Source organism: Impatiens glandulifera, chromosome 8 (assembly GCF_907164915.1).
Source record: "Impatiens glandulifera chromosome 8, dImpGla2.1, whole genome shotgun sequence".
Classification (NCBI taxonomy): Eukaryota; Viridiplantae; Streptophyta; class Magnoliopsida; order Ericales; family Balsaminaceae; genus Impatiens; species Impatiens glandulifera.
In genome coordinates, this window is record NC_061869.1 from 21,496,909 (window position 1) to 21,568,997 (window position 72,089).

The window sequence follows — 72,089 nt, forward strand, 5'->3', positions numbered from 1 at the left end:
TAGAATAAATCATTATTTGAATTTAATTGTTACTTAAGTTTATAAATGTGAGTAGTCACTTTATTAAATATTATGACCAATTAAGGGACTATAAATTTTATGATGTTAAGTTTAAGTTAGATTTATTAGAAGGGGCTGTAATGTATTTTTATATTTTTTTAGAATATTGAGTTTGATGAGAGAAATGACTGTCTTTGAAAATGATTTGGTTTCAATATTTTTTATTGAGAAAGACTCAGTTCGTATCTCAAATGCTTTTGACATTGATAATAATTTTATTTCTATTGATGATCAAGTTCAAAATCAAGAGCAACAAAAACAATGTTTATCAAATTAATGAAGTACAAACTCAACAATCTCAACTAAAGGATCTTTGAAGCGATTCACAAAAAAGGAGATATGTTATATCTAATGATTATGTAGAATATCGAGATCTTTAAAGTAAAGAGTAATAATATTATACAAATATGACTTATTGTTTACATGAGAGATGTGTGAAATATAAAGACATTAAGTGTAATAAAATCAAAGACTAACAACAATCAATGTGTTGAGTATAAACAAAATAACATTTTGAATGCAGATAAATTGCATCAATTTCTAAAAAAATGGAGACATAATTCTACACATCCCTCAATTTGAGTAATAGATACTAAGAGTGTCAAACTTGTCACATAGTTCATCAAAATTCAACTTGGAAAGAGCTTTGGTGAGTATGTCAACCACCTAATTGTGTGATGTAACGTAGAGTGGTGCAATATACCATTTATTTACGTTCTTAGAAATGAAGTGACAATTAATTTCAATGTGTTTGAGTCTATCATGTTCAACCAGATTCTTTGCAATATTGATTCTAACTTGGTTGTCACATATAATTTGAATAGATCCATCAAGAGGCAATCATAACTCTTCAAGGATGCGACGTATTTAAATTCCGAGTGCAAGATAACGATACTCAACTTCGACAATACTCTGAGCGATAATATATTGTTTCTTGCTTCTCCATGTGACGAGGTTATACAAATGAACAATATCTAGAAGTGGATTTTCTATTAGTAATGTCCCAGCCCAATCGACATCAATGAACACACGAATTGACTTGTTGTCTATACTTGTGAATATAAGGCATTTTCATGGGGAATCTTTTAGGTATTTTAGGATCTTGAAAACTATGTTAATATGATCTTCGGAGGGATGATTAATGAATTGGCTAACAATGCTCACTACGAAGCCTATGTTGGGACAAGTGTGAGATAAGTACACGAGTCACCCCACGAGTAACTAGTATCTACCTTTATCAATTATCATCGTTGTTATTTCCATGTTTGTGGACCAAATCCATGGGGGTCGGTAAGCTTACATCCAAGCATGTCGAATTTTTTAAAAGGTCTATAGTATACTTCATTTGAGATAAAGAGATCCCCTTCTTTTATCAGGAAATTTTCATTCCTAGGAAAAACTCAAGTAGTCTGAGATCTTTGGTGTTGAATCAACTACTAATGAACTCTTTCAAATTTCAAATCTCCTTTTCATTGCCCGGTTATAATGTTATCATCAACGTAGACGATGAGGGTTATGGTCTTTTTATTTGGAGCAATCTCAACAAATATAGTGTGGTCAACTTGGCATTAAGAGAAGCCATTTTCGATGATGGAGATTGAGAACTTTTCAAACCATGCCCTTGGTGATTATTAGGGGTGAGCATAATATGGGTTTACCCAAACCCAACCCTAACCCAAACCCAAAATATTAATTTGGGTTGGTTAATATGGGTTGGGTTGAGTATGAGTTGGGTTGAGTTTAATTTGGGTTGGGTTAGGGTTACCCAAATTACCCAAATTATATAAATTTAGTTTAATTCTCTATTATTAATCCAATATAAACTAATCATCTTCGAACTTTAAGTCAAACACGTTTTTGACATGTTTAACATATTTTTCATACGTTTAACACGTTTTTAATATTTTTAACACGTTTCACTTATAACATGTTTTTCACACGTTTAACACGTTTTTCACACGTTTAACACGTTTAACATGTTTTTCACACGTTTAACACGTTTTCACATTTTTGACACGTTTAACACGTTTTCATGTTTTTGACACGTTTAACACGTTTTTGACATATTTAACATATTTTCACACTAACAACACGTTTTTCACATTTTTGTCACGTTGAACATGTTTTTGACATGTTTAATACGTTTAACGCGTTTTTGACAAATTTAACACGTTTTTTACGTTTTTGACACGTTTAACACGTTTTAACATAACTAACACATTAACATATTTTTAATAAGTTTAACACGGTTTTCACGTTTTTGGCACGTTTAACGCGTTTTTAACATTTAAACACGTTTTTTATATGTTTAACACGTTTTCACACGTTTTTCACACGTTTAACACGTATTTCACACATTTAATATGTTTTTCACGTTTTTGGCATGTTAAACACGTTTCTGACATATTTGACACGTTTTTCACACATTAACACGTTTTTCACATTTTGGTACGATTAATACGTTTTTGACATGTTTAACATGTTTTTCACATTATATACACGTTTAACATGTTTGTAACATGTTTAATATGTTTGTAACATGTTTAACATGTTTTTCACGTTTTTGGCACGTTTAACACGTTTTTGACATTTTAACATATTTTACACATTTAACATATTTTTGACATGTTTAACATATTTTTTTGCACGTTAACACGTTTTAATAAGTTTTAACACGTTTTGTCACATTTAAAACGTTTTTGGCATTTTGACACGTTTAATATGTTTTTCACACGTTTGACATTAAACATGTGAAAACGTATTAAACGTGTCAAAAATGTGAAAAACATGTTAAACATGTCAAAAACGTGTTAAAGGTATCAAAATGTGCCAAAACGAGGAAAACGTGTTAAACGTGCCAAAAACGTGGAATATGTGTCAAAACGTGTTAAACGTGCCAAAAACGTGTGAAAACATGTTAAACATGTTACAAACGTGTTAATAATGTGAAAAACGTGAAAAACATGTTAAACATGTCAAAACGTGTTAAACGTGCCAAAAACGTGAAAAATGTGTTAAATGTGTCGTAATCGTGAAAAATGTGTCAAACGTGTTAAAAACGTGTTAAACATGTCAAAACATGAAAATAGTGTCCAACGTGTCAAATGTGTTAAACGTGTTGAATGTGTCGAAAACGTATTAAATGTGTCGAAAACGTATTAAACGTGTTAAAAATGTGTTAAATGTCTAAAAATGTGGAAAACGTGGAAAATGTGTCAAAACGTGTTAAACGTGCCAAAAATGTGAAAAACGTATTAAACGTTTCAATAATGTGAAAAACGTATTAAACGTGTCGAAAACGTGTCAAAAACGTGGAAAACGTGTTAAACGTGTCAAAACGTGCCAAAAATGTGAAAAACGTGTGAAACGTGTCAAAATGTGAAAAATATGTTGAACGTGTCAAAACGTGTTAAACGTGTTAAAACGTGTTAAACGTGCCAAAAATGTGTCAAAATATGTTAAACGTGTCGAAAACGTGTCAAAACGTGACAAAAACGTGGAAAACGTGTCAAAAACGTGGAAAACGTGTTAAACGTGTCAAAACGTGCCAAAAACGTGTGAAACGTGCCAAAATGTGAAAAATATGTTAAACGTGTCAAAACGTGTTAAACGTGTTAAAACGCGTTAAACGTGACAAAAATGTGTCAAAATGTGATAAACGTGAAAAAACGTGTCAAAACGTGTCAAAAACGTGGAAAACGTGTCAAAACGTGCCAAAAACGTGTAAAACGTGTCAAAAATATGAAAAATATGTTAAACGTGTCGAAACGTGTTAAACGTGTTAAAACGTGTTAAACGCGCCAAAAATGTGTCAAAATGTGTTAAATATGTCGAAAACGTGGAAAACGTATTGAACGTGTCAAAACGTGGAAAACGTGTTGAACGTGTCAAAACGTGCCAAAAATGTGTGACACGTGTCAAAAATGTGAAAAAAATGTTAAACGTGTCAAAACGTGTTAAAACGTGTTAAAACGTGTTAAACGTGCCAAAATGTGTTAAATGTGTCAAAAGGGTGAAAAACATGTCAAACGTGTCAAACGTGTCAAACGTGTCAAAAACGTGTTAAAAACGTGTTAAACATGCCAAAAACATGAAAAACGTGTTCAACGTGTCAAAAATGTGTTAAACGTGCCAAAAACGTTTTAAACGTTTCATAAACGTGTTAAACGTGTGAAAAACATATTAAAATGTCAAAAGCGTGAAAAACGTGTTAAACGAATAAAAATGTGTTAAATGAGTCAAATACATGTTAAATAAAAAAAATAAAAATAAAATAATTTGGGTTACCCAACCCATACCCAACCCATATTAGTAAATAATATGGGTTGAATTATGGGTTGGGTAAATTTAATTTGGGTTGAATATGGGTTGGGTAATACGGGTTGGGTTTACCCATTTGCTCACCCCTAGTGATTATTTGAGATCATAACGAGATTTATAGACGCGAAAAAAGGTGAAGCACTAATACTAGGAGGCACGTTCATGTAGACTTCTTCTTCAAGGTCTCCATTTAGGAAAATATTTTTTACGTTGAGTTGGTGTGGTTCACCATCTTTGTTAGCCGCTAGAGATAGAAGTATTCAGATATTATTGAGTTTTGCAACAAGCATAAAGGTTTCTAAGTAATCTTATCCATATGATTGAGAAAATTCTTTGGCGACTAAAAGAGCTTGGTGCCTTTCAATTGATCCATGTGAGTTATGTTTCGTCTTAAAAATCCATTTATATTCGATGAGTTTCTTTACCTTTGGAAGTTTACAAAGGGACCATGTATGGTTTTTTTATAAGTGCATCAATTTTCTCATTAATGGCACACTAATTTCAATTAATCGAAAGCTTCATGAATGGATGTAGGTATTTTCACATTGTCGTAGTCGACAATGTATGCTTGATATGACTTCGATAGACATTTTTATGAAACAAATTTCGAGATCATATGATTTGTGCATGACCTAACACATTTCTTGAGAGAAATGTGTTACTCAATATGAGAAATATCATGATTAACTATCGTATCTAAAATTTGTGTTGGACTCTGGCCTGAGGAGGATTCATGGATGAGTGCAAGTTGTGCTCTTCGCCAAATATAGATTTTAGCTCTTTTTCTGAAGGAGGTGGATGTGAGGTTGGCAAAGAAGTGGTTGTGGGTTCGAATATAACTTTGATTGAAGATGATATTGTAGTTTCATGTAAAAATTTAGGTATATGTATGAAAGTACACGGGATAATATTTTTAAGATGACCATGATGTTGAAGATTGTTGAGGTTCTCCCTCAATATGGTGGTAGAATGATTGATTTTCAATAAATGATACATCCATAGAATATAAAGTTTTTTTTAGAATGAGGACAACCTGGTGGTATTGAAAGACATGTGTTTGCTCATCCAGTTAGTCAACACGAACCGGTTAGATCCTATTATCTTTGACTACTAAAACAAATAGACAAAAGATCTGAAGTAATCAACATTGCTTGTTAGATCCTATTATCTTTGACTACTAAAACAAATAGACAAAAGATCTGAAGTAATCAACATTGCTTGGTTGGAAATATGGATGGTTGCAAGTACCTCAAAACACTTTCAAATAAAATATTGTCCATGTATATCATAATTACTTCAAGAAAGTAATCATGTTCTCCCTCAATAACTTTAAGAAAGTTATCTTGTAACTATAAGTTAATAACTTCAGAAATTAATCATTCTTCCACTACCACAAGGTTTTTGACTTATTTCTTATTTAAATATGTTGTAGTATATTTAAGGAGGGTATATATATCACAAAAATGGTAAATTCTTCCTTAATTAACCTTTTAATTATATTTATTTCTAAGTAGTCAACATCAAAAAGGGTTTATTTAATAAATAAATAATATATATTATTTAAAATCTTAACTCCATAATTAACATAATTAGTTATATATTATTTATTTAATAAATAAACAATATTCTCTAAAATTTTAATTACATAATTAAACTCTTTAATTATATATTATTTTACTTTATAAATAATAATATTATTTGTTATTAATAATATCTACTATATATTAATAATTAACCATCAATTATATTGATCTAATTAGTGTTATTTAATGTAACATAATTATAATAGTTGTATTTTTTACCTTATTAATTGTAATTGTTTTTTTTAACAAATAATATTACTCCTAAAATAATTAGAATAAATTATCACTTAATTGTTCTATTAGCATATATGAGCCCGGTAGTCCAAATTTCTTTTTGTATGTATTTGATAATAACGACGGTAAATTATCGTCGTTATTGATGATTTTCCATCACTAGAAGGTACTAGTGATAATGAACTTGGTTTATTTTTTTATTTAAAATCTTAACTCCATAATTAACATAATTAGTTATATATTATTTATTTAATAAATAAACAATATTCTTTAAAATTTTAATTACATAATTAAACTCTTTAATTATATATTATTTTACTTTATAAATAATAATATTATTTGTTATTAATAATATCTACTATATATTAATAATTAACCATCAATTATATTGATCTAATTAGTGTTATTTAATGTGACATAATTATAATAGTTGTATTTTTTACCTTATTAATTGTAATTGTTTTTTTTAACAAATAATATTACTCCTAAAATAATTAGAATAAATTATCACTTAATTGTTCTATTAGCATATATGAGCTCACTATGATGCAGGGCGGATTGTTGTAGCCCGGTAGTCCAAATTTCTTTTTGTATGTATTTGATAATAACGACGGTAAATTATCGTCGTTATTGATGATTTTCCATCACTAGAAGGTACTAGTGATAATGAACTTGGTTTATTTTTTTATTTATTTGATATTATTATCAAACTAGCCCGGATATATTTTTGATAAAATAATTTAGCACGGATAGATTTCAAATCCTGGTTTCGCCATTGCTTTGATGACAGATTCTATGTTCTGGCCATTAATCAACCTTTATAGACAAAGGTCAGATCCTAGATTTGAGTGTTTTTACACATGGAACCACATAAAGAATGAATTCAAATTTATGGAATGATAAGTGGTGGAAAAATATTTGTTGGGGAACAACGTGATAGGATTGTAGGTATTGGTTCTATGAGAATCAAAATGAATGATGGTTCAATTCTAGAGTTGTGAGGAATAAGACACATTTGAAAGTTGAAGAAATCTCACATCATTAACTATTTAGATGACCAAAGATATGTGATTTGTATCAAACAATTAAGACAACTAAGAGGGAAATTGAACTATATATCTGGAGGGTTTATCAAATATTTGTTTAGAAATTAGTCAAACAAAATATTAAACCAAATTATGGCATCTAAGACTTGGACACATGAGACAAAAATGTTTGGAGGAACTTAAGAGGAAGGTGTTAAGCCAATCTTGGTCTCCACTTACAACTAAGAGATAAGTATAGTATCCCGGTCTTAGATAATGCTCTTTCTCTTTAGCTGGTAGAGATGAATAAAATAAAATTGGCATTGAAGTCTCATGCCAATCTCTTCCTATATTAACAAGTTGTGAATAAACTATTAAAAGAGGTATGATTCAATTACATCTCATCAACTGATGAGGAAAAGATGACAAAAGTAGTTGGTTAAGGTGGAATAAAATACTAAAAGAAATGATAAGATGACATTATCTCTAGTCTAGAGATATGTTTAGCAAAAAATTAATGAAGAATGTCACTTAGAGCATATGCAGAGCACATGATTTGTGCCCGCATCGGACATGTATAAAAGGGCAGGTCATCCCTTTTTTTAATCTTGTGTGTTGTTTATGCGTTGTATGTAAAAACAAAAAAGAGGGCAGCACCCCAGGCATGCCCAACTCTGACTTTTTAATTATTATATAATATAATATATTCTATAATATATAAATATTAGTTATATATTCTCAAATTTATTCTTGTCATGTTTTTAATATTATAATATATTTTAAATTATAAAAATATTTTATATTTTAATTTATTTAATATTAGTTATATATATATATATTTAATTAATAAATATATATTTTAAATAAATTAATATATTTTTCTATTAATTATATTAACACATGTTAAGTTTTAAGGGTTTAAATTTTTAAATTTGTTCTTGTAATGTTTTTAATATTATAATATATTTTAAATTCTCAAATTTTTTATAATATAGGAATATTAGTTATATATTTAATTAATAAATATATATTTTAAATAAATTAATATCTTTTTCTATTAATTATATTAACATGTTTTATTATTTTTAAAAATGTAATTTTATAATACTTAAAGTAGTATAAAATAAAAATAACATTTTAATTATTCAGAAAAGGGCGAACAGAAGCATGAGAGTGTTTTGACCCAGTACAACATGTATCCGCTTTCAGCTGAGGTGGAAGATTGATTTGACAAAATAAATAGTATAAAATAAATGGTCTGAATATGCTCTTAGACATTAGGGAGCCCTTATTGAGCCCTTATTGATCTTGGACTTGCCTTCATCCATGATAGGAAAACATAATTTGACTCACTTCATTTGCATTGAGTATAGTGAAGGAAAGGCTACCAACTATAAACCTTAGTTGTGCGGTAAAATAAATTTTATTTTGAAAAATGTATATATATCGTTATTGAGTTATTGGAATAATGTGTGGATTATTTTAATAATTTATGAATTATTTAATTAATTTTATTTTAAAGAATAAATTAGATGGAATTTTAATATTTTAATAATAAATTAAGTGACATAATTAGGAGAGAAAGAATAAAATTAAATATTTTTTTTTAAGTTTTGTTCTGTTTATTTTTTTAATTCAACTATAATTAAATAATTCACTCTCTTATCAATTACATTACTCAATTTATTACGAATAACTCAAAATAAAATATATACTAACCTCTTAAATTAAAAATAAATAAATACTAAAATATTTTTAATTTTTAAAAAATTATTATATATAAATATTCTTTGAAGTCTTTTTCTTAAATCACCTGTACAAAATTAACACCAAGCTCTGATAGCTATTGGGCTTGTTGGGTCAGGGATTATTTGAATAAACATAGATTATTTAAATGTTTTTTGATTGGAGTTAAATTTGTGGAAAAAAAAAATTTTTGATAAAAAATATTTATAGAGTATTTATATATAATGATAAAATATATAATTTTTGAAATAAAAAGTATTTTAATAATTTAGTTAATGAATTAAGTGAGGTAATTGATGAGAAATTATGATAAGTTTGATTAGTTTATATTAATTTTATTTGTTCAAACTTTTTCATATATACGTTTATATGATTAACTTATTTTAAACAATAATTTTGGATATGTTTGATTCAACATATATGTATAAATTATTTATTTTATATTTGTAATAATATTTAATAATTATATATATATATATATTTTATTAACTTAGGATTGGTTCGATTTGAGTTATTTAAATAACTCAATTCAAAAAATATCATTTCACTTTCTCTTACGTCACTCAATTCATTAACTAAAATATTAAAATATTTCCTATTTTTATTTTTTATTTTATCATTATATTAATACCCTTCATATCTTTTAACTAAAAATAAATTCCACCTGCTCAAGATTTTCCGAAATCACTATATTTTAACTAACCAAGTTTTGTAGAATACCTTAATTTTAAATATTAATAAATTATTTAAATTAAAAAATATTATATTTGTAACCTTGGAAAAATGATTCGAGTGTGGGTTTTGCAGAAAAACTTGAGGTTCGAGAATTTTAACATTGGTTTGCATGTTAGGATTTTTTTTTAAAATAAAATATTATTTAAATGATTCCTGACAGTTTTTGAAATTAATTAAAAATAATTAATTCAGGGTTCCATTTCAAATAATCTAAGGATTTTTGGTAATCAAATTACAATTTGAATCTGTTGGTTTAAATTAATTAAGCATAAATAATTTTAAAAAATTATTTATTTTGAAATATAGTCGCCAATTAATTTTTTTTTAAATCAACAAAAGTTGGCATACATATACAAACGTATTGGACAAAGTTTATTTTAATTCGTAGTTTGATGATACTCGAAAAAGGACTTTCATGCTCCATCTTCCGTATTAGTTTTAACAAACGGTCTCTACTTATAAAATTAGATTTTGAAAATCTGTTACATCATATTTTATTTTTACCGATATTCTTCTGGTCATAGTCATGCTTCTAGGTTTAGCGTTATTTAAAATTTTGAAACAACAATATTTAAATGGTGGTACATGTTATTGATGATAAACTAGAAAATATTATACCTAAAGAATATCAGTCATTTTTAAGGGTGTTAAGGTTTAAAAATAAACACCAAACAAGCCTTAGTCAAAATATTTTTTGAGGAAATATCCCAAAAATATTTTGAAATTATTTTTATATTTCTTGAGATTTTTAGAAAATGGTTTGGAGTTTTGAAAAGTGGAATCAAACAGGCCTTAAGACCGGAGTCCTAGGCCTTGGGTTCGTTTTTAACGGTTAGGGTCTAAAAGTGCTCGGTCTGGGTCGAGGAGCCTCTCGATCAAGACTTGGGATCTTCGGTCGAAGTGCTGAAGTCCATTGATTTAGGTGAAAAGGACTCTTGTTCCTTGGCTAAGATCATTGGTCTGGGTGTATAAATCCACCGATTTTGGGCTAACTCTAGGCTTAGTTCATCGGTCATAGGTTTAGGAAGTCTCGGTCAAGGTCGAGATTCCTTGGTTCTATGTTTGACCTCTCGATCGGATCTCTTAGTCCTGGGTGGAGGTTGTCGGTCCTAGCATTGACCTCTCGGTCCTAGGTTGGACCTCTCATTCCTAGATATAAAAATCATCAGTCGGACCTATTGGTCCTAGCTCAAGAACATCGGTCAGACCTATTGGTCCTATCTGATTTCTCAGTTAAATCTCTCGGTCCTAGGTTCGAATTTCTCAATCCTAGGTCTCGGTCAGGACCGATGATTGTCGGTCGGACATCTCGGTCCTCAAGAACATCACAATGCGGTTTATAATTTTTGTTTTTTAGCTTGGATTCTATGATCCAAGGGGTTGGGTAGCTTCATGAAGCTCCCATGAACATGTTGATCACCATTTCAAGATATCAATCAACCTAAATGATGATCAAATCATTCAAAATAGTTTGTGCTCAAAATTTTGATTTTTGATTTTAAAGTTGTTTTGATGAGAAAGAAGCTCATGGACTATATTTATAGCATCCTTGAGTTAGGTGAAGGCTTCAAGTGGATCGAATCGACCAAAAGCCATTAATGACATTTTGGTTGTTCATAAAAATCATCCTTATATCATATATATTTGATTGGTACCAAAAGAATAACACTGGCGGTTCGTTTTGATCAAATCAAGAGCTCAAAATTTTCAATTATTTTTAAAACTTTGATTTTGATCAAACATGATCCAAATAGTTGTCCAACATGATTACAATGACGTTGGGATGCTTTCTAGGCTATGATTCAAGAAAATTAGTCTAAGAACAATAAACTTGTTTTTTTTAATTCAAATTTTGGTTATTCTGTTTTAGATTGATTGATTATTTCTAACATATCTAAATGTTTATAAATGACCCTAGGATCAATTTTCAACCATAAAATACCATAAACAACAAGCATACAAGCTCATGCAATTTGAAATATGTAAACTTCAAATTCAAACTGTAAATATGAATTAGAGAGTGATTGGAACCTTACCAAAGATTGAATAACACTCTTTGATCCTTAAGGAAGATTTTGGGATGCTCAGATCCAAACTTTAAAACCTCAAACAGAAAATTCGAAAAATCCGAAAGCTTGAAGCTTTAGTGGCGGAATTTTGATTTTCTTCGATTTGAAGAGGGATACTAGATTCCTTGGTTTCAAAATGACTTAGGGGGTATATTTATAACATCCTTGAGTCGATGAAGGTTTCAAGTGGATCAAATCGACCAAAAACCATTAGTGGCATTTTTGTTGTTATTCTAGCCACTTGATGATATAGGGATGAATCACCCCTATAGAAGTAGTAGAAATGATCACTAAAGTAGGGTGATCATTTCAGCTTTTGAATCAGCCGAAAAGGTGGACTACTGGTTGAGTTCCAAATTCGAAGAATCAAAGGATTAGACTACATCCTCATCCTGGCGTCGCGACGAAGAAGACGGTAGCACATGAAACAAAGATGTTTCATGCACTTTAACATGTTCTATTAATGGTCCATTAGAGATCGATTATTCCGTAAGCGTCTCGGCTAGCATGCGTTAGACAATCGTCTGCTTCTCGGGCGTAATCATCTTCAGTTGTAGCAAGGTGGGTACGTGGCCTGCTCCTGAGCGTTGGATGAAGATCTAATACTCATCTAGTGAACGCGGTTTCGGTTGTAGCCATCTCACAAGATTTCGGCTACACCCGATTATGAATTTTATTTTTTATTTAAAACTTTAAAGGATTGTTTGAAATCGATTTTTCTTTCGACTGTTAGCTTTAATTTTAATTTTTTAAATATACAAAATATTAAAATAAATATGGAAAATATTTTACCAATTTATTTTAATTTTTTTATATTCTTATAATTAAATAGGGATCATAATAATTAATAATTAATTGTTTTGGTCTTAAGTTAATTATTTTGATTTTATTTATTCAAAAATAAATTAAAATAATTATTTTAATTTTATGAATTGGTATATAAATTTTTAGTGTTTACAATATTTTAAAATAAATTTTATTAATATATTAATTTCTCTTTCTATATGCATTCAACCCTCCTCATCTTCTGCCTCTTTAATTAAGATTATTGTTAAAATTTAAGTTATTTAAAAATAATGATTAGTGATAATTTTGAGGAGATATAAAATATTTATGATAAAAAAAATCTACAAAGTATTAATATATAATGATAAAATAAAAATTAATAAATTTAAAATAAAAGATATTTTGTATTTTATTTAATGAATTGAATAATTTTATCGAGAAAATAAGAATAAAAACATGTTTTTGTAAATCCATTATAATACTATTTATTTATATATATATTATAATTAATAATACTTTTTTAAATGAAATAATTTAATTTATATTAAATTTTAAAATATAATAAAATAAATATTAAAAAACTATACATATATTAATATGAATTTTTATTAATAAAAAATAAAATTTTAAATTAAATACTAATTTATAAATTATTACTATTAAAATTTAATGTACAATTGCACCAAAAAAACGACAACCACAAAAAAAACGACAAACAATGTTATTGAGGAAAGAAATGTGTGCAAATAATAAATGTTCTTGACGTTTGCGATATGAATATGTGTTTTACAAATATTGTTGCTAGGGTGAATGTTCTATGCACGATTCACGTATTTTACACATGATCGAGAGAAGACAAAAATTTAATTCTCCTATGCTCGATTTAGGAACACTGTTTATATTTTTCCGTATTCACCAATGAACATTTATAATATTTTAATAGGTTTAATTTCAATATAAGAAATATTATTTGGTTGACTTGGGCTATACTAATAAGCATGGATATTTAGCACCGTATAGGCGCGCGTTCTTTACCACATACAATAATTTTAGTTGAGTGGTCCTCCAGTCGGATTTGAAGAAATGTTTAGCCAACGACATTTATCATTGAGATCCACAATTAAATGTACTTTTGGAATTCAAAAAAAAATATGGCATATACTTTCAATATTAACGGGTTTATTGTCTTTTATTTTATAAAAACAAATTAAAATTATTGAAGTAACTACTTGTTTGCACAACTTTATTAGACGGAACAATATAAACAAGGACAATGATTATGACATTTTAGTTGACGATGAGCTTGACATTGGATACACTGACTTGCCATTGGAAAACTTCAACGAGGAATAACATTCGTAACTGTATTTGTTTAGAGATTTCCCAACGTCACTGTAACCCCAAGAAAACTCTTTAGTTCCGTGGAAACTCAAAGTTCGAGAATTTCAACATCGATTTGTGTGTCTAGGAATAGTTTTAAAATAAAACATTATTTTAAAAGATTTTAAATAAATTCTAACAGTTTTTGAAATTAATTAAAAATAATTAATTTTATGTTCAAATTTAAATAATCTAGGGATTTGCAGTAATCAAATTACAATTTGATTTTTTAGAAATTTATTGTTTAAATTAATTAAAAAAATAATTAATTTAGAATGTTATTTATTTGAAAACAGAGTCGCCAATTGATTTTTAAAAATTAATAAACTGGCATATGTGTACAAACATATTTTAACTAGAGTTTCTTTAAGTTCGTAGTGTGATGATACTCAGAAAAAGACTTTCGCGCTTCATCCTCTGTAGTCGTTTTAAAACGGTCTCTACTTATAATTTTATTTTTTGAAAATCGGTTGTATAACGTTTTATTTTAACCCGTTATTCTTCCAGTAATGTGTAGGTTTTTGCGTATTCAAAGAATTGTAACAACAATTATTTAAATATTGGTACGTGTTGTTGATGATGACTATGGAGGAAAATACTTGAAGAACATCAGTTTAAAGGGCATTAGAGTTTAAAAATAAATCATAAACAAGCCTTTGTCAAAATATTTTTTGTGAAATATTCAAAAAATATTTTGAAATCATTTTCTAATTTTTCAGCATTTTTAGATAATAGTTTGAGGTTCAAAAATTATAAAAATATATTTGAAATTTTAAAAGAGGAACCAAACAGTCTTTAGGACCGGTGTCATAGGTACTGTGTTCATTTTATCTATCAGGACTAAAATTCCCTCGGTGTTGGTTGAGAACCCTTCAACTTGGGTTTAGGATCCTTGTTGAGGTGCGGTAGTCCCTTAGTCGGGGTCCTAAGGTCTCTTGGTCCTTAGCTAGAATTCTCGGCCGGGTACTAAAATTCTCGGTTGGACCTATCGGTCTTAGGTGAAATTCATCGGTCCTGGGTTCGGGAGATCTAGGTCAGGTGCGAGACTCATCGATCATAGGTCTGACTTTTCGGTCGGACGCCTCGGTCCGGAGTAGAAGTTATCGGTCTTGGGTTCAGAAGTTCTCGGTCGAGTATGAGACTCCTCAGTCATAAGTCTAACTTCTCTAGCGGATGTAAAATCTTCGGTCTTGTCTAAGATTTACCGGTCAGACCTCTCGTTCCCCAAGAACATCAAAATTACAGCTTTTTCAATTTGGATGGAGGCTTGGATCCTTTGATCCAAGGGCTTAGGTAGCTTCACAAAGCTCCCAAGAACATTAAAATCATCATCCCAAGGTATCATTCGATCTGGGTGATGATCAATTTGTTCAAAACGGTTTATGACCAAAAAATAGGTATTTTGTTTTAAAGTTGTTTTAAAGTTGAGGATTAGCTCAAGAAAAAAAATCGTTTTATATGTTTTTTTAATTTAAATTTGGGCTATATTTTCACAGAAAGCTTATAAATGATCATAAGACTGATTTTTAATATCAAATTCAAAGTCCTTAAGAAACACTCCTTGGACCTTAAGAAAGCGTTGGGAATGCTCACATCCAAGCTTTAAGGTCTTATGCAAAGATTTCGAAAAATCCGAATGCTTGAAGCTTTAATTGCGGATTTTCTAAAAAATTGGATTAGAAGCTTGAAAGTTGATCTCATGGCTTTAGAATTGTTAAGGGAGGCTATTTATAGCCTTTCGAAGCTGGTTGAAGCAACCAAGTGGGTTGAATTAGTCAAACACCATTTATGTTGTTTTGCCTCTTCTTCTGGATAGTTGTCGAAATAGGCATCATTGATGCCTATAGAAGTAGGGGAAATTATCATCGTAGTAGGGTGATTATTTCACCTTTCGAATTAGTCGAAAAGATGGACTAACGGTGGAGTTCCATCTTTGAAAAATTTACGATAATTCAAGTTTTTTGTTTATTCATTTGCAAGTCGCCCTAGTGTACGATTACCGAGAGAATACAAAGGCAACCTACGTTTGAAATGATGATCATTATTAGGTTGACATGGGAGAATTTGAATTTGAAGGAATATTTGAAAAAAATTCCATCTTGAAGATAGGATGTTGGTGTTTGATCCAATTTCCCAATCATACTTAGCGCTGAGTCCAAATTGCGTCCAATTTTTGTGGTTCGAGAAACCACAAGATGTTGAATATTGTTTTCAGATAATTTTATGGTATAAAACATGGATGAGACGGAAGTACTTATTATGGTTTGAAGAACCACTTGATATAGAGTTTTGTAATGACTTACAATTGGAAAATCTTTTGATACAGTTTGTGTAGTTTGAAGAACCACCATATAGTCTATGTAAATAATTTTAGTAATTTGTATGGTTCGAAGAGCCACCAGATGCTTGTGAGTTTTAGCTAAACTTTTTATTATTATTTACATGAGAGAATGAATCTTGGTTGGAGTTTGAATTTCCAAAACTTGGGTTACTTGGAGATAAGTCAGTTACTTCTTTTAATTAATTGTGTTGTTTGTGACAGATCAATTTTTGTATGGAAGACTAATGATACGAGGATCATTAGGGTTAGGTCATAACCCTAGAATAATCTGAACTGGGAATAAATATTATCAATATGAGAATAAAGTAGTAGCGAATGATGAGATTGACAGATAAATTAATTATGACAGCCAAAGGGTATATAAGGAAGAGATCATGATTTTTAGAAATACTCAAGACATTATTCAAGAAGTATTTTAAGATAAATTTCTTTTTTTTATCTTCTTCCTTTTTCTCAATGTATTCACCTTAACAGTTTGGGTTTTATCTCTCCTATACCAATTCAATTGTTCTCTTATCTTCTCTTCGTTCTTTATTCTACTACTTTTGTTCATTTAATTTCAAGATATAATGATATACCTTAAACTAGAATTATGTATATATATCTTAAAATTACATGAACAAAAGAACTAGAATTAAGAATGAATAGAAGATGAGAGAACAATTGAATTGATAAAAGAGAGACAAAATCGTAACTGCTAGGGTGAATACAATGATGGAAGAAAATAAAGAAAGAAATTGATCTTGAGAGATTTCTCGAATAATGTTGTGTGGTTTTGCAAATCAGGATCTCTTCCTATATATCCTCCAGTTACCATAATTAATTTTCCCGTCAATTCCATCTTTTTGGCAACCTTTATTAATAATTATTTATTTTCATATTGATAATTATTTATTCTCAATTCAGATTATTGTAGGTAGAGATGACAATGAGTACCCGTATACCCGATACTTGTGGGTACTCGATGGTTGAGTTTGGATTCTGGTATTTTAAATCGGGATTGGGGTCGGGGATAGGGAGTGAAAATGATTACTCGATCGGGTTCGGGGTCGGGGATTGAGAGTGTGTAAAACACAAACCCGATACCCGAAATATTAATATTATATATATATATTAAAATTTTTAATGATTTTTTTAATTTTACATTAATACCATCATTACAAATTTACATTAAATATATTAATTAATTAGTTAAACCAACACTTAACTACCAACTCCCACCCCATCATTAATTTAATTTATATTCCCATATACTCTTAAGCTTTCATTTATTTAATAACAAATATTTTCCTTCTATGTACACTTCTTATTACAAGATTAACATCTCTTATTTTTTTTTTTTTTTAACATTTTTTATAATTTTTTGTTGAACTTCTCTTTAATTCTTATTGAAGTTCATGTATGTATATTGTTCAACTTCTACAATATAACTATACAAGTAAGTAATATTTTCATATGTGTTTTTAGTATTTAGTATTTAATATATCTAGAAAATAATAAATAAAAGTTTATATTTTAATCGGGTAATAGGGTACCTGGCGAATCGGGGATGGGGATAAAAATAAATATACCCGTCGGTTTCGAGGATGATAATAAAATAAAAATCGGATTCGAAGATGAGTACTTTGCTACCCGACGGGTAGGGTACCCGTTGTCATCCCTAATTGTAGGGTTAAGTTGGGTTAGGAAACTTAACCCTAACTATTCCTAATATCACAAACTTCGTTATATTTTTAATGATTTAATGTTTAACTTTAAATTTTGTTAAACGAGGGACATCAATGAAAATGAATTTTGTAAGAATTCTGAAAAAATAAGTCAGAAGTAGAAGTAGAGTTGGAGAACGATAAAAGGTGAAACGACTCCCTCCTTAAATGGATAAGAGAGTTATGCGCACAAGGAGAAAGATGTGAATAAAAGGTTAATCTGATTTTATTTTATTATTTTTTTAGATTATGTTAATTTAGATTTTAAGTTGAAGACAAAAATATATATATATATTTATTTATAGTAAATGTGTTGATTAACTATTTACCATGGTTAAAAAAAAGGCAAATAACTTTGTTTTTTTTTAGGAATAAGAAAGTTTATTTTAATTTTTGTTTCTTTTTTTTTTTTAGAAAAACAAAAAAAAATATTAAGTCTAATGATGGCGCGCAGAAGTAGAACCAGAAAATTCAAGCCCTAACTTCAGAGTTTCAAAGTGCTCTCATCCCATTTCCACCTGAAACCCTTAATTCTCCTTCATAAATGGAAGACGGAGAAGTTATCCGGAGATCTTTGGACTCAAACTCAATGGAGTCGGCCACGCTTGGGCGGGTAATGAGTACTTTGCTTAATGCCCGCCCGAAGAAGCTGGAGGAGGCAATCTCTCGCTTTGATTCAGCTCCAAAGACAGGTTATCTTGTTTTATTGTTGATTACTTAAATAACCAACATCATCAAACATAATATGATTCTCAAATTTGAATTAAAACATTCACATACCTGGACTACAATCAGTCACTTCTCTTATAAGTAGGTTAATTGACTCCATAAGTCCTATAGAATCTACAGGAGTTTGGGATATAAGCAACCACGGACATTTTTGGTTATCTTCAATGAAGTTCTTTCAGCTTAAGTCAATAAGAATTTTTTTTGAAGAATAATCGAAAAAATCTTAGTTAAAAGCTATAAAGTTGAACTGACATGGGTTCCATGAGCAATATTTAGAGACCCAGATATTGATATTGTGGATTGACTGATATTGTCCATTTTCTTATAGTTTCGATGGAGGAGTCACTTCGGATTCTTCACAAGTACCTCAGAGATGGAGCTCAAAATCTTGAATCATTGGATCAGATTATTGTTCCCATGCTTGAACATGTATAGAATTCTTAACGTCTACTATTTCTCATTTCAAATGCAGTGAAATTTGGTTTCTGTTTCATTAGCTGATTTTGTGGATATGACTTTTCTATTATCCAGTCTTTGAAGGTTAAAGAGTCAAAGCATGGGAACCAAGCCATGGTACTTCTGAATTGGCTTTTTCAAGATGAACTGATTTTCCAAGCAATTGCAGTGAATCTTGCTGGAATTATAGAGAGAAAATGTGACAAATTTATTGAATTAGGGTGGTGTACTCTTGTACGTTGCCTTGTAGAGTATGAGACCACCATGGCCAAGCATTTGAACAATGGTATTTATCGGTCATTTTCTTTTTTTCTTTTTGCAAGTTATCTTATAAATTTTGGTACTTGATGTTTGTACCTTTTAGTTAATTCAAACATTAGGATATATGTGATTGGTACATCATGGGATTTTTTTAATGAAACAATTAGCCTATGTTTGGTTAAGAAATTAGTGGAATTGTAATAGGATATTTTGTTAAGGACTTGAAACAAAAGATTACAATTGGAATTATAATCCAACTAAATTAGTATCGATGTTATCATTCTAGTTTCCTTTTGGAGGTTGAAAGTGTATTTTCATAGTGAGAGAAAATTTCCTTATCTTGATCTGGCCAATTCCATTCTAGGAAGAATTTTGGATACCCAAGATTCTTCAAATTCTCGGACTAGAATATCCTATAGCTTTGTGAGTTCAATTTCTTCATCTCAAGTGAGAGTAATATCACCGAAAGTTAACTATCTTCCTTTGAGTTTGATGTACAAGGTGTGATCAACCTCACTTTTGAACATACCTGTGCTTTGTCACAACCTTCACAAACTGGTAAAACCACACGATGGGAGACTGCTTAAGGCCAGAGGTTTGAGAAGTTTACACAACCAGAATGCTTTGGGAATAGTTGTGACCATTTGGTTTGTATCGAGTAATAGTGAAGCCTTCTTCTAGGCCAATAAAGACAGCTGCGATCTTGAAGACATACTTTGTTCTCGTGGAGAGGAAGAAGGTGATTGGTGATGGTAGATATGCTGAGTTGCCGAAGGTTGCTACAGGAGCAGATGGGCAAATTTTCAACTTCATTGTTGATGGAGTTTTAGGAGCTACGAAGACCATGTGAGATGGTTAAAGGTTTTCAATTGGGTAATCAACTTGATTCTGTTATTTGTAAAGAGCCAAGTAGGGATTAAATCAGTGACTTTCTGCTTAGAAAGTAGGCACTCTAACCACTGAGTAAAACTGTACTTTGGCAGGCTACATTATATACTCATTCCGTCTTCAAATAAGGCTTAAATACAATTACATTTAAATTATATCAAATTAAATCAAATCAAATCTCATAATTAATACCAAATCTGCAAAATCATATTTCCTGCAACTGAAACCTTCTTTGTCAGAAGATTCAGTGACTTTGTTCCATATTTTCTACCAAATGTAATCCAATTCCCAATCCGATTCAATTCCATGCAAACAGACATGGCCTTAGTGACTTCCTATGTGTGATCTTAATAGTAGTTACTCAAACAGAGCTGGGTTATCTCTTTCTTTATACCTTCACACTTTCTTTTCTAACATTTTCTGCCAACTTCCCTACCAATTAATGCTGTTGGTGGTGCTCTCCCACCTTTTTTTGGTGACATACTCAGGGTTCATGATCCCAGCTTTTCAAATGGCTCAAATATCTATTAGAATTATTACACCCATGACTTGGTTCCTTATAAGACGCTTTTATCATATATAGCTAGTAATTATTTTATTGGGTTTAATGAGCTATACTCCAGTCTGTTTATCATCAAATTTCTGTTGGTTTCTGTCATCAATGCTGAAAACGAACTAAACAGAATATTGTGCTTTTGGTGCAGGAATAAGGGAAAACTATTACTCTCTTCTGAAGCTATTGTCGCCATGTATTGCACGTCTTACTTATATTGTCTGTAATACAAGGTACACATATCTTTCAAATCCATCCGAGAACCTTGTTTATTTATGCTGCATACTTGTGTTCTGCATATGCTTAGTTGTTTTCTTGCACACTCATGTTCCGAGCACAAAATTTTGGCTGGACTTCAAATTTGCATTTGCATTGGGCAATGAAGCAATCTCTTGTAATCATTTGATGTCTCTCTGTGCAATGTATGTGTTAATAAATACAATTCAAGTGCAGTCAATCCTTAATACTGATTTACATATTCAAACATTGGAAATCCTTATCATACCTATTGAATGATATAGTGTCCTGATCATATATTCTATCTATGTGCATTGTATCTGTTTATATCTACAATTCAATTGCAGTCAATCCTTATTACTGATATATTCAAACTTTGGAAATCCTTATCAAAGACACCTGTTGAAGGTATAGAACATCCTGATCATAATCTCTATCTATGTACAATGTATCTGTTTATATATTCAGTTCAAGTGCAGTCTGTCAATCCTTAATTCTCATTTTATATATTCAAACCTTGGAAATCCTTATCAAAGACACCTATTGAAGGGATATAACTTCCTAATCATATACCCTATCTATGTGAACAAGTGCTTGCATATAATGCTAGAAGTTGTCTAGTCACACACAAGTATCTGTGCATCAGTGAGAAAAACTAGGGAATGCCAAGTTCATCTTTTATAGTTGTCTGACTTCCAGTAATACACCATTTACATTTCTCTTTGATTGAGAGCAATTATTTATTTATTTGGAAATGTATAAGATTCTTTATGCAATAGATACAAGACTTCTTATCCTGAATGTAAGTAGTTCTGAACTCATATCTTTTTTTCCATGGTAGCTTTCTTCCTTCCACAATAAATTCATTTATTGTAAGCTTGGTGGAAATGCTGTATATTCTTTAGACTGTAGGTTAATAATGTGGGTATGTTGTCTGACATACTTCTACGGCATACTTCTGTGACTGATTATTTGCTAAGTCTTTTATATGTTTCCTTTCAGCACATTGCAAGATGGTTTTGAGCTACCAACTCGCCTTTCCATTGCTGCTACTGATTGCATATTAGCTTTGACTCTAGCATTCACCAAGAATGAACTAATTCCTAACAGTTCAAGTAGAAGGCCAAAATCGTTGTCCACCACCCTACTGGTTACACCTGCAGATGCTCCTTGTAGTGAGAAAAAAGGAAAATCAACCAGCATCTCTACTCAAGGATCTGATGTTGAAATGAATGTAGAGCTCTGGAATCATTTAGATGAACTGATAGTTCTTGTGCAGAAGCTCACCGCTGTATGTTCTTAACTCAGCTAGACATACTCTTGCATCCTATACTGTTAGGGACTTGACAAATAAGCTACCTAGTATAACAGAAACATAAAGAAATGCCACTGAATCTTTTATATTGATGTTGGATTTGGTAGGTGTTATTTAGCTTTTATTTGTTTTGTTAGGCATTTTTTTTTATATTATTCTGCAAGGCCCAATGTTCTAGGGAAAACCCATCCTGTTTTCTTATTATTAAAATTGACATATCTTATATCTATCTTAAACTTCTATACCTATGGGCAATTTACTAGAATACAACCAGGACTAGTTCTATTTGGCACTTCTTACTGTATAGCATCTCCTTTTATCCTTACCAAAATTTGTATATAATTACTTATACACATATGCACACTTTACGGATGACCATATTGATAAATAAGTGGATATTTCCACCTGTTGTTTCTCTCTTCTCCAGCCTTTTTTCTGACTGTTTCTCTCTCATCCAATCACATGCATGTCTGGCTCCCCAAGGCAGCCGGCTGCAGCTGCCTTCAAGTCCTCAATAATCCATTTGCTATTCCTTAATTTGTCTTCTCAATGTAATATTGTATTTTAAATACTTAACATCATCATGATGTAAATCACATCAGAAAATTATTCACTGAATAATATATATCTCAACTTCTCTTGATTGCTCAAAACTACAATAAGTATAGAAGTATATGGAAATATGTCTTTAAGTTTATATGTTCTAATTCAGTCTGTGGTTTTTGTAGCTTTATTTTGTACCATAGCCTAATAAACTGTTTTGATGATGTTCAGTGGAGCAGTGTAAGTCGTTGGTTACATGCCAAAGGGTTGGAAAGAGTGCTAAAGTGGTTGCAAGATATAAAACAGAATTATGCTTGCATACAAGATGAGGCTGGTCTTATTCTGAAATGCACTATTTATTTGGTTTTAATTTCAACTAATTTATATTTAAGATGTATTTTATATATGCATGATATGGCAGGCATCCTAATAGATAAGAGTGAAGTGTTGCTTCTTTCTTCTTGTTGGAAGTACTATGGTTGGCTGTTGCACTTAGAAAACCATAAGTTCTCTCAGCACTACATGGATTTCTTGGATCAGTATCTATCTGGAATTCAGGCAAGTCTTTTGGGAATGTAACTAACATGATTTTTTTTTCTTGGCAGTCGATAACGTCTTGACTGTGAGGTCATTCAATTTCTAATTAGTGTATTTACGACTTCTTATTTGTCGAAACTTTTCAATCATGAAGTAATGACTATGGGTTAGTTCATTCACATGTATGTGGAATTATTTTCTGGTTAAACATATCAATTTTTTGAATTGTGGGAATTGCAATGTCAAAATAAGGTTGTTTATTGCAGATTCGTACTTAATGGAACTTTTGATTGAGTTTTTAATGTATCATGTATGCAGTTCTATGCAGACAATTTCACGGACGAACATGCTGAGAATAAAGAGAGTGGAATAGACACTGTTAAGTTTTTTCTTAACTGTACAACCCTTCTTTTGGGACATTGTAATGCAAAGCAATTTGAGAATGCGTTATCAGACTATGGATCTCAGATGTCTCGCATGCTAATCTCTCAGGTTCTACTGTATACCTTATATCCTAATCATGACGATATCATGCTTATATGTTTCAGTGTTTGGTGTGACACTGATTCTAATACTTAAAACATTGGTTCTGCATCCTAACTTCAATATGTTTTTTCTTGCTAGTTCCATTGTTTGGATGAAGACGTCATTGAAGCTGCAGCTTGCATCTTCAGGGCAGTGTTATTTAGGTCCAATTCATCTTTGGAAACAACCAGCCTCACTAGAACTTCAAATGAGATGAATACTGTACTACCTTTGCTTTTAAACCTTTTGGATGAACGAGATGGTATAGCCAAAGCCATTGTTATTCTAATTGCAGAATACTGCTCCATGTAACAATCTTTTTCCTCTTTATCACTATTACTTTTTGTTTTCCCATCATTCAATTTCTCTGTACCTTGAACTAATGCAGAAGTACAGATGATCAGTGCCTCAATGGACTTCTAAGGCGTCTGGCATCTGGAACTGTTCTGCAGCGGAGGAATGCTATTGGTGTTATTTCTGAGATTTTCAGGATAACGCCAGACTTGGTAAAATATTATTCTGCATTTCCTCATTTTCTTTGTCCTTTTTTGTTCTTGGATAATATTAAGGTTTATACCATTGACTTCTCACTTGGAATAAGGCTACGATCAATTATATCCTTTACTAGTTTGTTTTGGCCATCTATGGCTGGATCAATCTGTAATAACACAGCTGCTAGTCGCTTAGTCTTATTAATTGTCTTTCAGATAAGTACCCAAGGAGATGTTGCTAACCATTTGCTAGATCGCCTTGGAGACGAAGAATCTGCAATTAGAGCACATGCATTTGATTTGATCCCAAAACTGGGTGAGAATTTGAATATTCTTCTTTTTTAAAGAATATTTTTGTTGATTGAGTGCTTGTGTGTAACACGTATTATTATTGATAGCAGTTAGGTTTTACTAATATAAGAGAGAAGTGAGAAATAAGAAAAATGGAGGAGATACATACAACTCTACTAATATATTTAGCTCCCTATAACTATCCCTAACTGACTCACTTAACTACACCCTTCTATCTACTACTCATAAGACTACACCCTCACTGTGTTGTGACATATCCTTCCCCTTAACTTTTCTCGTGTCTGAGAGAAGCTGAAACTTGTCAACCCAAGGATGTGGTTAGCTTAGCAACGATGTCTTCATCTCATGAAAGCAAAATCCAATCCCTCAATTGCTCCATATCTTTGCCCGGAGAAAACCCCAATGTGTACCCATAGTGAGTACTGCTGCTAGGGTTGAACTAGGAACTCAGATGTAGGATTACCGATAAAAAGAAGTTGATGATGGTGAGGTGAGAATCTGAATTTATGAATGACTTGAAGTACTGCTAGAGAAATATGAATTAGGATGAGACTAACTGACCACTAACAACACCTTCAAGAGGGAAGGTAGGCAGCCTGCATAATGTTTACAGACTTCTGATAGTGCTCCTTAATCTTGCCTCTACCATCTTAAGTCGTTAATCGGATCATCAAACCGCTTCAAACCAAATTTTTACTTGCAATCATAGTTCCGGCCACTCGAAGGCCACTCGTGACTATCCATTCGGACAATTGTTCCGAACAGGAATAAACAATCTTCAGTCCGAATCATGTCCCTCTATTCCTTCGCAGTGGGAATTGTCCCATGCGATCAGCCAGATTTCCTTCAGTTGACTTCTTCCGTGAGCAGATGCTGATGCTGCGTAGTTTGCCGCAGGTGCAAGTGCAAGATGAAAATCTCTTCCATCTGAATCAAACAAAGCTCTTCCATGAGCAGCTGCGGATGTTGTGACTTGATATACATATATATATTTTATCCTTTGCATTAAAATAAAAAAGATAGATTGAGAGGCCGAGGATGACCGTTTTGATACCATTGTTATAGTTAAAACCAGTAGCACATGAATCCGAGAAGCGAAGATAGAATAAAAGAGGGAGATGGGATATCAGAAAAGCTAGGTGAGATTACAAATTGTGTTCATCAAAATAGCATAATCCCTCTTCCTACCCATTCCCCAACCTTAAATACAAAACAAACCCTAGCAGGCCCACACAGTCGCTTAGCCCAAGTAAATACAACCTAACATATATATGGACACATTGCCTTTTGAAAATAAACAAGACAACTAAATGAAAGACGCTTCAAATAATAGAGGGACGCCAATATAACCTGTGACACTATATCTACTACTCATAAGATTAAAACCTTACGGTGCACCATCATTTGTTATTCTTGTGACATTGTACTACATACATTAATTCATGCTTCCATCATTTGTTGTTCTTGTGATTGTAATACATACATTAATTCATGCTTTTGTCTGTCAAGAACTTAAAGCCATTTGTTATTCTTGTGTCACAAGAATAACAAATGATGGCGCGTCGTGTATATATAACATGCTCCACTCTATGTCCTATATACTATGTCTTGTACCTAATTAAAAATGTGGGTTAACCTAATTCCACATATTTTCCCCTTTCTTGACAACTTTGACAGTATACTTGCAATTTTTCTTGTTACTAGAATCACTATTGACAAGGGGGGTCACATTTTAGTTTTGGTAATTAGGATATCCTTGCTCTTATGTTTTTCCATTAGTTTTTGGTCTTCCATGTTTATTATGTTTCCGCACTTGCTCATTTATATAATCTCTCTCAAAGAGTTAATAATAGATTATTTGATTCATCAAGTATTATTAAATATCTATTTTGCTTTTTCTAGTCAACTCTCTTTGATTGTGTCATTATGGATTGACAAGTTGTTTTCTATCCTGCAGATCCTTTATTTGTTTTGCCTGTATTGGTTCATCATATTTACTTCTCACATGGAAGCACACAGTCCTCTTGTAGTAGTTCTATGCTTGCAGTTCTAAGATTGCATGCTGGGAAGTTTGAAGTCGTAGGTACACTACTAGACTGTCTCAGGTAATTATCGATTCCAACCTAATGTTTTTTTCCTTATTGTCTCCCTGGGTGCCTTCTTGTCCCATGAAGCTAAAATGGTGCGGGGTTTCATTTGTTTTTTTCCATTAATTGGAACAAATTGGTCTTTTGTTCTGGAGTACATTAGCCTTAGTTTACATTGGTTTATTGATTCTTCTTTGTGCTAATCTCTTTTATTTAGCAAACTTTGCCAAGATCAAGATATTGAAGAGGATTCAGATCATTTTGGAAAAGGTGCCGCTTTATTTTCCTTGTCTCTCTATATAACCTCGTGCCTTATTTGATAAAATGAATTGAAAAGAGAACTCAAAACTCGAGATCCATTTGTTCTTTATCATTTAATGCTGTCAGAGACTGCCTTCCAGAACCGGACATACAAATCAAAGGAATAATTTTTATACTTCTTAGGCTTAGGTTCAGAGTTTGTAATGAGATAGATTCAAAGGAGATGAGAAAGGATGGTATAAGCCCTTAAATAAGAAGCTTGGTGAACCTCCATAGCCGACAAGAGTGTAAAACTCTGCATGTTAATTCATTGACTCTTTCTTTCAGTTAGGTCAGTCTATTCATAACTATAGGGTGCTACCTATTCTAACAACTTCTAACAACTTGGGGGACTAATATGATAACATAATAAATCTAAGGTCCTATTTACTATTTTGAGCCCTAACTATTAATCCCAAACCCTACTTGAGAAAATCCAGCTGTCGACATCTTTGGTATCGAATTTGGGAAAATCCCTCTTTGTTAATCTTGTTGGAGGTCGGTACACTGGTTGCACGGGTTTTCAGTTCATCTCTTCACGATTATTCTCAAGGTTTGCAACATGAGGGCTTGATTTTCATCTTCAATCTTCTCTAAGTTACTTCAATATTCTCTAAGTCGAGAATGATGTTCAAGAAAACATCCAAACTCTCCAATCGGTTTGTTGCCGTCCATCTTGAATGCATATAACATTTTCTTCTCTAGAAGAACTTTAGTTTGTTTAAGACTATGTTGCACGGGTACGGGATATCGGATACGGCGAAACGGCAAATTTTGAAAATATAGGATACGATACGTTTATGATACGGCAAATTATATATATAATATTTATATAAATTTAATATTGAAATAAATAAAAAGAGAAACTCATATTCATTTTAATATTAAATTTATATATATAATTTGGAATATCGTATCCTTTATTTTCAAAATTTTCCGTATCCATATCGTATCCGATACGATACCCGTATCCGTGCAACATAGCACTCTATGTGCTCTAATACCTTATAGTATTATGAATTGAGAGAATATATAGGGGATAAAGTCTAATATTTTGATGTGTATTTCAATATATGAGTAATCTGTCAATTTACAAGTGAACAATGTACTACCGGTTATACTACTAGTATTTATATAAGAAATGAGCAAGGAAATAGAATAAGTGAATTCTTGATTTGTGCATTCAATAAATTTAGTCTTGATTTATGCATTCAATAAAATTCTTGATAAATTTTAGGAATTACTTGGTACTTTTGAAGTTCCAAGAGATTTTCATCTCCACATTCAATTTCGATGGCAACTTGATCTTTCTTCACTTTTGTTATACATCTTTTCTATTCCTCTTCTCAATGTTTTCAATTTTAGGTTGAAAGTTTATTAGCTAGCTTATTAAACTTCCACCCTTCATTTACTTACAGCAGGTAAAAAGTTGGATGCTGATTTAGTACTGAGCCTGACTCCAAAGTGGTCAACAGTAAGCTTGCTTATCTTTTGTTCTGACATATAATTAATGAGCTACAAAGTTCTTTTATATTTTATGCATATTATTTTTCAGTCATTTCCATGTCTTAGTTGGGCTTGATTTTAACTTCTGATTTCTATTCACCACAATTCTTGTGTTATTTTGTTGGTCATAAAGTGTTGGCATTTCTTGTTTATATTCACCGTGAGTTCTTTTCCTCCACAATACTACAGGTTCAGAGCTGGAATATGTTGATTGAACCATTAATTGATAAAATGTTTGCGGAGCCCTCAAATTCGGTAATTGTTCGATTCCTATCTTATATAAGCGAACACCTAGCAGAAGCTGCAGATCTAGTCTTCCATCAACTGCTATTACATACAAACCAGCAGAAAGAGTTAGCACCTTTATTCTTACAATCAGTTTTTGTTTCTTTCATAATATTTCCCTCCACCCCTCAACTGCTGTTGTTAATTATGTTCAAGAAAGAAATGTCTTATATTCCTGACTTAACTTGAAATGCAGGCGTGAGATTGATGCCTCTGAAATAAATGATTTTATGTTCGATCATCTTTGCCCACTACTTATTATTAGGATTCTTCCCCTAAGTGTTTTTGACAATCTCAATTCTTCAGTGCTGTATGGAGGTCTTCATAACTTGTCTGTGGAACAAGGTATGCACATACTTAACCCTTTATGCTTTTTCCTTCACACCAAGCCTTCCTTTCTTTGTTTGTTTATCTGGGATGTCTCACTAGCATATTCGCTGCATTTGAAGTTTGGTGGCACAAATTAGATTTATTCTGTTTTCTCATAACTTGTCTGTTTAGAATATCGTGATAACTCAGCTCATTGGATGTTTTGGACTATTTTAATGCTGATCCTTCTGAAAAAGTTGTTTTCTTTTCTGTTATTCACATATGTTTATTGTTGATGATCCAGATATTGGCGGCTATCTTTTGAATGATTCTGATTCTGTTGGGGCATACCTCCTTAATAGGTTGAAAAAGAGGCAACCAATCTCAAAACGCTTTCAGATATCCTTCAAAATCATGAGCTGATGATTCCTGTAATTCCTCTTCTGCAGTGCGATTAAGAAGACTGAATATGAAGATGTCCGGAAACTTGCAGCTGAGCTGTGCGGTAGGCTTCATCCACAGGTTTGTAAATGAAATGAACAAATGCTATTGTGCCTTCTTTTAGCTGAAGATAAAATCCTAGTGCTTCAATACTTAATCTGAGTTGAACTTTGTTTGTCTTAAGGTGCTTTTCCCTGTTATTGCTATACAATTGGAACATGCTTGCAGAACTCATGATACTCTGAAGATAAAAGCTTGCTTATTTTCAATTTGTACATCATTGGTGGTGAGAATCTCTATAGTTCGTATATTCTTGTATAATTACCCTAGTCAAAGGAGAAAGAATCATATTTGGAGGTATTATTAGCACTTTCTGGGTTTTTAGGTGAGAGGCAAGGATTCAATCTGGAACCCTTCAGTGATGAGAATCATTGGTGTAATAGAATCAATTCTATCATGGCATTCACTTGATGGAGAAGATGGTAAATCGAGAACATAGCTCGGTTGCTGAAAATATATTTTTTTAAATGATTTTAACAATAAAACCACTTTTGTTCTAAACTCTTCAATGCAGTATTAAAAGCACAGCATGGCTGTATTGATTGTCTTGCACTTTTGATATGTGCTGAACTACAATCTCCCAAGTCATTTAAAGATCGAAATGCAAACAGAGTAAACCTTGTAAATAATCAAACCAATAAAGGTAAAATATTCTTTGTGGTACTAGAGCTGTCATGTGGGAGCTGAAAATGGCCTAATTGTCAAACTTACAGGAGGAACTACTTCTTGGAATTCTGTACTTAATTATGTCATCCATCAGTTAGCTCCCAATGATATCACTAGTGAGTTTAGTGAAGAACTGAAATCTCCTTCATTTCGGCTTTGCATGGCTAATGTTCTCATCAGTGCTAGCCAGAAGGTCTCAGACACGGGGAAGAAACCCCTTCTTCATAGAATCTTTCCTCATTTGTTCCATTTTCTGGGGGTAAGTTCATAGTGAAGATCAGTTACAGTATTTGTTTTTGGGGGATATACTCTGATTTATTAAATTAACAGGTGACAACAGAACCAGATATAAGAGCAGCTTGTATCCAAGTCTTGTTTTCTCTTGTTTTCCATATGAAGTCTTTCATTTTTCCATATTCTTCTGATCTTCTCAAGATTGCACTGAAATATCTGAAAGAAGGATCACAGCAGGTACTTGTCTTTTTATCTCTCACATTGGGCTGTTTAGTTAGTAGCTCTGGCAAACCTACATATGCTTGTCTTTCATAACTTCATTGAATGTACATGAACTTTTTAGCTTTATTTGCTGGAAATGTGCCTAACAATTGTGGAATTTGACATCACTTTTAGGAGAGGATTGCTTGTACTCATCTGTTGGCATCTCTAATGGCGAGCGAAGAATCAATCGTGGAGAATATTGCAGGAGGATTACTTGAAGCAAGAACATTACTTGTGAGTGTAACATCCTCAGATCCTTCGCCAGAAGTTCGTCAATCGTGTAAAAAGCTGCTTACATGCTTAACTTCATCTTGATATCACATGCAAAATCCGTTTCAGTTGTACAGTGAATCAAATAATTTGGAATGTTAAATGGACCTTTTAAGTACTGCAAACAGGTTTATACTTGCTGCTTAGAAGAAATGTTCTTTATTTTAAGGTTTTATCAGAGTTATTAGCCCATTGCAGCTTTCATATGTTTGGTTTTGTTTGAGTTTTCATAGTATTACTTTTTACTTAATTGCATGGTATTACTAATTATTTATTTTATAGAATAATATTAAATTACTATCAAATTTCAATATTCTCCCAAAACAACAATCATGTAGAGACAGCAGACATGAGCTTCTTAAATATGATGTGGGATAGATATTAATAGTGTGAAAAGAATTGAACCAAACCTAATCTTGAAACAAGTTCACGGTTTTGGTTTTGGTTTTGGTCTTGGTCTTTTGTTTGCTGGAAATCTGGTTTAACCATGGTTGCTGTTTTGACAGTGAAAAGTTCTCAGGTAAAAAATAATTTGGTATTTGAAAAATGAAGACGAGGACTCTTTTTATGTGTCATTAATGTTTTGTTGGGCGGAGAATATGTCTAATACCGTTCTATTCCAAAAGAGGAAATAAATCATAAACAAAGCCTATTTAATAATTATTCCAAGTTTGGGATAAAGTTCTTAGAAGAAGACTTGTTGTGATTCAAACTTGAAAGTATTTACATGACCAAATTCTTGGTGAATAAAGGCAAAGTTATTTGCTTATAAATGAATTATTTTTTATTTAGCAATATTTAAAATAAAATTAATATTTTTTAAATATTTGAATTGGTTTTAATTTATAAAAATTAAATTTAATCTAAATTTAATATATATATATATATATATATTTAAATTCATTCCCTATATAAATGAATGCAAACCAATCATATAAAAATTGACAATATAAAAAAATCCATTATATTATAATAGAACAAAACTAATTTTAAAAAAATCATCTAATAATGAATTTTGAATCACATCACCAATCAATTATAAATTTTTGAGATCTAAAATATTAAAAAATCATCTTATCATTTAATTTGAGTAAATACTTTTTTATATCTAAAATGTTTTTAATTATTTAAAAACAAAATTTATTAAAATTGAAATTTATCAAAAAAAACCATAATTAATTATTTTAAAATAAATAATTGGATATATATTAAATCATATTTAAAATTAATATATATATATATATATAATTTAAAAAAATGATTTGAAGAAGGAATTTGAGGGAGAGAATGGGGAAGGAATGATGTGACAATTTGATTAGCAAAAAAAAATAATAAAATTTCTCTCTCTTCTCTCTCCTCACCTTTTATCTTTTTCCAACCATCATTCTCTCTCAAATTCCCTCCCTTATCACTAATCTTAAAAAATAAATATATGTTATTCTTAGTAACTTAATTTTTTTTTATATTAATAAAAAAAATTTAAATTACTTACTAAATCATTTTAAAACTTATCATAATTAATTAAATACATTTTAAAATTTATTTACTAATTTAAATATTTTTTATTATTATTTTATCTTAATTTGCTTTTATTTTTTTTATGAAATATTTTAATTTCTTTTATTTCAATCTTTTTTATTTAATAATATATTTAAATTATATAATTATTATTTTTTATTAAAAATTTAACATTAATTATAATTTTTATTTATTAATAATAATAATTTAATATTATAATATTTTGTTTAAAAATATATATATAACATTGTAAATTAAAATAAAGAATATCTAGTAACTAAATAAAAGAAAGAAAAAAAATTATGTTAAATATATTAGTTTTTTATTTAATTTATTAATTAATTAATTTAAAAATATAATTTTACTTAATAATTCTTTATTATAAAATATCTTATTATTAAAAATAAATATTATTAAATTTTAAAAATAATTATTTAAAATTTTATTTTAAAAAAATATTAATATTACTTACCTTAAATATTAATATGCATCCTTTTATCATTTTTTACTAAATATTACAATTGATAAATCAAACTTATTGTATTTGCATATTTTAATCACCATTGTCTCTCATATTATTTATTTTATACCTCACTTCTAATCATTTTTTTAACTCTTATGTTCTCAATCAATTCTAGTATACAATGTTTCATTTTATTTTTATTATAATAAACAAATTTAAAATAACTTTCAATTACTTTAAAACTTACCTATTTATTTAAATATATTTTTATATTTTTTTCTAATTTAAATAATTTTTATTATATATAGAGGTATATTAACAATTATTTAAAATATGTCAAAATAATTGTATTATAACAAATATTAATATTAATATCCCATTTATTCCCTTTTAGAATATTTCTTCCTCTTCACAAATCAACTCATTATATTTATATTAACCACCAATATCATTTTCTCATCTCTAATTTTATTAATTTCATCTCAAACATTACCAACTTTTTAATATATATATATATATAATTAAATATAAAATTTTAATAATCAATATTTTTATTTTAAATTCTTCTCCAATTTAAAAATATCATTTCAAGTATATAATGTCTTATTTTATTTTTTTAATAATAATAAATAAATGTAGAAGGACTATTTTTTCAATCACTTTAAAACATATTAGTTAAATATATATATATATTTTTTCTAATTTATATATTTTTTAAAATACATAAGAAATATTATAAATTAAAATAATAAATATTTATTATATTTTATAAATACTTTTATATATATATATATAATTAATTTATAATTTTAATACTAAAAAAAATTACATTATTAAAATCTCTAACACTTATATATATATCATTTAAATTATGTTTCAATGATTTATTATTAACCTTAATCATTCTCAATTTTTATTATATTTAAGAATTTGACTACGCAATTCTCACCATATTTAAGCATTCGAATTTCTCGTATGATCCTTGACTTCGAATTACCCTCCGTGGAGGAACTTTGCGATTTTTAATGGTGCATTTTTAAACATTCGATTACCACTTTTCGGCATGATCTTAGGCTCTTAATCACTTATTAGTGGATGCTTAGTTTTTTTCACTCTAACAATCTTGCTTCCACTTCATCTATCAATGTTTCGCGCACCCATATATAATAATTACTTTTAGAGACATTCGAACTTTGGTTTTAAGTGTGTACGAAATGTTAACACTTTATTCGGTAAACCATGATTGTTGAAATAAATTTATAATTTTTATATGTATATATATTTTGTAAGTTAAATTTTGAATAACTATATATATATTAAATACATTTTTTATACTTATAAAAAATATAATAAATGTCATTATATTTGTTATCCTCGTATTAAATAATTTTTTTTTCTTATAAAAGTGGACTAACTTTATATTTTTCTCACAAATGTTTGCTATATCAAAAATATTTTTTTATTTTTAATTTATATGTATATAAAATATTTTGATTTAATAGGTTAAGTTTTTATTTATATATAAATATAATAAAAAGAAAATATTTATATAATTAATAATGATAAAAATTATATTTGTGACTGACCGATTATCTCCCGTGGTCTATGTCCCGTTTCATAGCTTATCACGTGTTTGTGAGACATGTGGCAATATGGAAGGACTACCGCGAGACAACTCGAGATTGAATGATTTCAACATTGATTTGTGTGTCAGACATCTTTTAAAATGAAACATTTAGTTTTTAAAATATTTTAAAAATACTTGAAGCGGTAAGAAATTAATTATGTAAAACAATTAATCATTTGTTCAAACATTAATAATCTAGGAGATTAAATAACAATTTAACCAGAATCCGATTTAAATCAATTTAAAGATTATATATTTGAAAATCAGAGTTGCTAAGAGATTTTATGAAAATCAATAAAATGATACGTGTACAAACGTATTTATACTAGAGTTTCTAAAAAAGGTGGTTCGTTGTCTGTTTACGCTCGGGAAAGGGCTTTCGCGCTAGGTTCTCTACGCCCGCCTAAAGACGGTTTTCAAAATTATTTAAAGAAGGTGGATACCTGTTGCGTTGATGTTCAGACTTAACAAAACCTGAAAATATCAGAAAAAGACATTAGAGAGTATAACCAAACAAGGCCTTAGCAAAAACATTTACTTTGGGAAACATCCCGGAAATTTTTTAGAGTTGTTTTCTGACCTCGAGAATACCATTTTTAGAAAATGGGGTTTGGTTACAAAATAGTTTTAGATATTTGAAATTTGGAACCAAACTGGCTTAAGGATTACATCCTAGGTTTGAGTCCGATCTTGTCAATCTGGGCTTAGTAGGGTTTGAGAGGTTCAATCTTGAGTGTGGGTTCAGACTTAGACCTAGGGCTGGGGTTAGGCATAACGGTCTTAGAATAAGTGGGGGTTTGATCCTAGGCTAGGGCTTAGGGCTTAGCCTAGGCTAAGATGAGGCTAAGCTTAATCGTCGGTCCTAGGTTAGGTGTCAAGGTCAATCCTAGGTCAAGTGGCAAGGTCGTTCCTAGGTTAATTTGGTCTAGGTTAGTTTTGTCGATCTTAAGCGAATTCTCTCGGTCCTAGGCTCACGGTCCTGGGCAGATTCTCTCGGTCCTAGGTCAATTTCTTCGATCCTAAAATAAAATCTTAGGAACGAGTGTTCTTATTTTGGTCAAAAACTCTAGATGCCTATAACTTTTGATTGAGATGTCCAAATCACAATCCGTAAGTTGTAGTAGGTTCATATGATCACGAAGAACAAATTCCCTAACATAAATAACGATTTCGAAGATCTTAAGAGGATTAATTTCAAAACACCATTTCTAGGTCAAAATTTGGGATCTTTTAAATTAGGCAATTTCAAGGCCTGATTTTTATTCTATTAGCTTTGAAATAATGAATATAGTTAATCCAGACAAAAACAAGTACATCATTACATTATTAAAATGGTTTTGAAAGATTGAATCAAAATATAACTTTTTTCAAAAAAACAAATTTGATAAAAAATGATCAAAATGGTGAAACAATCACTTGTGATTCATCCATACATGTTAACAATCATGTATAACTACTAATTAAATCAACAAATCCAACTTAAAAGCAAGAACACGAAATTTCAAAAATTCAGTTTTTAAACTTTTTTTTAATAAAATTTCAATTTAATTAAACATGATCAAAATATGATTACAGTTATTTAGAAATCATCCAAACATGTTTATAAACATGTAATACAACTAATTGAATCAACAAGATCGGATTAAAAGCCAAAACACAAAATTTTAAAAATCCAAAAATTAGTTGTATGGAAATCATTCAAACATGTTTATAAACATGTATATCAACTATATGGATCCACAAATCCAGATTTAAACCAATAACACAACATTTAAAAAAAATCAGTTTTCAAACTAATTTTTGCAAAATCTTGATTCAAGACGATTTGATCGATTTTCTTTCAACAAAAAGCTCACACATGATGTACATAATGATTCTTAACAAATAAAGCATACAATCAAGCACAAGAAGACGATCAAACTGATCAAACAATAAAATTTGCAGAAATTCAAAATTTTCAATTACAAATCAAAATTTAAGACTTTTGGAATCATACCAACAACTGGAAAACATTCATGGGAAGTGTTGGAAGTGATCTAAAAGCTTGGATCGCTGAAAAAAGTTAAAAAAACTGTTTTTCGCCGGAAATTGTAGGTTTTCGATCGGGGTGAATTGAGGTGTAATTTGTGGTTATTGTTTGATGGATTGGTAGTAGAGGGGTAGGGGCTATTTATAGTGCTTAAAGGTCTGCTGTAGAAAGATAATTTGACTCGTCTTTGATCGATGGCGTTCTTATCACTAATTCGTGGTAGTCTTATCCCGAGGAAGATAAGGCTTCTAGATAAGGGGGAACGTAGGCGCTGACGAGGGGATCACGTGGGCGAAAAAATCAACGGATTTGATCACCTATGGCGAGGTCGCGATTCCAGCAACCACTACATCCTAGGGAAGAAGACGAAAAAAACGACGTCGTTTTGAGTAATGGAACTTCGAGTTTCGTTTGGTTCCGTCAGCGGTCATCCTAGTTGACTAACGGGGTTAGTCTGTCCCATTAGTTGATCTAGTGCGGGTGCGCGCGCGTGGTTTCGCTACAGTTGGGTGTCTGGCGCGCTCTGGGCTGTCGGATGAGATCTGGGCGCTCATCTGATGGTCCAGGATCCTGCTGCAAAATTTTAAACATAAAATCAGCCACGAATTATGCAATTTTAAATTTTATTTAAAAGGTTATTAAAAATCGAGTTTAATTCCTTTTAAATAAATTTTTCACTAAAACTTTCAAAAAAATTATTTCTAGACTCATAATAACAATTATGATCATGTTTTATTTTTTGGGGGAAATTTTGAGAATTTTGGGGCATTCTATTTAATTGATTTAAGTAATTAATTAAACATAAATCACGAATAAATTCTAATTAAATATTTTTTAACCCCTTCCTCGATCTAATTTGGGTAAAATATATGCAAATATTTTATTCTCAAATTATTTTTAAAATTTTGGAAAGTTTCTTAATTAAGAATTATTAGTTAAGGTTTAATTATGACAAATTAATCCTTAATTATGTTTTAATTCCTTTTTTGAAATTATTTTGAATATAAAAATCCAAAATAATATTTTAATATTACTAAACATAAAAATTATTTTTCAAATAAGATAAGTCAAATTTTCATGTTTACAATATTTTATTCTCACAATTTCTTTTTTTTAATTAAGAAAAATAAATTAAGAGGAAGAAATTATCTTAATTTATTATTTTATTTTTTTAATATATTTTTATAAAATTATTATATTCCTCGTAATAATAATTACTTGCAAAGATTTAAATATTGATATTATAAGTGATGTAATATTATATTTTAATATGAAAATTATAAATTGAAAAAAAATATTATATTAGTAGTGAGAAATTAAGAAATATATATATATATATATATATTAAGAGAGAAAATAATTAATATATATAAAATATTTATATTAAATTAATGATGATAGATATTATTTTTTACTCTTAATATTTTATTTTTAATTAATTTATTATATATATTGTTATTATATATATAGATATAAATTTGTTGTATAATATTATATATTTTTATATATAATTTATTGATGAAAAAAAACATATTTTATATTATTAGTGTGAAAAAATATATATTTATCTAGAAAAAATTACCTATCTTAAAGATATATCGAAAATATCTTACCGTAATATATCGAAAATATTCAATTTTTAATTTTTTTCTAAAAAAATGGTAAGGTATGATTTCAAAATTATTGGTACAGTAAATATATAACATTTTTAAAATTTTGATATATCCAGATATATCGAAATAGTATTTATAAGTTAAAAAATATATATAATACTTAAGGAAATAATTAAATATAATTGATAAAAATTTAATTATAAAAATATAATTTTTAAATAATATCAAAATATAATTATACTGAAATATTATTTAATATATAAAATCTATTGATTTTTTTAAGTTAATATGTTTTTTAGGTATAAAGAAATTAAGGTATATTAATGTAAGGTAAATGTATGAATTTTTTGAATATCGAAATTAAGGTATACCGAAATCAAGGTAAAGTAAATGTATGCATTTTTTGCATATAAAATTTTAAGTAAAATATAAAGTATGAATAAAACATTAAGGTATATCGTACCCACCCATCCTTATTTATCTATATACAATAAGAAATATATATATAAATTAATGATAGGAAGAAAATTTTAACATCAAATTATGTGTCATTATACATGTCACCTAAGAAATATACACTTAAGAAATATTACACGTAACCATTTATATTTATTTAATTATAAATTGTATATGTTACCGCACAATATTTAATATTTTCTTTTTCTTTAGTTTTTAAAAATATAATAAGGAGTAATTTATATTTATTTAATTATAAACTGTATATGTCACTCTACAATATTTAATATTTTTTTCCTTTACTTTTTAATATTTAAAATATATTTAGTAATTTATCTCTTTTCAATATTTTATTATTAAATTATTATAAATAATATTTTAAAATTATTAATATATATTATTACTGTATATATACATATATAATTTTTTTTATAATTTTAAATGTATTATCAAATTATTTTTTATTATTATTCATTTTATTTGAAATTAAACAGCTACAAAATAAATTCTTAATTATTCAATAACCTAACTCAAATAATAAAATACTAATATTCAAAATAAATATAGATCAAATTATATATTTTGTTATTTAATTTGTTATTTTCCCTATTATTACATTAAAAAATATATAAATAAATAAGTTAACTAATAAATAAATATATATATATATATATATAAATATAAAGAGTGAAAAATTATTAATGAAAAGATAAAAAATAAATTATTAATAAAAAAAAAAAATTATTAATAAAAAAAAAAGAAATAAATAAATATTTTAAATTATATTTAATAATCATATAACACCTAAAAAATATAACACGTAAAAATTTATATTTCTTTAATTATAAATTGTATATGTCATCCTATCATATTTATTATTTTATCTCTTTAATTTGTTAATATTTAAAAAATATTTAATAATTTATCTTTTTTTAATTTTTTATTATTAAATTATTATAAATAAAATTTTAAAATTATTAATATATATTATTATATATACATATATAACTTTTTATAATTTTAAATGAATTATTAAATTATTATTTTGTTTAAATATTTATTTTATTTAAAATTAGACCATTATGAGATAAATTCTTAACTATTCAGATAATCCAAATCAAATAATAAAATACTCATATTCTTGATAAATATAGTTCAAATTATATAATTTGTTATTTGATTTATTATAATTTTTATTATTACTTTAAAAATTATATAAATAAATTAAGTAACAAAAATATATAAATATATTTATAAATAACAATTAAGGAGTGATAAATTATTAATGAAAAGATAAAAAATAAATTATTAATAAAAAAAAAAAAGATAAATTACTAATGGAGAGAAAAGATAATTACATGATAATTGAGAACACACCTTTAAGAGTTATTATATATATATATATATATATTGATACATTATTTAAAAAAAATTCAAAAATCAAAACAAGTTATATTTGAAAAAAAAAACAAAATGATAAAAAAAATGTCAAATAATCAAAGTGTGACTCCTTATTAGATCAAATCTCAATTTTCTTTTAAGCAAATATTATCATTGATATTTTATTTATTTATAATGCTAAAACATTTAAGTTGATTTTGTATGACTTAAGAAAGAAGAAAGTATTCCTAATTTGTAAGAATTTTTTTAAAATCTCAATTGACCAATAAATAACTCCAATTTGACCATTCATAAAACTAAATAAATAATAATAATAAATTATAGCATGGATCTTAAAATTTATCAAAATATTAATTTTTTATTCACTTTTTACTTAATTTTTATTTATTTAATTCAAACATATCTTTTATATTAAATGTAAATAAAACCACTTTCACTTTTTATTTTTATATTTTGTTAAATAAAATTGATTGTAATAAAATATTAATTTAAAAAAGTTTACATTTTTTTATAATATTCTTGATTATATTTTCATAATTATTATTTATTTAGATAAATAAGTAAAGAAAATTGCTTTCTTTATAGTCTTCAATTAAAGTTTTAGGATTATTTTATTTTATTTTAATTAAAAATTTAGAAAGCTAGCTATTTGATGGTGAAAATACAAATAATAAGTACAGCTGTGATCTTCAAAGAGAGTGAGAGAGAGAATCCCTCACGTTTTGAAGTTCTGTAGCCACAGCTCTAACTTCGAGCTCTATTTGCTGGTTTTTCTTGTTTGCATCTGCACAGATAAAAAAAAGGGGACATGAAAAAGCTTTTTTCTTGGGGAATCGTTACACTTTTTGTCATTTTCTATTAAATCAGAAGTTGAGAAAGATTTAGCTAGGTTTGAAGCATCAGAGTTTCTCGATCTGAAACCACAGAAATCAAATACAACTTCTTTTGCTTCTGGGTGTGAACGGAAATCCTTGTATGCAAGGGTAGAAGCTCTATTGTGGATGATGGACCAGATAATCGACCGTTCCCCAAATGCTCATCGGGTGTTTCGAGTTCAAGCTCCACTGGTAAGCAGTCCATTTTGTCTTTTCAACATTTTCTTTCCTAGCCCTTCATTCTTCATCTTAAGAATGAAGTTTGTTTTGGTAGAATGTTCAGTTTCTTGTGAATTTCCATGATATGTATAAAATGTCTCCTGGGATTTGTTTGTCTGGTGTTTTTCTTTGATTGAATTGAACTTGTTTGAAGAGATGGGTTCATCATTTCTTGAAGATACAGTAATCTGATATCCTTTTATGATGGGTCTTGTTAGAAGAAATGTTGTTATGATTTTTAGTTGATTATACAGGTAGAACAAATGAGGCAGGCCAAACCCTAGGTATATGACTGATATATCATGTGATTTTAGGATGATTCTAGTTTGTAACAGTCTTCTTTTCTTCCTATTTCTGTCATTTTTCTTCTTCAATGGGAAAATTATATACAAATATATTTCTGCACCAGGTAAAGATTCACCCTTGTATGTATGTCAATTAATAGAAAATATATGAACATGGGAGTTTCTTTTTCATTAGTAGAAGGCCAAAACTGATGATTGTTTGGGTCTAAGAGAAGTGAATACTGTTTTCTCTCTTGGGATTTACTGAAATGGGTTTACTCAAACGCATAAACCCCTATTTACTACTATAGTTGACTCTGATGATTGATTTTCAATGCCGTTTTCTTTCAACGTTGTAGGTGGAATCTGTTAATTGCTATTGTAAAGTAGATTCTGGCCTAAAAACTGTTGCTGGTGCAAGTAAATTCGTTCCAGGATCTAAACTATGTATCCAGCCAGATATTATTAACCCGCGTTCTCATAGAACAAAGAACTTGAGGAGGGAAAGGACAAGAATTCAAGCGCCTCTCCTGCCTGGTCTTCCAGACGATCTTGCGATTGCTTGCCTGATTCGAGTCCCTCGTGTGGAACACAACAAACTGCGTCTAGTTTGCAAAAGATGGTACCGACTTCTTGCAGGAAACTTCTTTTACTCTCTCAGGAGAAACCTGGGGTTGGCAGAAGAGTGGGTTTACGTAATAAAGCGAGATCGAGATGGAAAGATCTCGTGGCTCGCGTTTGATCCAACTTACCAGGTTTGGCAGTCACTTCCACCTGTTCCAGATGAATACAGTGATGCTTTGGGGTTTGGCTGTGCTGTTCTGAGTGGTTGCCATCTATACCTTTTCGGAGGAAAAGACCCGATTAAAGGTTCAATGAGAAGAGTTGTTTTCTACAGTGCGAGAACAAATAAGTGGCATCGAGCACCGGATATGCTGAGGAAGCGCCATTTCTTTGGTTCTTGTGTGGTGAATAACTGCCTATATGTGGCTGGAGGTGAATGTGAGGGGATCCAGAGAACACTCCGATCAGCAGAAGTTTATGATCCGAACAGGAACAGGTGGAGTTTCGTTGCAGATATGAGTACAGCCATGGTTCCATTTATAGGTGTGGTTTATGATGGGAAATGGTTCTTGAAAGGTCTCGGTTCACATCGAGAGGTTCTTAGCGAAGCTTATATTCCTGAAACTAATTCATGGACGCCTGTAAACGATGGAATGCTGGCTGGTTGGCGTAATCCATGCATTTCCATGAATGGTATGTTGTATGCTCTAGATTGTCGCGATGGGTGTAGGCTTAAGGCTTATAATGAAGAAACCGATACTTGGCAACTTTCTCTGGATAGTAAACTGCATCTAGGGAGCTCTCGAGCACTTGAAGCGGCAGCTCTTGTACCACTTAATGGTAAACTCTGCATCGTCCGCAACAATCTAAGCATAAGTATGGTTGATGTTTCGAGTTCAGACAATAACCCACAGTTATGGGAGAATATAGTAGCTGGTAAGGGCCATATCAGGACCCTTTTCACTAATTTTTGGTCCACAATAGCAGGGAGAGGTGGCTTGAAAAGTCACATTGTTCACTGTCAGGTGCTTCAATCTTGAATTTGATTTTGTTTCTTCTTCCTGGCCACTCCTGGTTCAAGAACATAAAGCAGCTAGTTTTGGCTCGGATTTGATTTGCGACAACTTAATCCGTCTCAGTTAAATATAGAACCTTTATAAACTAAACTTGTTTCGGTATATATTCGTCCTGGTAAATTTGGGGCAGTTCATCAACTTTGTTGCATTATGTTTATTTTTGTTGTAGAATTTCAGCATGGTAGAAATTCAAGTCATTTTTCTATGAACCTTGTTTAGGATTTTATTTTAATTCTCTATGTTTGTTCATCCCCCTTTCTTTCTGGGTATTTTTTAAATTTAAGAAATAAGCCTAGGTTAACTTGTCTCTTACTTTATAAGTCAATGATTGTTTTTTCACTCCAAAAAAGAGTTTTAATTGTACGAGAAATCGTTGTTGAAGGCTCGGATTCTTGATCTGACGGACAAGAGATGCGTAGCATTCCTTGAAGGCTTGGACGGAAGCTACACGATAGGCTGATCTTTGATCGAACCGGCAGATGATCATGGATAAATCGAAGGAAGTCATTGCTCAAAACAACATCGTTCCTTATTTCCCACACGCACGTGACAATGCAAGCCTCGTTAAGGTAACAAGGTTATAAGTCCAAAATGGTTATTGTACCCGATATAATTTGTCCCTTACGGGCACCTCAAATATCCGATATTAGAACATTTCTCTCTTCAATCTTGTTTTTGTCAATTTGAAATAAGAACGAACAAAAAATAATGAAAAAAATTAAACAAATAATAAGGAAAAGAGAGGTAAGAGAATAGAAAATTTCTTAATATTGCATAAGATAATTTTAATATATATAAATCGAGTATTTCAATTTTACATTTTAATAATTGGTATTCAATTAGCTCCATTTTAATAATTGGTATTCAATTAGCTCCGGAATTAGTTATCAATTTTAATCTTAATATGTATAATGAAACCATTTAGAAATATTTTAGAAATAAATTTTGCTTGACTGTGTTTTTCTTAAAAAAATATATATATAAGTTGGTGGTGAAAAATGGTACCATTATGTTAGTTGGTCATGATCCTGCATTCATGCTGATTGAAAACAGGGGTGTATTTAATTAATCTAATGTAATGAATTTCTTTACTCAGCAAGAGAAATATATAATGAATCCATTTCAGATAATTAACAAGAATAGTGAGCAGAACTAGTGAGAATAAATTTGTATATATTGATGGATAAAACAATCTCAAACTCCTTCATAGTTGAATTTACAAGTATATAATGTAGAGATTGTATATGGAAAGTTTATATACAAGTAGTTGAAGTAGCTTTTCATATACAAGTAGTTGCTGATTTAGAGAAATAAAAGATACCAATTTTATTTGAAATTGAAACCAAACATATTTCAGCATACTGAAATTTGAAAGTAGATACATGTTGAGAGCTGTTACCATTCAATGAGCCTGTTGCTTTGCTTGCATCTGAAAGGAAAAAGAATGGATTATGACATTTTTCACTCTTTCTATTACAAAAATGGTGGTACACTTTACATTATAACAGCTAGTGAGCCTATATGGAAATTCTGAATTCAAAATGGAGTTGTTAAAGTTCTTCTCGAAATGCGACAAACAAACAAGTTTCCAAATTTTGACAAGAGTTGACAGAAGTTTGAACCAAAATACATCATCCAAATTCACAAATTAAAGCTCACATATGCTCATATTTCACAATAATTGTTTCCCAATTCAAATTAAAGCACAATCAAATACAATTTTATTTTATTTTCATCTTTCAAGAACAGACAATGGAGCTATCCTATCGAATTGGAATTCACAATTCTGGCCAGAACGACGCCAAGATCTCAGAATGAAGTTGTCACACACTTCTACAAAGCTAGCTAACATAATCAAGATTTTCACATTAGAAAAGTGCATGCATTGTTAGAGAATTGAACATAAGGTTGTGGTACATAATTTCATTTGAGGAAGAAGCAAAAAGTAAAGAAATACTTCAGAAGAAGAAGACAATTCATTTGCTATTCAACATCATTACACATAGTGCAATTACTTATTTTTATTATAATCATAAATGAAAATAACTAGTGATAATTAATTAACTGCTAATAGCTATTTGGAAATACATGAACATCAATTTTGCAAAGTTACATTAACTTCTAAGTGAACTTGTAGTGACATTTATAAACATGTTATAACTTTGAAGGAAATCAATATTAACTTAGTGAATGGCTTCTTTTGAACTTATGAAAATATTCATGTAATAATTTAGTAAAGCTGAATCTTCAGTACAAAATGGAAGTATAGTTAAATCCACTTCACATAAAACACAAGGTAAATATATATATAGTAATTATAGGTGGAGCTAAACTTCACAGTAATATAAATTATGAAATTTAAATAAATTATGTGCAAATTATATAATTTTAATAATATTTATTTAGACTTAATGAAAATATATATGAGAAATATGTTCCTAGAATAGATTCATTTCAGATGTGTTTTGATGCATCACTATTAAGATGAAATTTACCATCTTCATAATACTATAAAATAGTTTGAATGGTAGTTCACTTCAACTTAAAACGTTTTTAGATGAATTATAACAGAAATATTTTGAAATCGTAAGTAAAACTTTTATCATTCAACGATTCAAATCACTCAATCCTATTATACAATGGGTGGTTGATGAATCATTTTGAAAATAATTTCCTCCACTTTTCTGTTTTGGAGAAAAATCAGAAATATTTGAGGATCTACATAAGATTAAGGATTTGGAAAAGCTAAATTTGACTACCCACAAAAGAGAGAATCAATAGAAACAATAAATTCATCAGGAAGTTACTAGTTTTTGCCATGGGTTCATAGTTTCTCATAAGCTTTGAATAAAATCAGATGAAACAGTAGTATAATAATTTAGCCCTAGTTCATAAACAACATCACCATGAAATCAAGATCTCAGATTCTTAAGATTTCTCAGGGAAAAACTTAACTACTCATAAAAATCAATGATAATTTTAAAGTTGAAGCAAGTTTATTACCTTAGATAGAGTTAATTAGGGATTCCTGGCCTGTTTTTTTCTGGCAATCCCGAATTACCTCAAACTGCGTTGCTGGAAGCTTCTCCGAGAGAAACCCAGCATGAAATTCCAGCAAATTGGACTTGAAATCGACATCAATCCCTGTAACAGAGATCCATAAGAAGAGTTTTTTTGTTTGGATTCCAATAACATCTGTAACAGAGCCGTAGCTGAGTTTTCCTTTTATCTTTTTTTCGAAATAGACAAGCTGATCGAATTGGATGTAGCAAGTTGTATCGAGCTCAATTTCAAAGTTTCCGTCTGAAGTAATAGAATAGGATTTGGCGGCGCTCGGGATGAGACCTTTCGGGAAACCGAATTTAGGGAGGAGATCGTGGATGTCTGCAACTTGATCGGAAAGCGTCAATAGATTGTCATGTGCGGAGATTGGTGTTTCGCTGAAAGAAGGATGTATGCAAGAGAGAAAGATCTGGAATAGGAAAAGAGAGATCAAAAGTGATGGTCGTTCCGCCATGACACAATTCACACAACAGTCAACACAGAGAAAGAGAGGAAGACCCAAACAACTAACACCGATTACCAGAGGTCTTTGGACTTTTTAATCACAAAATTGTGATATTTATGAGTCATCATCATTAGTATATGGAGATGGAGATAAATGAAAAAGTATAAAAAACTCATTTGAGTTCTTGAACTTGACACCTAATTTAGAATTTTTATATACATTTAAAAGCTCGTTTGGATTCGCGAGCATGTTTGTTAAAAAGTTCGTAAAAATGTTCGTTTAGAGGCTCGATTATGAGTTCACGAACATATTCGTTTAGAGCCTTGTTTAAACCTCGTTTAATATTTATTAATATATTTGATAGGATCGACTTTATCAATAGAGACGTGGTCTGACGATTAATGAAAAACTTATGAAAAACGGTTTGAAAGAAATCTTGTTAGGTATTTGATTCACTTTTTATTCTACGCAAACCCTTGTAAACACTTGAAACAGAATCAAGTGCATAAATGTTTACTTAGGTTTGAAGCTTAAGATCAAGAAGGAGAAAATGACAGAAAAAAACAACACAACAGTTTGTTTATGGATGTTCGGAGCAAACTCTCCTACGTCACCCCTTCTTCCAACCACCAGAAGAATTCACTATAATATGCTTTGAATTAAATACAGTTTGCACGAATAGCTCACTGTTGAACAGAACAGACTCTGTTCAACATACAATATGATGAATATCACTAAGCTAAAACGATACTTTGATTTAACTCTCTCTTGATTAACACCCAGTACAATCAGGAAAGCAACTAACATTTTGAATGTTCAAGAGCTTGATTTCACAGTAATTCCAGAGACACTTCTTAGAATGCGAATGATAGATTGAATGCTCGAGAGATTGTCCGTTGTCCTTTAGATTCTTTAAATAATGCACAAGTACCAACGATCGAATCTTCATATTGATACGTGGCACTTCTTCATTGGAACGCCTCCATAGTACACAACAGACTCTGAATACAAGGATCGTGGCAGTACACAACAGGTAGTGCGCCGAATATTCTTCAGAGATTTACCTGCAAAATAAGTAATGGGAAGGATATTCGCTTACGTGTCATTGGTTGATTGGTTACATCTAACTGTCGTACTGATCTTCACTAGAAAGTGGAGCAAGAGTAGCATACAACTATAGCACGTGGGTAAGCGGGTGCTAGCTTCAAGCAACTGCTTAAGCAAGGTATTAGACGTATTTCAATTAGACGACCTCGTCTAATGAAATCAAACCTCCCCGTCTAATAACTTAATCCATTAGACCACCTGGTCTAATGGGATTAGACTTACGTCTAATTACAATCACTTCAGACTAATCTAAAGGAGTTAGACTGCACGTCTAACTTTTACAAGTTAGACTGCACGTCTAACTTTCTCTTTCCATTAGACTGCACGTCTAACTCCACAAGTTAGACTGCACGTCTAATTACGGTTCTACTTTAGACTAGTCTGAAGGAGTTAGACTGCACGTCTAACTTTCACAATCCATTAGACTTGCACGTCTAACTCCACGAGTTAGACTGCACGTCTAATTACGGTTCTACTTCAGACTAGTCTGAAGGAGTTAGACTACACGACTAACTTTCACAATCCATTAGACTGCACGTCTAATTACGAGTCTATTAGATTGCACGTCTAACTCTACGAGTTAGACTGCACGTCTAATTACGAGTCTATTAGACTGCACGTGTAACTCCATGAGTTAGACTGCATGTCTAATTACGAGTCTATTAGACTACACGTCTAATTTCACTAGTTAGACTGTACGTCTAACCCCGCTTAGTTAGACTACACGTCTAACTTCGCTAGTTAGACTGCACGTCTAACTTCGCTAGTTAGACTGCACGTCTAACACCATGCATTTAATACCAAATCGGTCTAATGAACCTCATTAGAACCAAGTCTTATGAAATCTGATTTCGATACACCTGTATCAAAAACAATTAGACGCATAGATTATCCATTCATCATTTCATCATCAAAATTCCAATAGTTAAACTATTTCAACACTTAGTCAAAATAATTTGACCCAACAATTTCTCCCTTTTTGATGATGATATTGAAATCCTGCATAGGCAACATATTATTGTATCCATCATATAGATGTAAACAAACCCCTGTTTACATACAAACATTTTCAAATACACAGTATTCAGAATATAAAATTCATAAGCACATAAATAAGAGTGCTTTTAGGAGAAACACACAAAACATTCTTCCAAAAACAACCAAAATAAGTTCAAAACACAACAACATCAAAAGATCTTTCAAAAATTTCATCTTAAATGAAAATAAAGTATATTCTAATCTTCTTCTTCTTCTTAATTATTTTTCTGGAAAGGATAGTCTTCAACCTAAGAAGTCTATAAGACTGTGGTTAGAGGAGGGTTAGAAACATCTCTTTTCCTTTTCTTAGACTTGAGCCTCTTCACCCTAAGAACATATTCAACAACCTTCTGGTTGTTCAGAGTTTTAGAAGAAATGTGATATCCTTTACCGGATTCATCGAGAAGGAAGCAAAGGAAAGCGCCAAGAGGACCGTCAAAGCCAAAGATTCTCTTCTGAGTGTAGATCATTCTGACTAGATTTCCAAAGAGAAAACTAGTTCAGTTGACAGATACGCCCCTGGTGATAGCCACCATTATCTTAAAAACCTTCGTACAGTACTTGTAAGAAGATTCTTTGGCGAGAAGAGATTTGGAAATAATTTCGCTTAGAAGAGCAAACTCATCTTTCAGGAGGCTTTTCTTACCGTGAATATCCATAAGGGGAGAATTAGAGAAGACTTTCATCATTGTGAACATAATTTCAGGTGGAGAGGGTGAAAACTCATGAATACCTACAGTGGGAAGTTGGAGGAACATACCGAATGAACTTTCGGAGATACAGATCATCCTGCCCATAACGATCCCAGCAATATACTTGTCCTGATAGAAATTTGCCATTTTAAGGAACTCATGAATCAACTGTTCGTGATAGATATGATGAGGGGTGAGGAATTTTCGCAGCCCAGAGGCTTTCAATGACTCAAACATTTTCAACATTTCAGGAGATTTCAACGTGGATACCGATCTAAAATCCACTTGAAGAGATTTCGGAGAGAGGGATGACATTTCGACTAGGTAAACAAGAACTAGACGATTCAAATTCTAGAGAGAGAGACACAGATTTTGAAATAATCAACCATTTGAGTAATATCACTCATTAAAAACCTATAGTGTAGTTAATATGCAATGATCATATCTACCGTCAAAAATTCAGAAATCTGTTCCCAAAGGACGCATTATTTAATATTAATCATGAAAACGCACAGTTAATACTAAATGTACAGACTAAAGTTATTAGAAATATTAGTCATTCTTTATGTATTGAGAGACACGTGTCTTCAATCCTTTTGAGGAATGACTAATTTGATTTTTGGCGGGAATAAGTACATGAGCAGATACATAATCAAAAGACAGCTGTCCAAATAGCCAGAAGATGAAAAGTCAAATTACACGAGTAGTTAGACGTTTATTCTTCTTTTCACATTTTCAACTTCTACTTGGAAATCTGTCTATTAGACGTATACGTCTAATCACGCAAGAACACCACGTGAAACACGTGTGTTTGGTTAGACGTGAGCATCCTCTTGCTCATGACGTAAGAACGTCTAACATCTATTAGACGTATGCGTCTAACCACGCAGGTTAACTAACCAAGACAAATATTCCAAAGGAAGATTAAACTGCTAGATTAGACGTACGTCTAAGTAGTTTTGTTTCTAAAACCCCTAATCCTCAGGACGTATTAAGACCTCTATCTTCATGTCTATTCAATTACGTTTTTGAGCAATACGTTCTCCCTCAAATTATGCACGTAATCACATCAATCAAGATCAACAAGACCTAAAATGTTTCTAAAATGAGAGAACTTAGCTTCGGGCAGAGGTTTCGTGAAGATGTCTGCCGTTTGTTGATTTGTGGGAACATATTCAAGACGAATCTGCTTTTGATTGATGTGTTCTCGGATAAAATGATGCCTGATTTTGATATGCTTTGTCCGAGAATGTAGAACTAGATTGTAGGTGATTGCGATAGAACTAGTGTTGTCGCAGAAAATTTGAGACTCTTCAGCCTCAATACCATAGTCCCTGAGCTGTTGTTGAATCCACAAAAGCTGAGAGCAACAACTGCCCGCTACAAGATACTCTGCTTCTGCTGTAGACGTGGCAACTGACGTCTGCTTCTTGCTGAACCATGAGATTAGACGATCTCCAAGGAACTGGCAAGTTCCACTCGTGCTTTTTCTATTAATTTTGCACCCTGCATAATCCGCATCTGAGAAACTGGTCAAATTGAAACTGGAATCCTTCGGATACCACAGTCCCACATTTTGAGTTCCCTTTAAGTATTTAAGAATACGTTTAGCAGCAGTAAAGTGAGAAAGTTTAGGATTAGCTTGAAATCTGCCACAAACTCCAACGACAAACTGAATGTCTAGCCTGCTAGCAGTCACATATAGAAAGGATCCGACGAGTCCTCTATATGTTGTTACATCGACACTTTGGCCACCTTCATCTTTATCCAGTTTACTAGAGGAGCTCATTGGAGTGGCTGCGGCAGAACATTTCTCCATTCCAAACTTCTTTAACAGTTCTTTGGTGTATTTGGCCTGATTGATGAGGGTCCCTTTTTCTAACTGACGAACTTGAAGCCCAAGGAAGAATGTTAATTCTCCCATCATGCTCATTTCAAATTTGTCCGGCATCAACTTAGAAAATTTCTCACACAATTTGGGGTTAGTTGAACCAAAAATAATGTCATCAACATATATTTGAACAAGTAGAATGTGAGAGTCTTTAGTGAATCTAAACAAGGTTTTATCCACAGTTCCAATAACAAAATCATGATCAAACAAAAGTTCAGTTAAAGTGTCATACCAAGCTCCAGGAGCTTATTTTAGACCATACAATGCTTTATCAAGCTTATAAACATGATTAGGTAACACATGATCTATAAATCCAGGGGGTTGCTCAACATATACTTCTTCACTCAATTTCCCATTTAAAAATGCACTTTTCACATCCATTTGAAAAACCTTAAAGTTCTTAAATGATGCATATGCTAGGAAGATTCTAAATGCCTCAAGTCTTGCTACAGGTGCAAAAGACTCATCAAAGTCGATACCTTCCTCCTGTCTGTATCCTTGAGCAACTAAACGAGCTTTGTTTCTAATGACTAAACCATCTTCACTAAGCTTGTTTCTAAAGACCCATCTTATTCCTATAATTGACTTATCAGTTGGTCTAGGGGTAAGATGCCACACTTTATTTCTCACAAATTGGTTTAAGTCCTCTTGCATAGAATTGATCCAATCTAGATCAACAACGGCTTCACCAATTTTCTTGGGTTCAATCTGAGAAATAAATGCAGAATTGTCCTTCGAGGAGAGAAGGGATTTCCGATGATCAATTCTGGTTGATGATATCTGTTCCATCTAAAGTTGGATCCAAGGGGATTGGTCATCTGAACGGGTGACTCCGCGAAGTCTAAACTCTCAACATCTTGTTGAATATGATTTTGTACGTCTAGTTGAACCTCAACCGGATCATCCACTAGATCAGACAACGTAATCCGCTTATCCAGAGTTTATTCTTCTTCACTCACAGACTCAAGACTTGTCGCTTTTAGTCTGTCAGCAAGATCAATGGGTTCAATGGATTTGCTCTCAACAGGCTAATCAAAAACTACATGGAGGGATTCCTCATTGGTCTGCATTCTTTTGTTGTATACTCTGTAAGCCTTGCTTACTGACGAGTATCCCAAAATGAATCCCTCATCTGCTTTAACATCAAAAGTGGTCAGATAAACCTTTCCATTATTATGAATAAAACATTTACACCCAAATATCTTAAAATAAGAAACTGTGGGAATTCTCCCATAATACAGTTCATAGGGAGTTTTATCAAAATATTTGTTGATTATTGACCGATTTTGTGTATAGTAGGCAGTGCTTATGGCTTCCGCCCAGAACCTCTGAGGCACGTCTAATTCAGCTAGCATAGATCTCGCGGCTTCTTTCAGAGTCCTCACTCTTCTCTTAGCAATACCGTTTTGCTGTGGAGTTCTGGCACTAGACAACTCGTACCTAATTCCAGTCTCCTCGAGATAAGAGGTTAGGTGTCTATTAGTGAACTCAGTTCCCTGATCACTTCTAATGCATGCAATATTCAAAGATTTCTGATTCTGAATTCTTTTAAATATTCTAATCAAGTTTTCAGCAATTTTATCCTTTGATGGCAAAAATGCAACCCATGTAAATCGAGAAAAATCATCAATAACAATTAGGGCAAATCTCATTCCTCCTAAACTTTTTACAGGAATTGGACCAACAGATCCATATGTAACAGTTCTAGGCAACGACTGGATTGAGATTTCCCTTTAGTTTTGAACGATGATCTGCCCTGTTTACCTAACTGGCAAGCAGGACATACCTTGTCCTTATCAAATTGCAATTTAGGTAATCCAATAACTAAGTTGTTTGAACAAATGTTGTTAATGGTTTTGAAATTCAAATGATTCAACCTTTTATGCCATAACCATTTCTGGTCATTCTTGGCAATCATGCACATAGGATCAGAAGATTCTTTTTGCCAATTCATTTTGTATGAGTTTCCTACTCTACTTATAGTTAACAAAGTATTTCCGTCTTGGTCCTTAACTAGACATGCATGAGTTTGAAAATCAATTGACAAACCATTATCGCATAATTGACTAATACTGATCAAGTTATAGCACATATTGTCTACAAGTAGTACGTCATTAATGGTTAGGTTACCATGAATAATCTTACCCTTACCCATGGTCTTACCCTTCTTATTGTCACAAAAAGTAATTTTAGGTCTAGAGCAATCTGCTATATCAGTAAGAAGCCATCTGTTTCCTGTCATATGCCTGGAACATCCGCTATCGAGATACCATACAGATTCCTCTAGTCCATCGTTTATTTATACCTACACGAAGAAATATTTACAATCTTTTGGTACCCACTTTTAATTGGGTCCTCGGTCAATCAGTCCCTTAGGAATCCATATTTGAGTTATTTTGATGGATTTCCCATTTTATGTTGTGATTAATGCGTATGTTTTTGACTTAGTAGACGACTTTCTGCTAGCCACTGAACCCTTAGCTTTTGAAGAAGACTTTCTTTTAAAACTCCTTGACTTTGAGTCAGGTTTTAGATTGCCAGACTTGCTAGCTGCTTCTAATTAATTCTTCAGCCAACTAATAGACGGCAGAACATAAATAATTTCATTCTTGAAAGCTATTTCTTCACGAATGGGATCAGATTCACTATCAGTCATACCTCCTTTAACAAAACTTATTGGCTTAAGCTTGTCATTTGCTGAGTTTGACTTTTTGCAGGACAGGTTAGGGTCATTGCTGTTAAATCCTAGACCGGATCTAGATCCAACAGGTTTTAACATACTGATCTGATGTTTGACAGCATCTCCGGACCTTGTCCATGCACTAACAACATAGTTTAACCTATTCTTTTCAGATGAAAGAGTTTGAATCTGTTCTCTGAGCATCTCATTCTCAGATGAGATCTCTGCTATGTTTTCGTCAAAAATATTTGATTTAGAATTTTTGTTAGAAGAGAGAATAGTTGATTCATATTTCACTTTCATTTCATAAAAAGAATCAGTTAACTTTTTGTACTCAATGACCATTTCATTGAGTGCATTAGTTAACTCTTCGTTTGTAAATTCTGGTGTAGAGACATCATTTACCTTAGATTGGTCATCTGCCATCAAACATGTAACAACTTCAGTCTCTCTTTCAGCAGGAGACTCCTCTGAGTCGCTATCAGCCCATTTGGATTTGTTTTCAACACACATGAAAACTTTCTGATCCTTCTTTGCTTGAACGTTTCTACCATAGATCCGAGTAAGCTTATCCCATATATCTTTAGAAGAGGAACATGGCTTTATTTCATAGAAAACGTTCATGTTGATCGACTGATACAGAATGTTCCTAGCAACATTATCCAGGTTGTTGGTCATCTTGTCTTCAGTAGTCCACTCACTTCTTGGCTTTAAAATCTTTATGGGTCCATCAGTAATGACGCTCCACATATCACAATCAAGGGCAGCCAAGTGATCTTGCATTCTCATCATCCAATATTCATAGTTATCTCTTGACAGAATAGGGATCTCATTAATGATAGACATGATTTAGGATCTTTGAGCTTGAGAATAGAAATAGAGCTCTGATACCAATTGATAGGATCGGCTTTATCAATAGAGACGGGGGTCTGGCAATTGATGAAAGATTTATGAAAAACGTTTGAAAGAAATCTTGTTTGAGATTTGATTCACTTTCTATTCTACGCAAACCCTTATAATCACTTGAAACAGAATCAAGTGCGGAAATGTTTACTTAGGTTTGAAGCTTAAGATCAAGAATGAAAAGATGACAGAAAAGAACAACACAATAGTTTGTTTATGGATGTTCGGAGCAAACTCTCCTACGTCACCCCTTCTTCCAACCACCAGAAGGATTCACTATAATATGCTTTCAATCAAATACAGTTTGCACGAATAACTCACTGTTGAACATAAAAGACTCTGTTCAACTTACAATATGATGAATATCACTCAACTAAAATGATGCTTTGATTCTAACTCTCTATTGATTAACACACAGTACAACCAGGAAAGCAGCTAACAGTTTGAATGTTCAAGAGCTTGATTTCACAGTAATTCCAGAGACACTTCTTAGAATGCGAATGATAGATTGAATGCTCGAGAGATTGTCCATTGTCCTTTAGATTCTTTAAATAATGCACAGGTACCAACAGTCGAATCTTCATACTGATACGTGTCACTCTTCCTTTGGAACGCCTTCATAGTACACAGAAGACTTTGAATACAAGGATCATGGCCGTACACAGTAGGTAGTGCACCAAATATTCTTCAGAGATTTACCTACAAAACAAGTAGTGGGAAGAATATTCGCTTACGTGTCATTGGTTGATTGGTTACATCCATCTATCGTACTGATCTTCACTAGAAAGTGGAGCAGGAGTAGCATACAACTATAGCACGTGGGTAGGCGGGTGCTAGCTTCAAGCAACTGCTTAAGAAAGGCATTAGACATATTTTAATTAGACGACCTCGTCTAATGAAATCAAACATCACCGTCTAATAACATAATCCATTAGACCACATGGTGTAATGGGATTAGACTTACGTCTAATTACAATCAGTTCAGACTAATCTGAAGGAGTTAGACTGCACGTCTAACTTTCACAAGTTAGACTGCACGTCTAACTTTCACAAGTTAGACTGCACGTCTAACTTTCACAAGTTAGACTGCACGTCTAATTTTCACAAGTTAGACTGCACGTCTAACTTTCTCTTTCCATTAGACTGCACGTCTAACTCCACAAGTTAGACTGCACGTCTAATTACGGTTCTACTTCAGACTAGTCTGAAGGAGTTAGAATGCACGTCTAACTTTCACAATCCATTATAATTGCACGTCTAACTCCACGAGTTAGACTGCACGTCTAATTACGGTTCTACTTCAGACTAGTCTGAAAGAGTTAGACTGCACGTCTAACTTTCACAATCCAGTAGACTGCACGTCTAACTCCATGAGTTAGACTGCACGTCTAATTACGATTCTATTAGACTACACGTCTAACTCCACGAGTTAGACTGCACGTCTAATTACGAGTCTATTAGACTGCACGTCTAACTCCATGAGTTAGACTACACGTCTAACTCCATGAGTTAGACTACACGTCTAATTACGAGTCTATTAGACTGGACGTCTAACTCCACGAGTTAGACTGCACGTCTAATTTCACTAGTTAGACTGTACGTCTAACACTGCTTAGTTAGACTACACGTCTAACTTCGTTAGTTAGACTGCACGTCTAACACCATGCATTTAATACCAAATCGATCTAATGAACCTCATTAGAACCAAGTCTTATGAAATCTGATTTCGATACACCTGCATCAAAAATAATTAGACGCATAGATTATTCATTCATCATTTCATCATCAAAATTCCAATAGTCAAACTATTTCAACACTTAGTAAAAATAATTTGACCCAACAATATTAAAATTTAATAAAAAAAATGAAACTCTTCACTTAAGATAAAACTCTTCACTTAAGGTGATATTTTAGGTAGGAAACAAATTCTTAACTATTTATAAACGAGATTAGTTTATGAGCTCAACTAAATAAATATGAGTCGAGCTCTAATTCTAATATAAGAAATGGATTAACACATTTATAAATTAGTTTACGCGCTCTATCACTAAGTACGAGACTTCACTAACATATAAACGAGCTCATTATGAGATGAGTTTGAGCAATTCATGAGCTCAACTATATAGATACAGGTCGAGCTTGAGTTTTAGTATCAAAAAGGATTTACCATTTATAATATTAGTTTACGTGCTTTATGTTATAACGAAAATACAAGAAATGACATAAACAATAAAAAACACAAATTTAATGAGGTTCACCAAGATAAAACTTGACTATGTCCATCAGAAAGAGATAATATTATTAAAGAGATCAAAATAAAAAATACATTATGATAATCTATGGTTATGACGCGAGTTTATATAACACTCGGTCTCCCCCAAAATCCTAACAGATATAGAACTAAGACTAAAAGTGATGTTCTCACGACAAAATTTTCAGCTTTCTAAAGTGTCCGACTACACATTTAAATAAGTCTCAACTAGGTAAACACCAATATCTTGGCAAAAAGTCTCCAAAATATTATCACAATATTTTCTAAGTTGTATCACCATAATAAAATATCAGATTTCCTTTTGTGTTAATTTTATTTTCTTATATCAAAATTATTCACAAAAAGATATAGTTTCATTTTGTTCAATATTTTCTTTCATTGTAACAAACAATTTAAGACTACTAAACAAATCTCCACATTGACTTAAATTCTCTCAAATGCCCTAAATTCATTAGTCAATGCCATAATGTTATATCTCATCTTTCTTATCTAGAGTTGCTATAAGACATCTTAACAGTTTCATTAGTAAATATGAAATGGTACAAATGCATTAGTCAATGTCAGATGATTGAGATACATTAGTTAATTCCAGATGACCTAGATGCATTCCTTGATGCCGGATGACCCGAATGCATACGCCGAAGTCATATGACCTAGATAAATTCGTCGATGTGGGATGACCTTAATGCATTTATTGATGTCGTATGACACAATGCATTCACCAATGCTGGATCACACATATGCATTCATCAACGCTAGATGACCTACAGTTATCCATCGATGATGGATGGCCCATATACATTCGTCGATGCTAGATGACCTAGAGGCATCCGTCGAGTCTGAATGGCTCAGATGCATTCATCGATGTTAGATGACACAGATGCATTCGCCGATGCTAGATGACCCATATGTATTAGTCAATGTTAGAGGACCCATAAACATTAGTCAATACTGAATGGTACAAATGCATTAGTCGATACCGAATAACCTAGATATATTCATCAATGCCGAATGGCTTAGATGCATTCGTCAATGTTAAATAACTCAAATGCATTATTAATATGGGATGGCATAAATGCATTAGTTAATGCCGAATGACCTAGATATATTTGTGAATGTTGGATGTCCCATATGTATTTTTCAATGCGGATGACCCAAATGCATTCGTCAATACAATATGGACCATATGCATTCCTCAATGATAGATGACCCAAATGCATTCGTAAATGCCTAATGACCTAGATGCACTCGTCAATGCTGGATGACCCAGATGCCTTAGTAAATTTCTAGATGAGTCAGATGCATTAGTCAATGTTAGATGACCCAAATGCATTAGTCAATGCCAGATTTCTAGATGCATTAGTTAATGCTAAAGATGACCCAAATGCATTAAACAATGTTGAAATGACTCAGATGTATTATTCAATACGAGAGATGACCCAAATGCATTAATCAATGCTAAAATGACCCAAATACATTAGTTAGTGTTGGATGATGACCTAGATGTTCTATCATCTCTACTAGATTAACCCAAATGCATTAGTCAATGCTTTATGACCTAGATGTATTTATCAATATCAGAGATGACATAAATGAATTAGTCAATGTAGAAATGTCCAATTACATTAGTTAATGCGAGAGATGACCCAAATACATTAGTTAATTCTGAAACGAACCAGCTGTATTAGTTAATGCCGAATTATGGCTGTTATATCGTCTCTCTCTTCAAGATCTAAAGGTGTCTCTAAGACAACTTAACAACTTCTTTGTTAACCCAAATATTCAAGTCTACTCAACAAATTTCCACATTTACTTGAATACTCTAAGATGTATGAGATGTATTAGTCTCCTCTTTCAATACACCGATGATAACACTATCTACAAGACAAAACATATCTATTGAATGTGCCTTCTCCTCAAGAATGACCATCTCAATGTTTGTTCTTGTTTCTACCGGAAACTTCAACAACCCCATAAGCCTTGTTGTTTTACTAAAGTCTGTATCTTAATCTGTCATTATGTTCCTCCAGAATGGTATCTTAGTGGTTGTTCTTGTTCATATTGGAAACTTCAGTGACCCCATAAGTCATGTTGTTTGAGTAGATCTCATATCTTAATTTATCATTCTGTTCCTCCATAATGACCATCTCAACGCCGACAATTTCAGCGACCTCATAAGTCTTGTTATTTTAGTAGAGCTTGTATCTTAATCTGTCATACTATTACTCGAGAATGACAATCTTAATGATTATTTCTATTAATGCCAACGACTTCAACAATCCCATAAACTTTGTTATTTCAGTAGAGATCACATCTTGATTTGTCTTCAAGTAAATCCAAAATTGCGGTCGTTTTGCACTTGTCTCATAAAATGAAGTTGTTGTTGTAGCAATGTTAAGTCAAAACCCTAGATCTAAAGGGAGGTTAATCGACATACTGTGACCACTTCCGTAAAAATGGTCACACAAAGGATTGATGTTGGATCCTACATGGAAAGTCCGTTGATTCAAAAATTAGCTCAGACTATCGTTTCGATTCAACCTCATCGCAATGTTCATCGAGAGCTCATGGGGGATAGTCTCCCTCTTCATCCTTTTCTCAAGAACAACTACAGGAAATGAAATGCCTATTTGGGTTTCTCTATGATGACCGGTTTGTCCAATCACTCAACTAGGAGAATCGGTCAAGGACTGCTTGTTTTTAAAAAAAAAATACACACAAATCACAACTTGAACCAAATGACAATATTTCAGTCCTCTTTATTTCAAGAATGAATGAAGAGAAGACTGATTTAAATAAAAATGGTAAGGGTATGTTTGATAGTAACAAAAATATGAATTAAATAAAATTCTATAAATTGAATAAATGATTCAGATGGTGACAAGTCCATTTTATTTAATTTTACACAATGCCAAGATATTTCCGAAATTAGAATCTTAATAAAACATTAACTAAACTACTTGTGTCCAGTTCATTTTATATTAATCCCAAATGATTTTTTAGACGGTTCTATATGTCAATTACCTCGATTGTAATATCTTGTCTATTATAATACTAACTATGAATTTAAAGTGCTATGCTAGTTTTTATCCTCATTATTGTGTATTTCAGAATACGAATTCGTCAAAGAAGATTGATAATGCTGAGTTGTGTTTGGGGCTCTATGTTTTACTTGTAAATATGTCTTATGGCTCTAGTTTGCTCTCTACCACCTTTAATGCCACTTTTGATCAAAATACTAAAATAATGTTATGATATTATAGATTAGGTCACCATAATTAACCAATAAATGTTGATTTGTTTCATTTGTGGACGATCACACTCGTTTGACCTAGTTATTTTCAATGAAAGAAAAATTTGAAGTCAACAAATTTTTTAAACAATTCCACACAATGATTTAAACACAATTCTAATGCGGAATATTTGTCATAAAAATGGATAATGTCAAAGAGTTTTTCAATAACTCTTGATCAATTTATTTCTACTAAAGACATTGTTCATCGTGTTGACACACCTCAACAACATGAGATTATTGAACGTAAGAATCGTCATCTACTCGAGATTATCCGCTCTCTTTTATTCTCATCTAATGTGCCTAAATATTTTTGAGGGTATTCCGTCTCTACAAATTTTATCTTATCAATCAAATGCCTTAAAAACTACTCAAATTTCAAACTCCAATCTAGTGTATTATCCACACACTAAAGTCATTTTGTCTACTCTCATCCTAAAGTGTTTGGATGTTCCTCCTTTGTTCACATTCATCAAGATAGAAGAAAACTTGATTCCAAATCCAAAAAATACATCTTCATCGGTTATGAACCATTCTAAAAGAGATATTGTTATTATTCTCCGTCCACTAAGAAAGTATACACCACAATGAATGTTACTTTCTTTGAGAATCAACCTTATTTTTTGGCTTTCTATACTGTGGGGGAGAATTTAGATGAAAATTAATATTTTTCACAATCTTCCACTCCATTTAATAATTATCTATCTTTGATTAATACTACCACTCATATTTATTTCATCACTCACACTTCTTCCACTTTCACTCTTAAATTGATGTCATCTGGAGACCAAACTCACACTTCATCACAACAATCGTCAACGTCGGGGCCAAGTCCAATTCCACAAGAACACTCAGATATTGAAATTTCACTTGATTCTAGTTATTTTGATGATGATATTCTTAACTTACATATTGTTTGGAGAAGATGACCGATATCTTGTACTCAACATCCGATTGGTCATTTTGTATATTATGAAAGATTCTCACCTTAATATCGATCTTGTCTCTCATGATATTATACAAGATTCCAACAATGTTGATGAAACTTTTCAGCAATCTTATTAGAAAGAGGCAATGTTAGATTAATTGTGTGCTCTTCAGAAGAATGGTACTTAGTCTATTTGTGACTTGCCTTCAAATAAGAAGGCAATCGATTGTAAAGGGATTTTTAAGGTAAAACATAATGCTAACGGGATATTTAAACATTTTAAAGCACACCTCGTTGCAAAAGAGTTTTCTAAATTGTACGATATTCACTATCAAGAGACGTTTTCTCCCGTAGTTAAATTGAATATCACCATAATCATATTTACTTAAGTAAAGATTGGTCATTGTACTAACTTGATGTTAAAAACGCTTTCTTATATAGAGATTTAGAAAAAGTATACATGGAAATTCCACCAGATTCGAAATCCAAGTCATTTAAAAACAAAGTTTGTAGACTTCACAAATAATTGTATGGGCTCAAACAATCTCTACGAGCTTAGTTTGACAAGTTTACTAAATAAGTCATGAATTCTGGATATTCTTAAAGTCAAGCCGATCACATTGTGTTCATCAAAACATCAAGCAAAAATAAGATAACAATTCTTATTGTATATGTTGATGATATTATATCCAGTCTTGAAAAAGACATTAGCGAGAGAATTTGACACTAAAGATCATGGACATCTTAAATTCTTTGTTAGGATCGGGATAGCCGATAGTGGACCGGAGTTCGGCTAACGGTAATTGCTTACAACACACACACACACACCAATTGACACTAATTTAGTTAAAGATTAGAACCGTTCTTAACACTACGCAGGTTATTATACAATCTTGAACCGAGTTCAAGGGTAGAAATGCCTATTTCAACCTGAAGTAACTGCACATAATTCGGTTTAAAGAAGGTAGTATGGAGAGATCGGTTTAGGTGAGGTGAATTCGGTTTGGTTGAAGTGGGGAGAGAGCCGGTTCGATTAGTTTAGTGATTAAAAGTAAATGAAGAACACAAGACAAATTTTTTTTATGGATGTTCAGAGCAAACTCTTCTACGTCACCCCTTCTTCTCAAATAGTGAGAAGAATATTCACTAAGGAATATTCCACAACACAATACACAATACGATCGAGTCTTATTTACTGCTCGTCATTCACTTTACAACACTTACGTAGTGATGTAATACACTTTTACTACAAAATATTTAACGTTTACAACTGTTTCACTTTGATCAAAAGAACTGTGTAGATTTAGTATGTTTCATATGCTTTTCGAGCTTGATCAGGTGAGAGCATATTGGTAACGCACATGCGTTTCTTCAATTCTTTGGCTTCCTTTTATATAGGAAATATGAAAACGGTCATATTTCTTACTCTTGAGATGATTGATCATAGGTAGCCGAGCCGGTTAGAGTAGCTAGCTTTGCTTTTTGTACACGTGGCAGCCATGCATGATGGGGGCCGCTTGCACCGTGAAGGTTGCTTGTGAGCTTGGATAAAATCTGCAATCTTTAGATTGCTGCATGCATTATCTCAGAACCTTCTTTTGCATATTTCCAAGGTATATTCATTACGTCATCTTCAGATTATTCATCATTTTGAATAATCTTCCCGCTGGCCTTATGATCTTCAATGTTTTGAGCCAACCGAAACTTATCGGTTAGCACTTCTAGCCGGGCTTGAGTTTGAGCCGATCCGACTTAACTTTGAATATGTTTGGGCTGATTCTATTTAACCGAGAGGATAGATCAGGTTGAGCATTTCGGTTTGGTCGATCTTGTTGATGAATTCAGCCGATTCGGTTGTAGCTGTTCCTGCACATATGGTTAGAGATTGATTAAGTTCTTTAGATAGTTAATTAACTATCTTAATTTTTCTAACATTCTTTATTGGCATTGAGATTGCCCAATCATCTAAAAATATTTTCATGTCTCAATAAAATACTCTTTATATTTATTGACATAAATATGATTTTTTTATTGTAAACCTATTGACACATAGGACCCTTAAAAAATTGGATCATGAATATATGAAGTCTTAGTTGATAAAAAAAGATATTAGAGATTAATAGGTTGTCTCTATCTATTAAGTGTTGTGAGTCAATTCATATGTAACTCCCGAGATTGATATGTTGATTTTTACATGGTAGTGTATTTGTAAAACCCAAAAATGTGATGGTATCGTGGGTGATATATTGTTACGCGAAAGTGTATTTTAAAAATTAATTAAAATATTAATTAATTTTTAATCAATTTTAAATCAATTTTGTCTTTTGAATTCAATAATTAAATTTCATAACTTATTTGTTCTCTAATCTCATAAAAGAGATAAGTAACCGTGTTTTGAATTCAAAAATTAAAATATCATAACTTAATCTACTCTCGAATTTTATAAAAGAGATAAATAACCGAAATGATAGATTTATTTAAATAATTAATTTAAATTAAATTTTAAGGAGGGCTATTTCGTTTTTAGAGTGCACTCGATTTAAAAAAAATAAGAAAAGGTTTTTCATGTATATACATAATTTCACAGTTTCTTAATTCGATTTTAAGTGACACTCAAAAAATGGTTTTCGTGCCATGTCTTCTATACCCGTTAAGAAATCGTCTCTATCCTAGTAACATTTAAAATTGGTTTTTACCGTCATTATTGTATAATTATCTTCCGGTTAAAATGTAATTGAGGCTATAAAATTACCGCAATCAATTATCGTTAAAAACTTTGTCGTTAAAGAAATTTTCACAATTAAGGACAATAAAATTATTGCAGTTAATAGACTCTAATTATGGTTTTAAAACCATAGTTAATAGTTTTATTATTAAGGCATAGTTAATAATTGACATATAAAGGCGGACCTATAAAGGCGATAAAGATACCATATTTCACAATTAGCTTATAAGGGTAGTTCAAATTCCTCGGTTAATAGTTAGTTTAACATTAAAGGCGTTAAAAATACCATATGGTCTATATAATTTATATTTTTGAGAACACATAAAAACACAATATTTTATATTAATTTTATTTTAAAATATTTTATCAAATTATTATTACTCAAAATATCAGTTTTAAGTATTGAAATTAGTACAAAATAAATACCAACATGTCAACAAAAATAAACTCTTATTCTCAATATTTTAAAAAACTTATCTTCATTCTTCAGGGCCTATAAGACATTCAAATAAAAAATATCAATTAACAATAAATTACAATTCAACAATTAATAAATTAGCTTAAAACAAAATTATTGAAAAAATAAATTAAAAAATATACACAATCAATCCAAATATTTTTTCACAGCTACTTTTTTTTCTAATAGTAATACTAAGAATATTCACAGTACATCCTTAAAAAATAGCATTTTAAACCTAAGATTACTTAACCTTGTAATCTTCACTTAAAATGATGGGTTACAATCTCTTGAAAATCTTCCTTCTCAGTAGTTAGAAAATAAAATTTTCCAATGTCTTTGATGAATGAAAGAAAGGGTGTATGAGCCCTAGCCCTAGCCCTAGCCCTAGCCCTAGCCCTAGCCCTAACCCTAGCCCTGTAAGTCCACACTTGTATAGAGTAGATAGTCTTCCATCACATTTATGTACAAAATTTTTATTTAAGAAACTTTTTCAATCTCTCCAAGTATTTTGTAATTGTCGAAAGATATCCTTGTGATATTTATCTATCTCGTTATTGAAGATTTTTTTCTAAAACAAAAAATAAGTGTTTTGAAAATAAAATATCATACATATTGAATATGAGTCACAATAAAACATATAAATCTTCATAAATATTACCCACTCAACTTGCTATTACCAAATTTAATAACATTTTTAGACCAAAACTTATTGTTTTCTTGAAGAAGAAGAATAAGAAGGCTACAAATACAATATATTATTTACTAATGAATAATGGACAATTACTTCATTAAAATAGGGTGCTATCCTTCCATCGATTTATTGAAATTGTTCAATCATCCACTAGTCTTTAATAAAATGTCAGGAAATATACCTCTCATTTTTCTTTTGGATGATTACTTAGATATAAAATATAAGGATGCACAAAATTAAGGATATTAAAGAAATGAAGAGTCCTAAAACTGCTATATAACACAAGCTAGGCTATATAAGACTTTTGTTCTAGAAATCTAAAGTAACAAATCTCCCACATATTTTTTTTTGTTCTATTGATCATTATGTGAGGTACACAAGGTTAATTGGAATTATGCCAAAAATAATTTGGGATTTTTGGGATCAATGTGTTAGTTGGGAGAGGATCCAAATAGATTGAAGTTTGGTAGAATATTTGAAAGTAAATAACATAATAACTCTTGATGGAAAAATCATGAATAATGATAGAATTAAAGAATTGTTCTTTGCTTTTTTATTTTAAAAAACAGTTTAGCGCCATTTTATTAAAAAGTGTAAAAGTGAGAGAAAAAGTAAAAATTAAAGCTAGACAATCGCTAACTTTGATTAAAGGATGACAACCAATGACCCTAGAGTATTTGATTGAAAATAAACAAACAAAGATTAGAGTAACAAACAACAAAAACATACAAGACATACATTTTTAAAATTCTGATTCTATTGTGAGCTTTCTCTATGACTACTCTTACTCTACTTTATATTCTTAATCTGTATTTCTGAAAACACAATCTGCATTCCTCGAATTCCAGCGATTATATTCACGTCACATCTTCATTGGTTTGGCTTTAAGTTGTACTATTGATGATTGAACTATTGCATATGATGATGTTTGTTTGTGAGTTGTGTTTATATCATTTCCTTGAGTTAAATGTTTTTTAGTTGAACCAACACTTATCTGATAAGATAAAAGACGTTTTTATTTCAGTATTTTAGAAACTTCACATTTATCTACGGTAATCCTTGACTTCAATAAAAATCACAGCATTAATCAATTCAAACTTAATCATTTTTATTAAAAATTGAGTATATATATATATATATATATATATATATATTTTGATAACTTTAGTTGGAATATTTGTTAATATTAAATCTCACAAGATAATAAAGTGCCTATTAATATGAAATAGTTAGACATAATCTCAAAATTCTAACTCTAATTATAAAACTAATAATTTTTTTGTTTAATTTCTTATTATTTTCCACCTCTATATTTAAATTATTATTTTAATTTATTCCTTTAGTAACTTGCCTAACTACAAGTAAATTTTTATTTCTCTAGAGAAAATCCTATCCTAATAAATACTAATTGATTCCATTGTTTTTCTCAGTTCTTTTATTTAGACAAATTTGTTTCCTTTCTAAAATTCAAATTGTTTTTATAAGTCAATAATGATAACTTTTATGAAAAATTCTTTTGTTTATTAAATCCTTATAAGAACATAAGAACCCATTCAATAAACAAATGTATTTAAATAAAATTTGATCAATTCATAAATTTTTTAGTTAAAACATGATAACAACAATAATTAATTTCTAAAATAGAAAACAATATTTTTGAGAGATAACTTCATTTTTATTATTATTTAAATGATTATTTTTTATTTATAAAATTAGCATTACCTCCTAGCATTATTAATAGCAATATCAATAGTAATGAATCCCAATCTAATTTATGATGTTGTAAATTAAAATCGAACTCGTAATATTTGATTTCTTAAAAATTATTTTTGGGACTTGAACTACTATATTGAGTTTATTATCGTTTACATCATTACTCGTCATTTCAAATGAAGAGAATGAGAAACAAACAAGAGAACTCTAAAATTGAGTGTTGTAGAAGTGAATTACTCAATTATTATTAGTTAAGATATTATTATAATTGCACAATAAACTGAAAAATAAATCTTAACAAGAAGATACTTTTTTTCTTTTCTATAATCCAAGAGGGTATTAAATAAATTGATTCATATTTTTGTTTTTAACATAATAAAAAATGAAAAAAAATTATTATTATATAAAGCCATAACTGTTAAACTCACTAGTTCAAAAGTGGAAAGAATAAAATCCAATAAAATAAATATTTTAGTCCAATTTTGTGAAAAAAATATATTCTTTGTAAAAAATTATTATCTCATAAAATTAACTCTAAAGATTTTGAATTATATTATTTTCATTGTTTATACATAAATGGTAATAAAGTCAATATTTGCAATATGAACTCATTTTTTAAATAAGGTTGTGCCACTTACTCTTTTTTCTTGATAATAAAAAAGCTTAACAACATGTATATTATTTAAATTCTTCTTATATATGGTACAAAAATGGGCTAATGTTGTATATAATCCTATTAAATCTTCTTTAGAAGAAACAAATTCAACAATATATTTTATAACATTATTTAAAATTTATCAAAGAATCAAATTTCTTATTATTTTTCACCTATAAAAGTTGTATAATCATAATTTTTGAACTAAATAAAAACAAAATATTTTTTTAATATTAAAAACAAAATAATAATGATTATTAAAAAATATATACTTTTATTTAAATATATATATATACTAATAAAAATATATTTATTAGAAAAATGAGGAGTAGTCTGCTCATATTTACTAGCAAAATGAGGAGTAGTCTGCTCATATTTACTAGCAAAATGAGGAGTCTCTTCATATTGTTCTAACCCTAATCGATGTTTTTTAATAGCAAAGTTTTTCTCTGATGTGTCGAATGTGTCAGACGTGCTGATGATTGTGACTCGATCATGTTTCCCGTAATCGACTATTAAATCAATCTACTGAATTTTGCGCGACTAACGTGTCGAACGTTGTTGTGTCGATTGTACCGAATGTGCCGACCATGTTGATTGTGCCGATCATGATGATTATGGATTTCGTCGCGTCTTTAGGGTTTTCTCTTAGAGAGATTTGTTTGAATGGAGAGAAATAGAGGATAAGTAAAATCTTTTAACTAAAAACTATTGAAAATAAGTACAACCATTTAAGCAACATGGATGATAAAGAATAAAATATAAAACTTCTTATTTATTTATTTTTTAATTTAAGTTTAGTGCTCACTATTGTTACTTGAGTTACATTTAATTGGTTAAATATGTGAATGTATTTATAAATTACAAAATAATTATAAAATTTCAAAATGGAGAATTAATTATGTTTTGTTGTTATACAATTTTGATAAAAAAAATTTAGATGTGATATTTGAATTAAGTATTCTTATTAAAAAAAATTTAAAAAACTCCTCATATTTTTAGTCGATTATTTAATTTTAACTTATAAACATTTTGTATGCATTTTAGCCCATCAAAGGTAAAAATGTTATTAAAATACAAACGATTTTTCCAATTTAAAAATTGATTAATTAGAGAACTATAATAAAATAAGTCAAATTAATTTAGTGTTATATATATATATATTGTTTTCTTTAAAGTGTTATATATAATTGGTATATTAATTATTTTTTATCTTTTGTGACAACGTCAATTAAACGCTTCAATTAGATGATAAGTGACATGACCTATATAGTGTAAAAGGTTTCTCATTTCTTTTATGCCCTAATTTCAAGAGAAAAATTATCGCCCGCCGCCGCTGGAGAGACATAGTAGGAATAGATTCAAAGAGATTGAGTACTAGCTCAATTAATCACAGGGTTAGAATTAGTATATAAATATCACTGATTTGTTTATCTTTGTCAATTTTATTCTCTAATTACTCTTCTGCTTCATTTGTTTTAGATCTTCCAGCAGCATATGTCTTGGATGGATACATTGACGCAACTGTCATTGAGTTTCACAATGACTCTCATTCGAAAAAGAGTGAATCAACTTCTAGCTGTGAGTATTCATAATTTCTTCGCCAATTTTATAAAACATAGTAAAATTTAAGATCTATGTTTTCAATATTTTTGCTACAGTTGCCAACACATATCAAACAAAGTTTCTCAAAAGCTAGAGATCCAATAGGAAACAGAAACAAAGGGAAGTGTAAAGAAGGAGAAGATAATTTTGATATTTTTGCTGGTTCTGGTGATCTATCAGAAGGGCTAAGCCAATCAGGCAAGTACTTTTAGCTTTGGTAAAATTGATAATTATATATTAACTTACAAGGATTCTAGTGAAATTGGCATCACTTGTATTTATGAAGACATTATGTAGGGGTGTGTGAAACCAAGTGGGCCATTGAGTTTGAGGAACCTGCTGGGGAAACATTCAGACTTAATCAATAAAATAGTGGTGCTAGTCAATTAATTTAATGTGATTCTAAGGTATAAAGTAATGTCATTATTCATTTTCTATGGTAGAATTCTTGCAACTTCTTGTCTCCTCAATAACTGACTATTTGTGGATGATATCCAGGGCAATCATGGATGCATGTTTAAATGAAATTTGGACGTGTTTGTTTAATGAGTGGATAACTGTATAGGATGAGCTAAAATGTGTTTGTACTTGTTAATGTATTGTTTGAGCTTAATTTTTGATAAATACTGAGTGAATTTCTTAAAATTGAATTAAATTTTAAATTCTCTTTGTATAGTCTTTTAGATTAAGTTTAATTTAGTTTTTATCATTTGATTATGATTTTTGCGATTAAATAAAACAATTTAATAAGTTTTGTCTTATAAAAATTATTATTTTTAAAGAAAAATATAGTTTTTACTTATTAAATAATAACTTATGAATAACGCCTTAAAAAATATAATATAATTTTTTATTATTTCATTTATTAAGGTCAAATTTTACAATCTCTATTTCAACGAAAAAACATTAATAAAAAATACAAGAAAAGTAGCATAAATCATATAATCAAAAGTGTCAACAACCCCTTGAATCGAGGTCCCTTATTAGCTTGATCAATAAGTTTGAACCTTATCATTTGTGTTATGTTTCTTTTTGGATTATTTTTATACCAATTATTTGCATCATATATATGATGAAATTTAATTTCATTAAGTTGAAAGTTTTTTATATTGATTTTTGGGTAAAAAGTAATTGTTTTGATTTGGACATCATAGGTAGGAACACGTACAAGATCAGCCTTCGGTTATAACCGGAACAGAACATTTTCAACCCATCTATCAATGGTTGAAGGAAAATGTCGATATTTCTGTGAGGACTTTTCAGGCCGGGAATAATTAGTAAAATAAACATATACGTGACTTCATGGACATCCCTAGTGGTAGATTGTACGATGTTAGAATAACTGGTCAGCATGAATATGTTTTTCCATGTTGTCCGAAAAGAGCAAATCCATTTGAACATAGGCCTGATATATCTATGTTTAAATGTAAATATTGGATAATGGTGATCAAATCTCTTTCAAGCCTGCCCATCTAAAGGATGACACATGATCCCGGGTTTGTTAACATGACGACCATGCCATGTGAACGACTGTCACATTTGAGGCGTACAACCTCTGTAATCTGTGAGCTAGTGGTAAATAAAAAGTATTTATGGGGCTTCTGTTTACTAACATTTTCCTTGTATCGAGATTGATGAAAAAAGTTGCATGATTGTTTATCAATATCTTCTTTAAAAAAACATGCAACCAAATATACATACATCTATTCTAATCACGGGAAAACCCAAATCTTCAACCAATTTCTTCATACTATAAAACTATTCGGCATGCAATATTTTTTGGGTAATGTTGATATAATGTAGTCGAAATTTTGATTGACAGCAAGTTCAAACCAATTGTTCTCAGATTTCATGTTAATATATTTTACTGTTGTAGATAGTTTATTCTCTCCTTGATTACTAGGTCATATCAGATGGTGTGTCGCATTTAATGCTTTCCCCAACCTTTATGATAAAATATGTGTTAGAATTGGAAGAGGATGAAGCTTCATTTCAACATGCGGTTGGTAAATAATACACATGCCGTGTACCATTGACTCATACCGATTTTTTGTTCTTTCTAGGAAAAACGACTTAGCGTCATTTCATTAAAAATTTCTAAAAACGAAAAAAAACCACGAGTTTAAGAGATCATTCTAGATAAGACTAAAATGATTTTCAAGTCGTAACATTCTGAATAAAAGCTAAAAAACTAAAAACGTAAATGAATTATCAAATTACAATCCTTTCAATTCTAATGAGTTCAAAAAACGGTAAATTCCATTTTTGCTTCGTGCTTGGAATTCTTCACCACGTTCCTGCGAGGGCGCTGCAATCCGATACAATATCTTTCCATAACTCTTCAACGCTCCTGTGGGTTCTGCTATACACTGTTGCATTCCGTTCTTGACAAATGTTATACACCACTGCTCCAAAGCCACACTTCAACACGCTTGTTGCAAATTTATCCATTGGATTTGAGTAGTGTTGCTTCTTTGATTTCATTCCATTCGATCGGGAAATTGATCAGCTCCAGGCTTTTATAGAATCTTTCCCAAAGCTCTGAAGCAA

At 30.8% G+C, this 72,089-nt stretch overlaps 2 protein-coding genes and 1 long non-coding RNA gene across 4 annotated transcripts; 2 read left to right on the plus strand and 1 right to left on the minus strand.

Annotated features, from left to right (window-relative positions):
- The first annotated feature begins 18,461 nt into the window (after window positions 1-18,461).
- LOC124911311 lies at window positions 18,462-31,460 on the plus strand. 2 transcript variants are annotated; one of them, XM_047451779.1, is made up of 24 exons: window positions 18,462-18,677; window positions 19,043-19,143; window positions 19,246-19,456; window positions 21,024-21,105; window positions 22,112-22,400; window positions 23,199-23,301; window positions 23,389-23,525; window positions 23,823-23,996; window positions 24,129-24,337; window positions 24,418-24,535; window positions 24,737-24,836; window positions 26,790-26,937; window positions 27,137-27,189; window positions 28,638-28,693; window positions 28,915-29,078; window positions 29,207-29,355; window positions 29,624-29,681; window positions 29,769-29,841; window positions 29,945-30,046; window positions 30,146-30,242; window positions 30,335-30,463; window positions 30,534-30,745; window positions 30,817-30,957; window positions 31,117-31,460. In XM_047451779.1, exons 1-24 carry the CDS (start codon window positions 18,530-18,532, stop codon window positions 31,297-31,299), a joined length of 3,237 nt encoding a protein of 1,078 aa, XP_047307735.1. In that variant the 5' UTR covers window positions 18,462-18,529; the 3' UTR covers window positions 31,300-31,460. The 2 variants fall into 2 exon arrangements, with proteins under 2 accessions (XP_047307735.1, XP_047307736.1); XM_047451780.1 differs by having other exon boundaries at window positions 28,641-28,693.
- A 9,587-nt stretch (window positions 31,461-41,047) lies between these two features.
- Window positions 41,048-43,628, plus strand: LOC124912258 (F-box/kelch-repeat protein At1g55270-like). The gene is made up of 2 exons (XM_047452825.1): window positions 41,048-41,428; window positions 42,099-43,628. The coding sequence occupies exons 1-2, from the start codon at window positions 41,363-41,365 to the stop codon at window positions 43,341-43,343; spliced, it is 1,311 nt and encodes a 436-aa protein (XP_047308781.1). The 5' UTR covers window positions 41,048-41,362; the 3' UTR covers window positions 43,344-43,628.
- A 962-nt stretch (window positions 43,629-44,590) lies between these two features.
- On the minus strand, window positions 44,591-46,997 carry LOC124912002. The gene is made up of 2 exons (XR_007096635.1): window positions 46,383-46,997; window positions 44,591-44,808 (listed from the first exon to the last, which is right to left on the minus strand). It is a non-coding gene; the product is annotated as an uncharacterized LOC124912002 (long non-coding RNA).
- Window positions 46,998-72,089: the final 25,092 nt, after the last annotated feature.

Coding starts and splice junctions, on each gene's coding strand:
- LOC124911311 (XM_047451779.1), top strand. CDS start 18,530: ATGGAAGACGGAGAAGTTATCCGGAGATCTTTGGACTCAAACTCAATG. Junction 29,079..29,206: donor CATACAAACCAGCAGAAAGA/GTTAGCACCTTT, acceptor CTTGAAATGCAG/GCGTGAGATTGATGCCTCTG. Junction 30,047..30,145: donor CAATTTGTACATCATTGGTG/GTGAGAATCTCT, acceptor CTGGGTTTTTAG/GTGAGAGGCAAGGATTCAAT.
- LOC124912258 (XM_047452825.1), top strand. CDS start 41,363: ATGATGGACCAGATAATCGACCGTTCCCCAAATGCTCATCGGGTGTTT. Junction 41,429..42,098: donor TTCGAGTTCAAGCTCCACTG/GTAAGCAGTCCA, acceptor TCAACGTTGTAG/GTGGAATCTGTTAATTGCTA.